This window comes from Lepisma saccharinum, chromosome 16, assembly GCF_977018435.1.
Source record: "Lepisma saccharinum chromosome 16, izLepSacc3.1, whole genome shotgun sequence".
Lineage (NCBI taxonomy): Eukaryota > Metazoa > Arthropoda > Insecta > Zygentoma > Lepismatidae > Lepisma > Lepisma saccharinum.
Genome location: NC_139244.1, coordinates 63171821 through 63243909, shown reverse-complemented (window position 1 = coordinate 63243909; position 72089 = coordinate 63171821). Strand labels below are relative to the sequence as shown.

Here is a 72089-nt window from a genome sequence, read left to right as displayed (position 1 = left end):
TTATTTGTATTTGTTCACGTGCCCACTGACAAAAGTCACTCGATTTCGAAAATCATCGCCATGAAGTTCTTGCTGCAATGACACATGATATGGATGATATTTATGATGCTGTAAAGTCTTCAAAACACTGCTCTGGGACAATCCGGAATTTCTAGCTACTTCTCGCAAGCTGACATGAGGATCATGGGCCACAGCAGCTAACACTATAATTTCATCTTCTTCTCCACTAACTGTTCTTCAACCGGGTCCTTTGTTTAGGTTTAACACTTCCTTCACTAGTAAATTGATTGACTGTACGTTGAAACGAAGCGAAATAACGCACCTTGTCTGGAAAACGCTGAGCATAAACAACGACAGCTTGACGGAGATTCCTGCCAGATTCTCCATACATGAGAAATATTTCTATTTTCTCTTCTACAGTTAATACATCCATTGATATTAAATAGTATCAACAGCTTAGTCAAATTAATCGCTCGGAGCATTCTCGTGATCTAAAAAACAATGAAAAGCAAACAATGATTTAACAGGAAAGTCTAAAAAGGAACTGTTTCTTGACATTGTTTTACTTTTTAAATTTTTTTCTGTTGTAGCTTTGTTAAGCATCTTTGACACAACAATAAAAAAAATTAAACAAATATCGAATCTAACATTTAAATGTTGTAAATAGGCGAATTACCAGCTTAATGAAATCTCAAAAGATTTATCAAGAATTAGTACAAAGTTCATGCACGAGAATCTTTTATTTTTTGAATTTAAATGAATTGCGAAATGAAATACATTGGTTTTAAAGTCTAAACATTCAAGAAATGAGAATTTGTCGATTATAGCGCCATCTATCACGAATCGAAACAAATGTTTCAGATAAAACTTATGTATTTTTTTTTCGTAAAATCCGAATCTGTAATAAAAAATAGGGGTTTCTATTTATATTTAGAATTATAGTCCCCACCCCAATTTTTGTTTTGTATTCATGACAATGCTGCTATTTTTTCACCTAATGAAGCGTCTTTGCTGATTAGTCTTCCAAATGCTACTTGTTCCAATTTTTGACCAGCCTTATGACGAACGCTAAGATCATTGTGAGTATTGTAGGCAATGTCATGGTCTTTACAAGCTGTATCCAAAGGATTATTTCATTTGTCTCCTTTCTCCAGTCTTCGTTCTAGTTTAGTCCCTGAACCACATTATTGGTAACTAGGTAACTGCAGTGGCGTCGCTAGGCCCTTTTTCTGGTGGTGGTGGGGGGGGGGGGAGGGTTCAGCGCCCCCAATTTTTAGCTATTATTACATACAGTATTTCGAGAAAACGTATTTGAACAATTATTAACGAAGGAACATACTTCTAGATACATATTCTGGGAAAGAATAGTTTTGTTGTGACATGGTTTTTTTTTAAACCACGATCTTACATCTGACACGTCATGTCTTTAGCTGGCAACAGTACAAACGATCGCCGTCATTTGTTCTATTTTCACGACGGTTGCTACGCGAGGAAACGGTAGTGGTGCGTTTTGTGTTACGGAGTTTGTGATATTGTGTGTTTGGTATCAAAGCTTGAGGTAAATAGTTTGTTTGAGGATCAATTTCATGCCATAGGAAGTGCTAGCGTGGAAGTTCGCGATAGGAAGTGATAGGATCAAGACCTGTAGTTAAAGCGGTCCTGAGTAACTACCACCGTATACCTGTTCGAACTGTCTCCATATCCTTTTCCTGTACGGGAAATTATTTGTGAACCAGTGATAGTGTTGTGAAGTGATCTTGTGCTTGAGTATCGAATTAAATTTACGGGACCGTGAAATAGGCCCGTTATATCATGGCCGGGAATCATACTCCGGACTCCCACTCCGACATGGACGCTGAGAAAGGTTCCAATAAACGTTCTCGTGACGAAGTGGACGATACTCACCCCGATAAAATCTCCCGAAGTGATACACTTAATGTGTCCCCTCAGATTCCACCTACATATTGGTATGGTACGGATATGCCGGGTCCATACATAGTCCTATTTGACGGTATAGACAATAACGAGAAATTTCTTGCCGCTGGAAGTGTTGGTAACTATCTCCGTAAGAAAGAAGTCCGAGTACAATTAGTGGAACAATGCGGTCGTAATCGCGTCCGGGTGACTTGCCCCACCGCTAAAGCTGCTAATGAGTTTCTCACGCGTAGTGCAATGCATCATGATATGGGAGTCAAAACGAGAATTCCATTATCGTTAATTCAACGGGAAGGACTCATATTCGGCATAGCTCATGACGTGTCAGAACAGGACGTACTCGATGGTTTCGAGAGTCCTATCCCGGCCCTTTTGGCCAAGCGCATGAACAAAAAACTGTGGAAAGAGGATGGATCTTTCCAGTTAGTTCCCACTAAACTCTTTTGCATCACATTTCGCGGTAATATTTTGCCGGAGAAAGTTCTCATTAACAGTGAAATATTCGAGGTTCGACCGCGTATACGATCAGTCCAGCAATGCTCCAAATGTTTCCGTTACGGCCATTTCAATTTAGTTTGTAAATCCAAACCCAAGTGTGCCAAGTGTGGATTGGACTCCCACCCAGAGGACTGTGACAGTACTTTGTGTTGCATCAATTGCAAGCTACCACATTCAGCCTTAGATCGTAACTGTGCGAGCTGGCGGTTGGAATCAGTTGTCCAAACCAGCATGGCTGAAAATAATTTATCATATCGGGAGGCGAAACTCAAGCTGCAAGGCATCTTCCTCCCCACTCCCACTCGCGATGATGTTTATCGACACCGAGTGACAAAAGAGGCATTCCCTGACATGCAGACCTCCCGCACAAAACCTTTCTTTACTAATCACACATGGCACTCCTCAAACAGGACATATGCCAATATATTTTCCCCGCTACGTAATCAACCTGACAGAGACTTTCCTGCAAATAAGGATTCTCAAACATCAATTGATTCTTCTCGCTTTAAGGTGCCATCCTTTAAGACTACTTCTCAACCACGAAACACTAAGAAATCCAAAATCCGCCCTTCTCCGAGGAAAGAAATACATCGCCGTCCGCGATGGGAAGACGATGACGTCGAAATAGAGTCCCCTGCTAGTTCATCGACCCTTACCGACCCAGAGGAAGCGACATCCCAACCCGTCGGACATAATGCATACCCGATAAATAACACTCCTTCCCATTCCAAGCATTCCCAACGCCAACCATATGTGCACCCGATCAAGAGACATGATAATCCACAATCGCACATTACTGAACACCCTACTGCACACAGCGAGGTGTATCAAGCCCTTTTAGACATGATTCCCAGCATGTGGGAAACTGTTAGACACATACGGGACAACGCCCATCGAATTCGACTTATTCAACACATTCAATTTTTGACAGACAAACTTTTGACGTTACTCGAAGACAATGCCTAAGGTGACATCGGAAATGGGTACCATCTTACAATGGAATGTGAATAGTTTCTCCGCACGGAAACTCGAATTATTAGATTTAATTGCTGAATACCACCCGCTTATTCTTTGCTTGCAGGAGGTTAAAGGTACGAAGCACGAGAATTATAGACTCGCCCATTATAACTTGTACGGCAACCCTACGCATCAGCGTGGTACTGTCATCTATGTCCATGAAACCCTTTCCCATACAGAAATACAAATTCCACATAACCTTTCCCTCGTTCAGACCTTCCAACTAGAGTTAGTGGCTATCAGAGTCAACATTAATGACCGATATATAGTTGTCATTTCCTTATATATACCCTCCTCAAACAATTCCCAAAGAATCTGTTCTCACGAGTTACAAGAGATCATAACCCTTGTTCCGGGCCCCTACCTCATCCTCGGTGATTTTAATGGCCATCACCCCTCTTGGGGACATCCGTACGCGGACCGTTTGGGGAAAAATTTAGATGCATGGATTACACACAACCGGTTTATACTTTTTAACGATGGCAGCCCTACTCATTATCCATTAAATGGTAATCGACCCTCCTGCATTGACCTCACAATTACTTCTCCCCGATTATATCATAGTTTTCATTGGGTAAAGGAACAAGATCTCCGTGGGAGTGATCATTCCCCCATTTTACTTATAGCCCGTAGATCGTTTTCCACATACTTGTTGAAAGAAAATAGGGAGTCGGTTCCAGTGAAACGTTGGACCAAAGCTTCCATAAAATGGGACGCATTTACAGCACAATTTAAAAGCATGTATGATCAAACAACTCCCCACAATGACGGAAAAATAACATATCAAAATTTCCTCCGTATGATTACCGTTGCAATAGACAATAGTGCCCATCGAAGCCAATATAGTAGCCCAATTAAATTTCCTTCCCTCAGTTGGTGGACCCGAGACTGTGCTTTAATAAAATGTCAAAAAAAAAAAATCAAAACGATACGAACGAAACCCCTCGCCGGGGAAGAAAATCGAACTTAGGCGACTGCAAGCTAAGGCGAAGAAAATATATTTACAAGCGAAACGAGAAGCGTGGCATTCATTTTGTAATTCTCTCGATTGCACAGATAGCCTTAGTTCCATATGGAATAAATTTCATTCTATTAGGAACCCGGCCCACCCAAAACGGAAAAATCTCGATAGACAGTGGGAAGCAGAATTCATGCAAATACTCACGCCACCCTCTGTATGCGCACGAGAGGCAAAATCCTTTGCACAGCAGGTCGATTTCACTGCCGATTTCCCGGCTGTTAATGCTACCGAAATACAACAAATTTTAGAAATTGTGCCGAACACTTCCCCGGGATATGATGGTATCACCTATGACATGCTCAAACATCTGCCACAGCAAGATATACAATTACTTGCTCACATATTCAATACCCTCTATCGCACAGAACGAATCCCTATCGAGTGGCGTCACCACATAGTCCTCCCCATATTAAAACCTCACAAACCTTCCGCGGAGGCAAAGTCATACCGACCAATAGTATTAATACCAGTAGTTGCCAAACTTTTCGAACGAACATTTCAACATCGCATTAATTGGGCGTTGGAAAAGAATAAGTTATTTTCGCCAACACAAATGGGTTTCCGCATGCAACATGGAAGCCAAGATGCCATAGCTACCCTTACAGTTGAAATCCAAAATAGCCAGATTACTCATGATTATTGCTTTGGCCTATTCACTGACATAGAACATGCCTATGATGCTGTTCACATCCCGATCTTATATAAAATGATGGTACAACTAAACATACATCCCATCGTAGGGACCATAATCTGGAATTTATATCACGAAAGAAATTTACAATTCTGGTTTGAAGATAGGTTGGAAGGCCCCCGTATAGCTCGCACGGGAATCCCTCAGGGTTCGCCCCTTAGCCCCCTACTATTTAATATCTATACTCACCATATACATCACCTAAATATGCACGGCTTTAAATTGTTACAATACGCCGACGATTTGTGTTGCTATAAATGCACCCCTGACACCACACAAGGCTTACTCGCTCTACAGAAAACAGTCCCAATTCTTACAGATCACTTAGATACCTTAGGACTCACTATTTCCATTCCGAAATCCAAAATCATAATTTTTAACTCGAGACAAAAGAGCAGTTACCCTAACAATATCACAGAAATACAGCACATTCCAGTAGTCGACAATGTCAAATACCTGGATGTATACTTTGATAGGAAACTGAATTGGACAAGACATATACAATATCTCAAGGAAAAGGGTTTAAAAATTGTTAATTTACTTCGCTGTATTTCCACGACCAAGTGGGGAGGACACCCCCATACAATGCTCTTATTTTATAAAAATTGTTTTCGTGCATTGTTTGATTATGCAGCCCCAGCATATGGTGGAGCCAATCCAAAACTTCTTACGTCTATCGACGTATTACAACGACGAGCCTTACGTACATGTCTAGGACTCATGCCGTCCAGTCCCAATGTTAGTGTATATTTAGAAAGCAATGAATCTTCTTTGTCACACAGACGCATCAAACTCACTGTGCAATATTTGTTCAAATCGTGGGCGCGACACGCTCATCCATTTAATAAAACATTTGCGATTCAACGACAATGGTTTGGCCTCCCGACCCCCCCTCCCCCCACTAAACGTTTTTTTTTTCTTACAATGTTATAATATTGACCCTGACGCTTACCACCAAACTTTTACCCATCCGGACCCGCTTTTATATCAACTGCATATTCCCACAGAACCCCGAGTAGAGATACAATATGAAGATCATGGCAGACATGAAAATTATAGAGAATTGTGGCCCACATCAACCTTTATTTATACTGACGGATCGAAGTCTGCAGACGGTGTGGGATGCGCTTTTTACGTACCATCTCATAACATCACTCGACAATTTTCCCTCCCATCCGATATGTCGATTTTCTCGGCGGAATGTTATGCTATCTATAAAGCACTACAATTCGCCCTGCAGTTACGAATCGATCATTCGTTAATTCTTACGGACGCATTGAGCGTACTTCAAACATTAGCACGAACAGGTCGGGCAGCATATAAATTAACGGTATTTCCCTATCTTATTCTCCGAATCATGTTAGACCTTCAACAGCAGGGTCTGTCAGCGACCTTCACATATATTCGCGCCCACAGTGACCTCAATAAATATCAAGATCGCGTTGATGTAATGGCTAAACAAGCGAGAATGAAAGAAACTGTTACCCCAATGCGCCTGCCGTACACTGACCTCCTCCCACGGGTAAAAATCAAAGTAGAACAACAATGGGACGATTGGTGTACCCAGCAACTCCTCAATACCAATACATATAGATGGCATGCACAAGTCGGCAATAAACGTCCTTGGTTTCAACACATTAACCTACCCCGTGCAGTTTTAGTGTTTACCATGCGAATGCGTACAGGTCACGTAGTTATACATCCCAGTTCATATACCGTGCCTGCAACTTCCTGTCCGTGTGGAGAACCTATTCAATCAACCACCCATCTGTTTTTACAATGCCCAATTCGACAACAACATCGCAATACTCTATACAAACAGTTACAACGTGTGGGTATTCCATTTCCGATGTCCCTTTCGACTCTACTCTACGAGCCACGGTCTGATGTCATGTGGATACTGTACAGCTTTGCACGAAAAAACAACATTGTAACATAAACAAACAGACACTTGGAATGTAAACAAACTTTCTCATCACCAACCAAATAGGACCCCTGGCAAGAAATCGCTTATAGGCGGTGTGTGCCAATCAAAGAAGAAGGAAGGAAGGAAGGTATCAAAGCTTCTTGTGACATTTACTGTTGTTCGCACAACAATGGACAAATTTATTATTCGAAGTAAGCGCCTAAAATCGGAAGCTTTAAGCGAATGCAGCACACCCAAAGATTGTCTCGATGAAGATAAGGTACCTGCTTCAACTGCACCAGCTGAATCGGAAACATGTCCTCCCAATCCAAGTTCATCTACAAAAGAAGTCGAGAGTTTCATCACTTCAGATTTACGCAGTAGAAGCGAAGGACCTAAACAACAGTTTCTTTCCAGGTTTCCAGGTAGTGTTTTCGGTAACCAGAATGGGTGTTTTAATGAAGTATGGTACAAAAGTTTCCGGTGGATTGAGTACGGTGTTAATCACGATGCAGCCTTTTGTTTTCCCTGTAGACATTTCGTAGGCCAGACAGGTAAGGCAGATCCTGCATTTACCAGTATTGGTGTTCGTAAGTGGAAAAAGGCTATAGACAAATTTAAAGATCACGAGAAATGTGCTTCTCAAGTAATAGAAACTGAAAAATTGGGAACAGTAGTTAATCGTTTGACAAATGCCAGTGTGAATGAAATAAAAAACGCCGTTCTTATCTTCATCGCGTTGTTCAAGTGTTATTGCTCACAGGTAGGCAGTGCATAGCACAAAGAGGCCATGATGAAAGTGAAGAAAGTTTCAATGAAGGAAATGTGCGTGAAATTCTAAAGACATTAGGGAAGTTTGATACTGATTTTAGTGTAACATTTCAAAACGTTATGCCAAAGAATGCCACGTATCTTTCTCCAGACTCCCAGAGCGTTCTGCTGGAATGTAGCGCAGCTTCGCTGAGAAAAAATATCAACGGAGGTAAATGAAAGTGGCTATTTTGCAGTTATTGCAGACGATACAAGGGACATAGGTAAGGTTGAACAAATGAGCGTGTCTTCGCTATTTTATTTATAACAAACTTAATGAGAGGTTTTTGTGTTTCTTGAATGTTAAACATTTAAGTGCAATTGGACTAAAGGCACGACTTTGTGAGGAGCTGTCTGAATATGATATAAAACAGGGGTTTCCAACTGGCGGCCCGCGAAGCCAGTTTGCAAAATACATTAATTTTATGAATTTGTATTAAAATACGTTCTATTTTTACTGAAGGAACGGAAGCTCTGTGAAGAAAGACCATATCACAGGTAGAATTTATTTTGCAGTCAATAATGATCATCAGAAGAGTCTAAAGTAACGTAACTTTCTCTTCACACCATGCATTCCAACCCCTTCGCTATGCGGAATGAACTCGCACTTGAACGTTTGAAAGTGTTTTTTCTTCAATGAAGTTCATGAAGAACCGCTACAGAAGCCGACTGGCAGATTGTTCACTGCTTCACCTTCTGAGACTTTCAAATACAGATATTGAAGTGGACATTCCAACTTTATTAACAGAAGCATATCGTCCTCAATTTTCACATTGAACACTTACTATGAAGGATTCTCATTTGTATGATGTGTTTTTCATTTCCTTCAATTCATCCATAAGTATTGGTTTTTTTGTGAAATAAATTATAATTATACAATTTTGATTTGTGATTCCATTGTTTTTATTGCCTCATTTTAGAAATTTAGGTCATGCGAAAGTATTACTACATTTTCAGTTCAGTACTTACAATTTTTGTAATTTTTAATCCCCCCCAAAAATGCGGCCCGCCAATCAATTGCTGGATATAATTTTGGCCCTCAGACCTTTTGAAGTTGGAAACCACTGATATAAAAAATGCAATATGTTTTAGTCACGGGTATGATGGTGCTGCTGTCATGAGTAGCCAAAATATGGTGTTCAACGGCTATTTAGGGAAGAACATCCCTTTGCACTATATGTTCATTGCTATGCACACAGATTAAATTTGGTTCTAGTTAACATTTGTACATATATTCCTGAAGTTGGAATTTTTTTGATTTCCTCAAGTGCTTGTATCCCTACTTTTCTACGTCCGGAATAGCTCATACACGGTTTGTAGAAATACAGACAGAGTTAAATGTTCGTGCAGAACTAAAAAAATCTAAGTAGCACTAGATGGGCTTGCCAAATAAGGTCTCTACTTGCGGTGGGAAAAACTTATGATGCTCTTTTGAAATATCTGAGGAAACCATCAGATTCAGCAGATAAATGTACAGCCCTAGGCCTTTATGAATTTTTGATAAAATTCTCAACCATGACGTCTCTGTTTATTTTCATTGACCTTCTGTCCATAACAGAAATTCTCAATAACAAGTTGCAGTCACCAAGCCTTGATATTGCGGAGGCAATTGCAGGTGTTAATGCAGTACTTGACACTTTACGCGGTATGCGAAATGAAAAATATTTTAACTCTGTATACAAAGAGGCAGAGTCATTTGCGAAACAGAAGGTAACTCTCAATGAAACAAGTGTTGAATATTATTCAAAAGTACACAAACGTGTTTACACATTACCATCATCACTGAAAGACCACGTTGTAAATGAAACCCTGGAGCACAAAACTGATACCGAGAAACCTGCATTCTGCGGACTTTTTTACACTATCATTGATCGAATGATGAATGAGCTGGAAAGTAGTTTCAAAGATAAAGCAACTTCCAGTGTTCTGGTTGGAATTCAGCATATGTCACCTTCTTTACTTACAACAAATTTTGACTTGTTTTTGAACCCTCAATTCTTGAGTGGTTTTGTGATTATTTTAAATTACTAGTGCCGATCGCTGAAATCATGGTTGCAAAAAATTACCTAAAGAACTTGACATACACTATCACATCCATAGTACATTTAATGAACGCCATTCCAAAACACATGTTTCCGAACTTATGTAGAATGTTGCAAATTGCAGTGACAATTCCTGTGACATCAGTATCGTGGGAGAGGGGTTTTAGCTCTTTGAAGAGAATCAAGACATTTTTGCGTATTAGTATGGGCCAAGATAGACTTTCCTCACTTGCAATACTGGCCATAGAAAAGGAAGAGTGTCTTGAATTGTGCTATTGATAATTTTGCGAGAAATTCGAACCGCAGATACAGCTGATACATAAAGACATAGTTCACCAGCATTAGAAAAACAGGACAAGAATATCCATCTGTTTTCTTAAATATTAATGCAGTAAGTCTATGTTAGTTTTAATTCCTTATGCTTGTTATATATTATTGTCTTATTAATCACTTTGCTATTTTCAAACATAAAAAATATTTACAATATTAGTAAGTCATGTATCTGGTTGCAGTCCCCCAAAGAAGATGGCCTAGCGACGCCATTGGGTAATTGCATTTCGAAAGGAAGTTTGTTAATAATGTCATTAACTAAACCCTGACCCTTCCAGAATTTGGGAGGTAGAGTATTAATAATATTAATTAAGTATCCTATGCCCTTACTGTAATTTACAATAACATTGGCTAGTTTAGCACTATTCATATCCACAATGCCTAATTTTTCATTATAGAAACTATTATTGCCAGCATTTTTCTCTCCTGCTATGACCAACAATCTATCTATGAGTTTTGTCACATCATTCACCCACACAAACTCTTTGGGTAGAGCATTGTAATGTTTTATGCCACTATCAGTTTTAAGTTTGTTCCATATAGGCTTAATAAATGTTTTGTATTTGTCTCCACTGGTAGATTTAACTCTATTCTGACTAGCATCATTGTTTTGGTATAGAGCATCAGACAGTATTAAAATTTCTGAGTAACTCTGGTAATCTTTGGTAATGAGTTCCCACAGTCCCACAGTGCCAGGATATCTAGACCAGCTATTTGCTCCACCCAAATTGACTTTTACGTCATCTCCTTTAAATGTAACTCTAGATTTTCCAATTTTCCAAACTACACCCTCATTAGGCTCCGTGGTTGGATATAATCCAAACACTTCGTCTTTGTCAAATTTCCCAGTTCTCGGTAATCTCTTGCCAAGGGACCTAATTCATTTTTTTCTGAATCTCCTATGGCCTTAGTAGGTGGTTGTTGGAGTACTAGAGGAGTATGAATACTAGATAATGGTGTAGGAGGAAAAATCTGCATAATTTCTAGCAGCAAGAGGCACTAGCTCATTTATGAGATTCTTATTTTGTTCTGTGATACCCTTAATTTCTTTACCAAGACCACTGATAGCATCAATAATTGGTTGATCTTGACATTTATATTGTTCATAGTATCCTCTATTCTCAGATTTCCAGCCTTTAAATCTTTTATCCAGATAGTCACGTAAATTGAAATTGTCTTCAATTTTATGTTTTGTCATTTTTGTTTATACGTTATTTATAACGTCACAACGTATCTTATAATGATTCAACATTTATAAAATTGTTAATTTTGTTTCTATATTTTCCATTGTTTGCTTTTTGAGTCATATCAATTGTAGCAAATCCAAAATCATCTTTGTTCCCACAGGAAGAACAGAATTTTGAAAATTGACTGTAGTTTAAATCTCCTACATAGACATTATATAAATGTTTAAGATTAGTGTGGTCCTGACGAAACAGACAAACTAGATTTGTACTATCACGAAGTAACTGTTTGGGGATCTTAGAATAAGTCTGAGCCAGATAAAAACAGTCTATTCCCCTATGACGACCCTGAGTAAAAAAAAATATTTATTTCATTATGATTTTCTAAAAATTACATCATCAAGGACTACAACTGAGTTTTCAAGACAATGGTCAAGTGGCTTTATTTCATAAGCTGCTGGTATTTGGGTTGCTGCAAACCTTTTGAAAACACATACAAGTGTCTGTTCTTCCAGTCTAACCATTTGGGGTCAAGCAAAAAATTATCTACAAGTAGTGTAGTTTTTTCACAACCAGATGGACCTATAATGAGACACCCAATATTGTTAGGTAGCAACTCACCATTTTTCTTTCTAGTTTCTAGTAAATCAGGCAAACTTCTTACCACATTCCATGTTGTTGTCTTAGTACAGGGAGGTTATTGCAGCATGCCACCGCTTCAGCGTCGGCCGCTTGCCGGCCCAGTCATGCAACAGGTGCCGGCAAATTGCGTAACAGATAGCCCGTTACACAAACCGCTTGTTTTGTAATGTTTCCACTTTTCACAATTATAGTTACAATTACAACTTAAATAAGCACGTACCTTGCCGCAAGGATGCTGGAAAAGGTGTCCTCTAAAATACAAATATTTCTGGCACTTTATTTTTGACATGTAATCTTTCTTAGACACCGCTTCAGCGTCGGCCGCTTACCGGCCTTGTCATGCATCAGGTGCCGCCAAATTGCGTAACAGATAGTCCGTAACAGAAACAGCATCGCGGCGCATAAAGCAAACCGAAAGTGTAAAATTATATTTAAAACTAATAATAATGATGATCACTAACCTTCTGTGTTATAAATGATGTTGAAAATGACCTCCTTCAACACCAATACATTTCCGGCATCTGCGTATGAAATTCCTCTGAACATCCATAAGCTCCTCAGGTGTGATTCTGGCAATTTCTCTTCTTATATTTTCTTTTAAATCCTCTATTGTACGCGGGTTATTCTGATACACTTTGTTTTTTAATGTTCCCCATAAATAATAATCACAAGGAGTAAGATCGGGGCTACGAGAGGGCCACAACTCAGTACTGATAATTCTGTCCTCAAAAATCTCGGCAATAAAATTAAGTGATTCATAAGCAGTGTGAGCAGTAGCAGAGTCCTGCTGAAAAAATGACTGCTGGCATTCAATGTCCGTTAATTGTTCAAAAAATGGTTGTAGTATGTCTCTTCGATACCTTTCACCATTGATAGTACCTTCATAAAAAATAGGCCCTATTATTCTGTGCGCATTCAAACCACACCACACACCAATTTTTGCAGGATGGAGCGGAACTTCATGCACAAGGTCAGGTTTTTCTGCGCTCCAATAGCGATTGTTTTGTGAAATAACTCGGCCATTCAATTCGAACCAAGCTTCGTCTGAAAATATGATTAATTCTGGATTTACTCTGCCAGCAACAATATTATCCAGCATCCAGTTACAGAATCGAACTCTAGTCGCGTGATCGCGCGGTTGCAATTCATGAACCACTGTAATTTTGTAGGGTTTTAATCTAAGTAATTGAGTGGCATTTCGTGCTGAGGATTTTGAAATGCCTGTTTCCTGAGCAAGCCGACGGAGGGATTTTTTTGGAGTATGTTCAAGTCGTTCACCAATTTCGTCTAGCTTTTCTTCCGTAAGAACACGTCGTCTGGAAACACGTTTCTTAGGTTCAAGAGATCCTGTCTCTCGTAATCTTTTAACGAGGTTGTAAACAGTATGTCTGTCCGGAACAGGATTGCCAGGAAATTTTCTTGCGAATCGCCTGACTATTTTTCTGCAAGAGTTCGTTTTCACGTAAGTATCGTACATAAAAACTCTTTGTTCAAGACTATATTTGTTTGGCGGCATAACTAATGAATGAATAACAATTAACACACGATAAAGCACTAGCACTGAACAACACGAGTACTGATAAACGCAAACCGAAGTGAACACGTCTAAACAACTGGTAGCCGACAGCTGTCGCATTCGCGTAGTATCGAGAGGCTTCTCGCGGCTTACCACTACTCCGATAAGCCGCTGACGCTCTTGCGACATCTGAGGAATTTCGCTTCTAGCGTCGGCTCTATAGACACTGGATGGACCAAATTTTGAGGGAAGCACAACAAAAGACTACTCTATGAGGATATGTAATGCTCCTGCCGCAACTTTGAAAAAAAAAAAAATATATGGAAATTACGACGTTCAGAAATTTTGCGTAATTACGGGGAAAATAGAACTTTGGGATTTGGCCCCCGTTTCCCCCTGGACTCACAATTGTCGGAATTTACATGAAATGTTGCTTTTTGTTCATTCTTACATTTAGAATTTAAATTTCTTAAAAAGATGCAGTTGTTGAGCAGTTATAGCCTTTTATATTCAGTTTATCCCATAGTAGCAAAAGGGGAAAAGTGCTTATTTCAAATGGCGCTCTCAGAAAGAAAAACGCACACAGTGTATGATCGCTACTTTACTTCAAAAATATTCACACGTTAAAATTAAGTGACACTGTTAAATAATTCGTTTATCTGCGCTTTCGTTTTGCATAATAATGTATACGTAACCTCCCCCCTCGAAAATCTTGGGCACGCCACTGACTCTAGTGTTCAAAAGGATTAATCTTGTGTTATCTGCAAAATAAGAGTCACGGTTTTGTTTATTCGAAGGCAAGACAAGAATGAAAAATTGAATCCTTTATGTTGGATGAGTCATTGCTGTCAGAAGCGATATGGGCAGAAATAAAGTGCCAGAAATATTTGTATTTTAGAGGACACCTTTTCCAGCATCCTTGCGGCAAGGTACGTGCTTATTTAAGTTGTAATTGTAACTATAATTGTGAAAAGTGGAAACATTACAAAACAAGCGGTTTGTGTAACGGGCTATCTGTTACGCAATTTGCCGGCACCTGTTGCATGACTGGGCCGGCAAGCGGCCGACGCTGAAGCGGTGGCATGCTGCAATAACCTCCCTGTATTATTTGGTCTGTGGTAATCCAACTTTTTTCTGGAAGTTTCAGCCATTTCATTAATAACTTTTTGTTTTTTCTACGTAATACTTTCTCAATGAAATATGTATCTGGGTATTTAGTTTTGCTAAGTTATTCTTCATAAAATCTTCCTTTTAATATTTCATTGCAATTGTCTTTTATTATATATGCATACCTGTTCCCTGGTAAGACTTCAAACACAGTGAACAACTCTGTACTCCAATTTTTAGTAGAACCCTTTTCAAAAAGATGTTTCAATTTACTAATTTAGGACAGTAAACATTAGAAATCAATTGTAATTCGTCAGATTTAGTTACTTCCGCAGCCTTGATACGTATGGTTCTATGTATAGAGTTATTGTAATTATGAACAAGATCAGATAAAATTGTTACCCACTTATAGTTACCCTGCAAACTAAACTGTTTCCACATATGATTTTTTAATGTCCTGTTGACTCTCTCAATTATGCTAGCTTTTAAATTGCTGTATGTAGAATAATGTCTAATATCATACTTGACCATTAATTTGGTGAATGTGGAACTGTAAAATTCTTTTCCTCTGTCTGTCTGTAGGTGACGAGGTATTCTGCCTTGTTCAAAAATAGACTTAAAGGCCTCAGTGACACAAGCTCCTGTTTTAGATTTCAGAGGAACAGCCCAAACATATTACTAGGATCACATGATATCGATAAAGAGACTCGTCAAATAATACCCCTTGTTATTCCCAGTCAGGGACTCGAACCCAAGACCTTCGTTGGGGAGATCGAAATTGGTCGTGGTGACGCAGAAGTGTATCGAAGTGACTGACAGATTGATGTTGGTAGAATGAATGCGACGGGTATTGCGATCTGTCTCGTAGCGCGAGATTTTTACCCACTGAGGTGATACTTATTAAATAAATATTTATTTGTCACGACGTAATTACGCTGTTACTGCGTATTCTATATATATTGTATACGTATATAATATTTCGATATCCAGGTTCGATTTTATCAATATTTCATATACAGAAAAATATACTTTTCTGCACTTAAACATCACATACATCTTCGTTGAAACACTAATTCTTCCCAAGGAAAACTTTTTTCTTTATAAAGAAATCAAGGTTGACGTACATATCATACTTAAGGGTAGTTTTGATTTGATTGAATTTCAGTGAAACTATTGGAACATTTCGTGGCACGTCTGTAAACCAGCCACGGCGCACACTTTGGAAACTACTGAAATAGGGGAAGTTCTCGTTGTTATGATATCAAGTAAAAACTGTAACACCATTCCAGAAAAAAATAAAAAATAAAAACATGTGCATAAAGTGGATAAATGTGGCCACACACTTTTCGGCCGTACAGACACTGAATTTTCAGAGTACTTTCATTATACCTAAGTCTGAGAGAAAATGCGGATTGTGTACCTTGATACCCATCAGTGGAGTACAATTTTTTTCAGTCATCTCGGATTATTATTAGATTATTATTATCAGGGAACGGATTTATATGTAATCACTTATTTATGTATGAGGATGAAATCAGTTATATTTTGTATTATCTTTGCACATGTAGACAAAATTCAGTTTTCATTTTCCATATTTTTACATGTATTAGGTTTTGGCTCATATTTTACATATTAGTTATTTTTGCATTCTATTTCCATATTTCAGAACCTTTCTCTACATATACTCCATATTCGCGCAATAACTACATGTCTCTGTGTGACCGAAAGAGTTGAGTGAATTTCTTGCGAATGACTGACAAATTTGAAATACACTCCCATTACCTCTTGCGATTTTGAACGTAGTTTTAGTACATTTTTACTACACATAAATCCGTTCCCTGGTTATTATTATTGTTGTTATTACTATTCTTCTTCTTATTATTATTTTAGAATATTTACATCAAGAAAACTTAGATGTGCAGGCCATGTGGCACAAATGGGAGATGGACTCTAGAAAATTCTTTCACAGGGGAGCTGCTTTATCTGTACCTTCGCTATCCCTGTTGTGACCTCCCGTTTAGGCAGAAATCTGTCACTTTGATGCCATTGTAAATTCCTTCCGCATCTGTGCCAAAGGTCAACAGCTCCCAAGTTTTCGGGACGAAGGGGAGTTTCATTGTTTCCATCGGGGGTGGAATGTACTGTAGGCACTATGATTGAATATTGTTCACTTTTTCTTGTGTGATATAAATATCTGTATCATGGATTGTGCAGTAATGGATGATTTCAATAGCAGTCAACACTTCAAAAATCAATGTGTTAAAAGATATAGAAAAATGTAGTACTCGTATTTGTGTGATATTTCTAAATTTTATATAACTTTATGGCACCTCCACCCACACATAATTTATCTTCATTTAATACTGTTAAAGTTTTGAAAATTGGACTTGGTTTACAAAGTAACCCGTGAGCACCCCCTGGAGATCAATTCTAGCTACGGGCCTGGATATATCACTGTATACACACAGATGAACTTTCACAGAACGCACAGAACACGGCGAACAACTTTTTAAAATGACGGTTTGCTCAATTGAGACCTTCTCGATGGCATAGTGGTAACGATGTATCCCTGTAATCAAGAGGTTGCATCCTCGTTGAAGGCACATTTCACAGTGCTTCGGATTTCATTTTAGCTATATAGGTTTAATCACGATTAGACTTCTTCCAACAGTGGGAAAGTTCGTGTAGAAAGGAAAAAGAAGGAGCATCTGAAATTTGTCAATGACGATAAACAATGTTGGATTCTTAAGATTTTCCAGGAATCAGAATCTAATGACATTGTACTCACCATTGGTTCAGAAGAATGACAAATGAATGTTACCATACTTATGTTGTAGCATGTTACACAGTGTGATGGTGTTTACATGTCCGGGATTCTTCAAGTTAAATTATTAACGTAGAAACTACATGAAGAATTCAAATCTTTTGCAAAACAGATATTTTAATAATCCACAGTATTGTAAAATCAGTCGCGTAGCAACTTATCGTAACAATCTGTAAAATCATTGGAAATGTTAAGTACAAAGAACTCCAAATCACAGACATTTAGCCATCACTTTTCCAGACAGGAAATATCTAGAAATATCTGAGGAATGCCTTGTCAGACATTGCCGAGTTTCCTTGATCGCCATCGTTATAAACAGGTGTAAACAATTTCAATCAAAAAAGAGACCACAGATCTGACCCTGCATTTGCTTAGTAAACTCGATCTCAATAAATATATGGAAAGACGAGAGAGGTCATTGGTCAGTTACAGTTGCGGAGAGAGAGGAAGAAGTACGATTTGGGAAAAAAACGTGTCGGAGCGAGTCGCGAGTCAGACTCTGTTGTACAGTCACGACCATAACCATCCTTCGCAGAACTTCAGCTTCCATACGGAGACAGGTATACCCTTTTCCATTAGCTACGCAGATCCAGTCTTTAGGGGGTTTAAAACTCAAGTGTTGTGTGTTGCCAAGTGTATAACTGTTACGGCTCGCACCTTACCATCAAGCTAACCATGAACAGCGAGTATATGCCAATAGTCAGGATGAATGATGAATGAGCTACACCCATAAGTTCGATCCCACGTACCGAAGGGTATGTTACGTGGTGGTAGATGCGGGTTTTTGCGCGAGGCCCTGGTCGAGATTAGAATGCGAGGCCCCCATCCGTCCTTTAAACATGAAATCTCAAAGTGAATCGATACAAAATCTTCAGGTATTCATCAGCAGATTATCATATTCAAATAATAATAATAATAATAAATTACTGACGAAAATTATATTTAATTTATACTTGTATCACACTGTTGGAATTTTCATTTTTCAGGCACTAAGACATAACTGAAATATCTATAAATATGCTAAACTTTTTAAAATCAGAAATGCAAACTACGAGTCTTTATATATATTATTTTTAATGACCTTTTTAATTCCTCATTTCAAAATTTGAAAGATGTAAATATCGCAAACCATGCTTAAGCGGCATTACACCTTTCAAACACTTGGCGTAACTTTTCCAAGTCCAGCAGTATGTTGATTGTGTTGGGTGAAAGAATGAAATGTGACAAAAATTGCCTTTACAACACTGTTTTGTAATAACGGATATTACACATAAGAAACAAAATTTTTACGACGATAAAGTACCACCACTTGTGGCCGCGCCACGCCCTCTCTCTCACACACGAAGACACTGAGTTCAGTCTTATTACGTCAATATATACCAGGGTGTATAAAATTCATGATTTTTATTTAAAAAAAAAAAAAAATTATTGATGATTTTAAAATTTAAATCAGGTTTTTTTAAATTTAAATCGATTTAAAAAAAAACACGCACAAAATTGCTTGTATTTCTTTTGGCACGGTACATAATGATATGTTTTTTTTATAGAAAGACTTTTTCTGGTAAACGCCCTGTAAAGTATTTAAATAGTTGGAATAAAGCAAATAAAAAATATGTGAAAATATACATTTTCCTGTTTCTGATACTGTATATTATGAAGTAACCATGGAAATGTTTGTTGGGTGTGTTAATGAAACCATAATAATTTCAGTAACTTTTCTTTCAGTGAAAATAAAACATTCTTGATGTACTCTACAATTGTAACTTAAAATATTTTTTACATTTTTTGAACTGAATTTTGGTGATTTTTTTAATGATACTATCATATTTTCAAAATATCAACAACCATGTTTATTTACAGTTTAATGATAATGACACTATTTACGGTTTAACATGATTAGTATTTTGTATATTATTCTTCATAAAATGTTTGGTATTTTTGCTTATAAAAATTATTGAATTTTAAAGAGAAATTTAAGTATGTTTACATTTTATATATTACATTTCCTTTCTCGTGAGCTTCACCACATCAGCACATATATTTTGTTTCCTTTCTTAGAGCCTAATAAACACCATTAAATTATTACAAGACTGATTTTGGGTCCCCTATGTACAGTCACGGACAATTCTGGGTTGTAACTATCCCATTAACTTTGCATGAAATTGAAATGTCTGTGACTGTATAGACAGATTCTTCCAAGAAATTCAAGTAAGTACTTTGAATGGCTACTTGGGGTTACACTTTCATTAATAATTATACAAATCAGAACTCTACCTGTAAATTTTCATAGGTTACAACTTATCTTTCTTTGACATTTGTGTATTCAAAAGAAGAAAAAACAAATACTTACTTATCCCCTCCACCGCCCCTCTTAACAGGAAGCTAACTTCTGAGCTGCCAATGACTCTTTTATTCACATCATTAGATCTTGCACTTTCACGTTCAACAGTGAGAATACTGAGTCAGCTAAATTTGGCCTGAATAATACTACTCTACACTACCCTCCAGGAGTTCTTCGTAAGTTTCAATTTTGAGAATTCTTCTGTCGTGACTGTTACTGGAAGAGTAAGAAACAAACAGGAGGCGGTACAGAGAACACTGGAAACTTAGTGTAGAGTTATCAAGGAGAGGAAACTTTGCCAGAGCACTTATGGATGTTGTTAAGATGATTTCAGACTTAAGCGCATTCCTGAAACGTAGAATTTGATTAAGAAATTCGGACGATAAATCATCTTTCTACTCGTTACAGATGACAATCGCTGCATCTGAAGCTGTAGAATGGAAGGAAGATTTGCTAACACGTATTATCTATACGTTTTTTGAGTTGAAAACATCGCAAGCCTGTAAATGCTGGTGGGGTGGAGGTGATTTATTGTTAACATATTAAAATTGGGGGGGAGTGCAAGGCCATGAGAAAGAAGAATAGACAAGAAAAAGGGTTTTTCGTTCAAGAAAATAAGAAATGGATAAAAAATGTCCAAAGAAGTTATCGTCGATTTTTACGTAAATGTTCACATGAGAATTAAGACAATAATTTTTACTATTTTTTGGGCCCTCTTAGGCTTAGGGACAACCCGTATATATGTTACGCCTCTGATTTGACGTATTCATTCAAAATACAATATTAAACTAGAATTTAAAGCCAGATATAAACAGATTGTTTTAATTGTATTGCCCACAATAAATGGCCTTTTCCATATTTTCCTCACTTCTACTACATTTTTCATATCAACCTCATGGGACGTTAGATTCCTTCAAGCGCGAGGCCCCGGGCGGTCGCCCACTTTGCCCACACTTTGCTACACCACTGTGTAGAGTAAGATTGTATCTAGTCTTCCCTATGGGAAATATTACAAATATACAAATTTCACAGAATTACAAAATACATTCGTTGTTTTTCTATCCTTTTATATTAAAGAAGGGAGTAATTCAAAATTTTAAACGTTTCATCATCGTATGATATTGAAACATTAGAAATGAAACTCCTTGTAATAACATGAGAAAATGCATTCCGACATTATAATTACATCAATGTTGTATTCCAGCAAACGATGCAGATAGTTTTCATTGACTATCTCCAAGCTCTGTTTTCTGAGTTAGTACCTTATTCCAACTAATCCTTCAATTGTAGATTTATATTACGAAACGAGGATAATGTCAGTTAATAGGTTAGTGAAAGGAAAAGAAATGAAGAAACATTCTGCACAACTTCTACGTTTATATTATTACATGTGACAGATACAAATAAGAACTAAAAGTCTCTGACAGTAATAATTTTGAGCACTATAATGAAGCTTCTACAGTGACTTAGTTACAAATTACATGCTAATGAAATCATATTTCCCACGGTACATCGTTTAGTATTTCACTTATTGAAAAACCTATTGCATTGTTGCATCATTCATATAATATCGCAATTCAAAACTGTTTGTACAAAATTTGTGACTGTTCTCTACAGCACAAATTTATTTTACTTCTTATGTTCATTTGTAAATGTACAATTTTAATTATTATCTCTTTTTAACTTCAAATGTTAATGTTGAAGTTTCTGTTTAATAACATTTGTTTTCTATTTATGTTAAATTGTACAACGTTTATGTGCTTGGCAACATTGTCGTTACTAAGGTAACAGAGATAACAGTTGTGAAGTTTTGTGATAAAAGTTTCTATCAAAAAGTGGTTTGCTGCGTTTCCTTTCATGCTAATATTCAGGTAATTTAGATATGTAATTAGCTCACAGAAGTTTGGCTTCGCCTTCATTAAGATATTATTCATTTAATAACAGTACACGAATAATTTAATCATCGACGGCAATCCTTACTGGCCACCAATTATTGTGCCGTTGCCGTCGATAATTAATAGAAAATAATTATAATTGTAAATTCATTAATAAACATAAGAAGTAAAATAAATTTGTGCTGTAGAGAACAGTCACAAAATAAAAGGTACATCTTTCAATATTTTAGTATAGTTTACAGCATATCTCGTAGATTGAATATAAAATTTCAAATATCTACATAATTTAGTGCAGCAAGATAACTCAAAATGTTGCTATAGCTGTAAATAACTAAATAAGATTATTTTATTGTAGTAGTGTAATGAGGTGATACTGATACGTAATATTGCAACTTCTTTCCATCGTTAAATCTACTTCCAAAATACTCACAGACTTCCGTGCAAGGCGTCTCCTGTGAATATTATATTCATATATTTATTCATTATGCTCACGTGTAGGACCTTAGAAAATTCTCAGCGATTATACTGTTATGTTACACAAAAAAATCACCTGAACTGCACAACGTATTTCTCTTAGGAAGTAATCATCAGAGAACCTCTTCGTCTTGTTACACTATGGGAATTCCTGCAATTATGAGCCTTTCAATACTACACTCATCATGGCCTCTGAGGATTTTGAAGTATCCATCCTGGCCCCAGTCTGTGTTCCAGGAATTGGCCACCAGCCAGTAGGGGTCACCATGCTCCTTGCCCCAGCCTAGGATTTTAATAGCATGTCCACCCAGTTCATCTCCAGACACATGCTTATACACACCTGCAAGAGATCATTTTGCGAGATGAAAAAGCAGAACATATTATCCAGTATTTCTCTTGATCATCCAATGTGGCTAAATATCAGAAATATTGCTTGAAATTCCTATATACCTTTTTATTATGAACTTAAGTTGAAATATTGGAAGAGTGAAACACAAATCTCACTTATTAGCCCAGAGTCACTTAGCTTTTTGGATCTTCATTGCTAAATATTTTCAAAATTAAAACTTTTAACTTACTTCTTAACTTTTTTAAGGGGGAGGTGGGGGAGTAAGGACAGTTTACTTTCTTTTTGTAGGCAACTGCCCTGGCCACGCCCTACCTAATCGTCGCCACTGATCAAAATTATTTATAAGAATTAGAACTTCATGTGTTTGATAAAATCAATTTAGAATATTTGAAAGTTCATAAAAAATGTTCACAATTTGAATGTGTTAATAAATCTGCTTCTTCAAATCCTATTTTGTCACTAAACATGAGGGTACAGTAAAAAATAAAGCAAGGAGATCAAAGAGGTAGTTCGCATGTATCAAGATAGAACATTTTTGAAGATTAAATTTTTCATTGTTGTCCATACAAATTGGAATTCGAATTGAATTGGAAGGAAAGCAACAACAATTGTCTTTGAATATAAATAATTATTTTATCTAACACCTTCTGAAAGAGATGTTGACATGAAGTAGATGCGACTAACGACATAGAAAGCAACCACGCTACCTCTACAAGAAGCAGCACATTATACATTCTGAACATTTTTTGTTTGCTCAGAAACTCGTATCCGTGTGTGATATAAACGTCACTACTTCACAATATTGCACTGCTGTTAATCACTGGGACTACAATTAAGTCCTTTCAAGGCCGAATATTCCTGAACATTAACCACATGAATGTTATCATCCTTTCTTCTTACTCTATAACATTACTAGACGCAATATTCATCGATGATAGTGCAAGGAATCGCTTGCCTATATTCTGAGGATGTTTTCGCTACAGATCAAGAAAAATATGCATTTTCCTAATGCAAAATATCATGTAAAATGAGTGCTTTCCGTAAAAAATAAAAATAAAAAAAATAAATATTTAAAAGTTTGCCAAATATTCAATCAGTTCAATCAAGGTTTCAAAATAATCTTACCTGCCTTGTACAAACAGACGTTTAACAGTAAATATTGAACTACGCAGTGCGAGAACAGGAAAGGGCGAACTTTTCATAAAAAAATGATAATCCAGGGTTTTAGCAACTACATGTAAAATTACTAGACGCAATACACATCTACGATTGTGCAAGGAATCGTTTGCTGTGTTCTGAGCACATTTTCGCCGCAAATAATGGAAAATAGGCATTTACTGTGAAGCACAGTATTATGTAAAGTGCTTTCAGTAAACATTTTGCCTAAATACTAAAAAAACATGCCAGTTTACATTCAAACTTGATTCTAAAACAAGACACGTTCAGGTTTTCAAACCTTAGATAAATTTCCTCTTCTTCTAACTTTAGTGAAGGAGAGAATTGTACATATTCTCTAACATTGATCTAATGTTGATTATATATGATGAAGCTGGTTAATTGTTCTAACTTCACGGTATGCCCAAAATGTATGATAATGCAAATGTGTAAATCTTGATCCATGTAATACGAGACCTGTCTCAAGGGTGGATAATCATAGGTGTTTGTAAAATGCTATATTTTCAAACTTATGATATTTTTTTGTATATTTCAGAGCCATTAAATTATGTTAGGAACTATTCATGATTCTTTGACTTATGTTCAACAGTCAAAATGTGTTGTAGGTACAAGATTGAAACTAAGCCATTAGACTGTCTAAAACATGAATTTTGCTTACATAATGTTTGCGTTACTGATTTCTGAGCTATAGTTCTTTACGTTAACAATAAATATGAATGCGTAACATGCCCATCCGGTAACGAATAAAGCTAGCTGGTAGAAACTTGTCAAGACTTGCTCAGAATATTGAATAATAATGGGTTTTACACCGGAAACGGCGAGGACGCTGGCCTTTATTAAGGTCAAGAGGATGGAACAAAACCAGATGAGGGGAGTAGCTCGGGGTCTTTACTTGGAAATCGTCTGTAGGAGCAACAAGCTAGAGCAATAGCTTTGTTTCGTTACCGAACAGGGGTAAGTCATCTTCACCCTATCTGCCATTATCACTTGCTTAGTCTGAAGTGTGTAAATCTAAACATGAGTTTACATTAACTACCTAAATGCTTAACTAGGTATTCGTACCTGGTCCGTTTAGGGCCGTCTCTACCATCAAGTGTTACATTGTTAGTGGGATGAGCACACCCCTTGGTTTGATCCCCGCGTTCCAAAAGCTGGAATGCTACGTAGTGAGATGCTTGGGCTTTTCGTCCATTCTTACGGAAATATGATGGAAAATTAGAGCGTTGCGTGGCGTTAACGCTTGGATTTTTTTCATCCATTTTTCCGAAAATGTGATGAAAATGAGATAACCATTAATATGACATGTTAGAACTGTTATCCCCGCGAATTTTTTTCTTGTTATATTGGAGGGCTTTTACACACAGTGCGTCATCTTTGATAATGATGGTTCATGTCGTTTTTGGAACTAGAAGACGAGCTTGATACCACTTTGAATCGGCTAATCAATCTCGCCGGAAGCCCGTCTTTTGATGTGGAGGGATTTCCGAGCGCCTAGTCCACCCCCATTAGAAGCAGTCTCCCAGTAAGTAGAAGTCGCGCACGCGCGCAAGCTAACATTCAAATTACTAACATTCGCATCGACGTTGTAATCAAGGTGTCCCGGGTTCGATACTCGCTGGAGGCACATAGTTGTTCGTATCCCACTTTAAACTGTAGGTCCAGTCCCGAGCCTTACTGTGCACAAAGTGGACTTAAAACACCAAATGAAACCAATGAAACCAGCCCCAATCATGGTTCAAACACCTTTTGTCCACCTCCTCTTTTTTGATAGCATTCAGTTTCAGGGTGCCTCAGGGGAGGAGGTCAATAAATTCTTAGAGCGCTTCGAGAGTGTGTCAACTTTGAACAACTGGGGCGAGGTAAAGAAACAACAAATATTTCCAGCCTTACTGAACGGTCCCACGTTGCGATGGTTTAATGCCATCAGTCTGCAACCCGGGGTATATGTTACAACTTACGACGAGGTTAAAAGAAGGCTTATTGAAGAATTCACAGGCTCCCTCGATCAGTTGCAGATTGAGGAGCAGATAAGATATCTGTTTCACACGGATGATGAGCGGTATCTTCTTATGTTAGGGATAAATAAACCCTATTATTTAAAATGGATTCTAACATGGAAATCAACAGGCAGCTGAAATACATTAATTCAGGTCTTCAACCTCAATTTATCAGGGAAATTTACAATAAACAATATAATTCAGTCACGGACCTTTTGAAAGATTTGAAGCCATTTGAATAGGCTAAATTCATGATGCACAGCCGTACTATACAAGAACTTTTGCATACGGCACAGAGAGAAACCTTGTTTCCTTCTCCAGCAGAGTTGCGCATTCCGGTGCAACATAACCCCGCAGTCAGCACTACGGCGGTTATTCCGGACTCCATGCCTAGAGCTAATCAAGAGATACATTTCCAGCTGTATGCTTTGCAATCGGAATTGGACAGTGTCAAAAGACAAAAATAACTTCCCCTCCCTGCGTCAGAATCGTCCGCTGTCGAAGCGCTAGCTAAACAGGTCAGCAACCTAACTCTCAAGTTGGAGGAAGTGATGCATTCCAATAGAAATGACAATTCTCAAACTGTAGGCCCCAACCCCGACAGACCAAGATTTAATGCTAACCATTCACAAAACCGCTCAAATTTTCAGCGCGGCCAGTGGCGAGGGCTATTCTCCCCCGCGGACGTTTTGATCAAAACGCGAAGAATGTTGTATGGAAAATCAGGAGCGTTTAAACTCCAGTTAACCGCAAGTAGTGGGGACAAACCTGTGGGCAGTAAAAAGATCTCAGTTTCTAGTTCCCCGTCTGAAGACCTCATCTATGTAAATGCCAATGTAAATGGAGAACATCAAAAGTTCATAGTCGATTGTGGAGCCAAATAAGCGTAACCAGTTCACAGGGCATATCTGCCCATGCTAAGAGGTTTCAAATAAACACTCTAGTAAAAGGTGTCACCAATAATTGCTTAACAATTAAAGAAATTGTAATTTTAGATTTCTCTTTAAACGGCTTCACATTTAGACAGCCCGTAAGGAGAGTGCAAAATTTTAGTCACCATACCATTCTTAGTAATGATTTTCTTAAAAGCCAAAATGCAAATTTAGATTTTGAGAGTAATACATTAATTTTGAGCCGATTTGGCACCCCCCTCGCAACCGTATTCGGTTTGATTCTAAGATAAGCTTTTACGTTTCCATTTAATTGGCAAATTTATTTGTTACTGCCGTAGAACCTGAATATATTGCTAGAAAAAAGGTAGTGGTAAAACCGAGATCACATTTGTGCATCCCATTGAAATTGGTATATACAGTAAATCATGATTTAACTTTATTTGAACCAGATGTAAATTTTCAGGCTAAATCGGGCCTATTGGTGCCTCGGGCGATACTCAACCCTGCCACACAGCTTGTTTGGGTATCTAAACCTTTAAATTACAGAGTTATTATTTGCAAAGGTACTCGGATCGGTAGTGCGGAATCATCTGAGTAGGTAACACTGCATCAGGAAAAGCGATAAATCTAACCAATGAAGAATCAGAAAATGATGATATCCCTCTCGTGGATATTTCCAAATTTGATATTAACCCGCAGTTGGCGGAAAGTGAAAAAAGTCAACTTTGGAACTCTTGTTAGAATACAAACATGTTTTTACTTGGTCAGAATGTAATTTAGGTAGAGCTACTAATTATGTACATAAGATAGAGCTCTCTGATGCCACCCCATTCCATAAGCCGCAATATCCGATTCCGATCCATTTTCGTTCTGAGAATAAAAACCAAATTGAAAACATAAAAAAACAGGGAATAATCCGGGATAGCACTAGTCTATACAACTCGGCAGTCATATTAGTTAAAAAACGTGACGGGAGTTACCGTTTTTTTCAAGACGGAAGACTTTTAAATAAACGTCCGTGTTCCACGCTCTGACCATGCCTTCTATCCAATCTATCTTGCATGACATGCGCGGTAAGCGATACTATACTAGCGCTGATTAACGGGCTGGATTTTTCCAAATACCGCTCACTGAAGACAGTAAGCATTATACAGCCTTCTCCATCCCCAACGTAGACATTTCGAATTTAATGTTCATCCCCTGCAGCAATGAACAGGACTGTACTGCTCGCGTGTGCTGGAATGCAGAGCTACAACTTCGCTTTGAGACGGAACATCAATTGTTACATTGTTAGTGGGGTAAGCACACCCCTTGGTTTGATCCCCGCGTTCCAAGGGCTGTAACGCTACGAATGATCATCTGTTAATATCTATTAGGGGTATTCGAAGTGGAAGTGTCCTTATTCTCAATTTTTAAAATTAAATGCAAAGCTGTAACTTTATCCTATCTTGTGAGAGAACAATCTAAAATTGTCTATTGGATAAAAATTCAAGTATTATACATAATTAAGTTGGAATATAGAAGGTATTTTACATATTGATCGTTTATTTTAACTTTTTGATTTAATTTTGTCTGTCCCACCCATGGTACCCCAAAACAATTAATTTCTCCTTTAACTATTACATTCTCCCCTCAACTAGGCTAGAATATTCGAAAGTCAGTTACCTTGTCTCTGTCTTAATTTATATGTCATCATTTGACAATTCGCAGAAATGAAAATAAACTTCTTATTAAGTGAAGAGGCAGCGTTTCGTCTGTTTCACCCCTGATTCAAAGTTGTTCATTTATAGCTACAAAGCTAGCAAATTATTTTAAGAGTATTTATGTTTAATCAACAGTGTAAAGTTTCATAATTCATTGCAAAGAAACTGTAAGAAAAATGTTGCTTAACTATCAGTAGAATAATTACTTTAATATAAAAAACGTAGTCTGCGTGTCGCACCCCTGTCAATGGAATGTTCCATTATTAAATTAAATTCACTGTTTTGTCTATAATTTATTTAGTTTTGAACAGCTTCATACCTGATTTATAATGAATAAAATCTTCAAACACTATGAATACAGCCTCTACTGGTCCGTTTGTCATAATTTCCTGCTGAATTACTTTTGTATCATCCTTAATGATATATACTCTTTCTCCTGGAATTAAAGGAAAGACATGGTTTTATTATCTCAAAATATCAACCATGCCATTCATCTTGGCAAAACAAGTTCCCGTGCTTTTTCATGTTTCCCAGGCAATTCTTAAAAATCAAGTATCTAGACAATGCTTTAATGTATAATTAGAAAGTTTAATTGTTAAAATGCACTTTATAAATAAGAAAATAAAGTTCGGCCAAAGTTTGTTAAAACAATTGAACAAAACTATAAGAGGCACTCATTATATAGAGTACAATGCATGAAGAAGCTGATTAAGACAATACCCTAAAATGGAAACGTGATGAAACTCGACCGGTGCATTCTGTTAATTAATAGTACAAAATTTGACCGAAGAAGTTTAGGTGGCACAAAAAAGTGGGGCTACAAAGTAACGGATCTCCTTTTCAGGGGCTGAGATAATTTTTCTCTGCCATTTTGAAAAAAATGTTCTCAAGTGAAAACTGGACACGAAATTGCACTGTTGCTTTGCTGGGTGACGCTCTCTCCTTCAAGTTACAATATTTTGTACCTTTGCTTTATTATAATTATTATACTTGATACTTTCTATAATTTATTTTATGCTTTTACTTAAATTCTGCGGTATTCGTAACACTTATTTGAATTACGACAGTTTATTTTTTGTGCTAAATTAGGTATCAGCTTTTCAGAATTTGGATATTCTCTCAAGATTACAAAAGCTAATAACAATCCTACACACTACTTCCTTCCTTATCAAACTCATCTAATCCGGTTATGTGCAATTCCAATGTGTTAACGGTTGTGACATTCAGACAAATTTATATTCATATATAAATTATTTTATTAGCACCTTCAAATATGTAACTCTATCAATTCATGTAATTTCATTTTCCTTGATGAAAGGTCTTTAATTGCAGCATCTCAATTTTCAGCTACAGAAAATACTTTTTTGTATTTGTGATGGGCGTGACACTTCTGAGACATGACTTTATGACTTTCCTTCAGTCCTTCAGAAAACTCTGTGAAATATATAGGTATACTAAATCAATTTAATTTTATTTTCACAAACCAAACTTTACTCGACATTTAGATGCTTTAATTTCTAAAAATATTACTACATACCTTTTTTATAAATAGTTTTTGCCTATGACAGGTGTGACAAATTTTATGACGGGTATGACATCATGCACATGTAGGATTATGGCACAATGCAAAGGCTATGAAATTTATTATAAAAAGATTCTTCAAAGTAAGGTTTGTATCAGAAATGAAGTAGGATACTTCAGAGCTTAAGATATAGAAACAAGAAATGAGATAATTAGAACGTAATTTGAATTATTTTAGTTTTCTTATTGTATAATACTGTATCATAATGAAACTAAATTAACACAGATTTGTGCAATTTTCAACCCGACCATCTTCGATTTTCATAAAATTTATGGAGTTGATACTGTCCATGCAACTTAAAGTAGTAACTGTCAAAAATTTGAGTCCCGTTCGTATTGTAATTTTCAAATTATTCAATGTGAAAGTTAGCAGAAATTGCCCTTTCTGAGCCGGTTCAGCTATACTAAATGTGCTGTAACTCCGCCCCTATTTGGCCTAGGATGCTCAAATGAAGTTTATTGTACATGAAATTGAATTAGTTTTCTAATTGGCGCACCATACTATACTCGAAAAAATAAAGCTGAGACTGCCAAGGGATTACAAGATACAAAATAATATGTATAGCTATGTGACTGATAAAGGGCTGATCACAATGTACAGTCTCGTACACTTCTGGTTTGTAACGATTCCATTGAAGGTAAATGAGATTGTTACAAATCAGAAGTGTCTGACTGTACTAGGATGAGTCAAAGGTTCCTTAATACCCCCTATAAAATGTAAAGGAGTTATGTTGGCTACAATTATTTATGATAGAAAGATGTCAGGCCCAGGGGGAACCATAGTTCTGTGTGTCAAGCAGAGGTCCGCCATATTATAGGCCGCCATATTGAATCAACTCAAACAATTTCAATGGAAAGGAGGTAATGTGATATGTTAAATCAGGCTAGAATTTCACGAGAAATGCAGCGTTGAAGGTATTTCCAACGTATGACTGACTTCAAAAAACTGCACCCGTTCGTGCCGAGACGAAGCTACAAACGTGACAACGCCGTCGAGCGAAGGGTGAAGAGAGAGGAGCGGGAAGTCGGTTGACTTTGAAGTTCCCATTTTCGTGTACCGCAGCTAGAAATTTCGCGGACCCATCTTATAGCGGAGTGATAAAGTCTCAGATTTGTATTCAAGGGTTGCGGGTTCGATCCCTACTGAAGACACATTGCAATATATTTCCGATCAATATCAATAAGCCTGCCGATGATAAAATGGACTTTAAGAAAATAATCAGCAGTATTGAACAAAGAAAGTTTGTCATAAGTTTCTTAAGGGACTGAACTCTTCAACTTCTTAACTATTGAGCTTACCATAGTGGAGATCTTTTTGGTACGGTACACGATATCCTTTCTCACAGCGACGAATGCATTCTGGTGTTCTGCTTATTTCAGAACAATTAGGTCTTGAACCTTTGACGCCGTGCTCACATGGTGGAATTGCATACGGTTGGCATCCCTGAAATAAATTTTCAAAATAATTAGAAATAAAACTAATAACTTCCACAAAGCATAGTCTGACTGTACTTTATGTAACATAATATTAGAAAATGATCTGAAGGTGCTTTATGTAATGTAATATTAGAAAGTCTTGCTCCACACCTGTGTTGCAGCACGGCTTAATTTTTCTCCGGCAAAGGAAATATGAGGTGGCTTAGATAAATTGATTGATTGTTTGAGTAGGTGTTTTAAGTCCACTTTATGCACAGTAAGGCTAATTGGGACTGGGCCTACAGTTTAAAGTGGAATTGGAACCAGTATGTGCCTCCACCGGGTATCGAACCTGAGACCCTTTAATTACATGGCAACGACGCTACCACAGCGCCATAGAGGAGGCCAAAATTGATAATAAATAAACTTCGAAAACACTAAATCATACACATGTAAGCAATGAACGAACTTCCAATAGTTAGCCAGTGTTACACCCTATTTTGAAATTTCTCAACCGATTTTACTCAAATGCAATACCGTTGAATTGATTTATTATTCTAAGTCCACTTTATGCACAGATAAGATATGGGGACTGTATGTACAGTTTAAAATGGGATTCGAACCACTGTTCAATGTGCCTCCACCAGGTATCGAACCCGGGACCCCTTGATTACAAGGTGACGACGTTACCATTACGCCATCGGAGAGGTCAAATGCAATACCGTTCCAGTCATTCGGGATATCTAGTTTCAGTGTAAATTTCAACTTAATGGCGCTATTTCTGCGTCAGTTATCACAAACAAAAAAAAATGACCACTTGCCCCCTTTTTCCGGTCTAACTCCTAAAGGAAGCAATATATTTCAAACGTTTCATTGCCAAAACTATGACGTAACAATTATGGAAATTTCGTATCATATATTTTGATACATTCTACCTACAATTACATATTTTCTTACTGTTCAGCATACGGTTAGTTGCAGTGTTGCTGGGGCAATAATGAAATATATTAAATATACAGGGTGTGGCCAAAGTCAGGACCGAGCTAAATATTTTACAAACTGCGTACGAGTTTGATCTAAAGTCAAATGGTATCAATATTGGGGGGAAGGGGAAACGTTATGACGTGGTTGCAGTCGTCGTTCGCTATCTTGGCGGCGGCCATATTGGATCCAACTATGTTATTTCAAATGGCAACATGATCATGTGATATATCAAATTACCCCACTCTTTAAATGAGGAATCGAATGGTGCAGGTCATTTTACGATAACTGCAACGGTGGTGCACTTAGGAAAGATATAGGGTCGGTTTTGAACTCTGCGGGCTGTTCCGAAAGGAAGGAGCGAGTACCATACACACCACGTAACATCACAACAAACACATGCATAGCGAGGGAGAACAGCTGTTTAACCGAATGGTTGTGCACCCTACGAAGCACGTCAGGCGATACTTGTGCACATGCCTGAGTGATTCTCCTTTTCAGGTGGGCAACACCATTAATTTTACACTGATAGACAATAGCCTTCAAGTGGCCCCACAGATAAAAATCCAAAGGAGTTAGTTCGGGGCACCGTGCTGGCAACTCAAGGATAAACACTCCTTCTTTCGGAACAGTCAGCAGAGTTCAAAACCGACCCTAATATCTTTCCTAAGTGCACCACCGTTACAGTTATCGTAAAATGACCTGCACCATTCGATTCCTCATTGAAAGAGTGTGTAATTTGATATATCACATGACTTGTTGCCATTTAAAATAATAAAGTTGGATCCAATATGGCCGCCGCCAAGATGGCGGACGACGACTGCAACCACGTCATAACGTTTCCCCCTCCCCCCAACATTGATACCATTTGACTTTAGATCAAGCCCGTACGCAGTTTGTAAAATATTTAGCCCGGTCCTGACTTTTGGCCACATGGCCACACCCTGTATAATTGTTAGTACTTGTCCTGTTATAATATATGCCTCTTCTACTGGACGTTCTCCAATTCAAGTTTATATAATAGTAGAGTAGTTGCTAGTATTATTCAAAATAATGTTTAAGTAGGTAGAATTGCAATACTTGGAGATTTCTTTTATGATGCATTGGTATAATTAATAAAATTATGATTGATAATACTAGTGCTATTGCATATGCAAATAGGAAGTAATATTCTGGTTGAATGTGCCAAGGATAACTAATTCCTCTAGCACGATATGCTGTCTTCGTAACATTGTTGCGAGCAGCTATGTGTACATACAGAGAGTGCAAGAACTCCACAAGGAAAATCTTTTTCATTTGTTTGTTAAGAAAAACAGTTTTTTCATACTAAACATGCATATTAATAATGTAAAATAACTTCTCTAGAAGTAGTAATAATATCCTGCAATAGAAATATTGTCAATGAAAAAAAAATCGTGAATTTACAATACACATTTAGTATTTACATTCTGTATATTAAAGAATTGAAAAATAAATAAAATTGTCGCCTTTTCTTTACAAAAATTTCAGTTTCCTAACTCCCATCTCATTAGTAGGCTATTAACCGGATACAAGAAAGCATTGATATGCGACTCCTATGAACCCATATTGGCCTAGATTCGAAACTTTTTAACAAATACTTTCAATTTTGCCCTGCAAACCTTCTGTATTCAACGACTGTATTACCTAATAAAATAGTTCCTGCTCTATGTCTCGCATGTAATGTTTCTGTGGATTCGTTTCGTTACGAAAACTGCATTGTCAACAACGACAACAGGGGTACAGGGGTACCTTCCACGTAGGCGTCCAAAAGTAACCTCACCTCCACGTAGTACACCCTGGACTGCATTTTGCAGACGAACGAGGCTCTGGCGACTGGAACTATGGCCAGTATAATTTTGTATGTGTTGTCTTGGTTTTTTGTCCTTGTATGTCCTGAGTGCCCGTTTACAGCCTCAGCTTTTAATCAATCAGAAGATTTTAATATTTTAGTTACAACTCGACAGTACAGCAATGTTTATTTTAGTTCTGTTAACCTAAGTTAGAATATTTTAGTCTTCCAACGTTAAATATATGTTATTAGTTACATTTTAGTCCAGGTAAGGGACTGGGCCTCGTATCAAGTGACGAGTTCAAAATAGCCTTGGTGCTGACACACCAAAAATTTTAAATTCAAAATTCAAATTCAACAACGACAATTCAATGGAAGAAGTTTAAAATGTAGGCAATTTATACTTCGTAATTTATTGATATAAATGGCATAAGAAGTTTACTTGGTGAGTTTCTGAAAAAAATCACGAGTGGAATCATGCCCTACTTTACTTTCATCTGAAAAATATGTCATTCGTGCAAATATCGGAACATAATCACTCAATATTCCTTTGTTAGTTGAATTTCGAATTATTGAGGCTTCTCCGTCATACAACTTCCTTCCAATATAAAATTCTGTTCTGAATGAACGACGGGATATAATAGCACCGTGTCCCTTGTGAAAGTGTGTTGCAACAACATGTTTCAAAATCCAACAGCTAGATGCCGCGTTTTTTTTTTTGCTGAATTTTAAGTGTACTCGTGTCGAATTAGGTGGCGCTTTTGTTTATATTCTTGAAAGAAGCTTTGAATAAATTATATGCACAGTGTGGACATTTTTTACGAGGATTTCGTTTTGGATTTCACATTAAGTGACGATTTCATTTACAAGAAGAAGTTTTTCCGTTATTATCCATTAATTATTAAAAATTATGTATTGAACATATATTTTCAGTAACGTTTGTTACCATGTTTAATTTCTGTTACTTTCAAAAACTTGTTTCAGAAAAAAATCGTAAATGTGAGTAAATGTACAGCGTGTTCCATAATAATTATCGGTGTTTCAAGTGGTTTGTATATTGCAACAGACGACGGTAAATTTTTATATCGTAGATGTACTATAGGAACGGCTCTTTAAGTTTGGTACCTTGAGCGCTTATCATTTGTTTCCCATCAGTCACAGCGTAGGCGTAGGTGTTACAAGATGGCTACTTCCGTGGATAAGTCCTTTTGTCTCATTGAATTTGCAAGGTGTGGTTCTGCTGTTTCAGTTCAGCGATTTGGAAGTGTTCAAACAATCGTCGATGGTTTGATAAGTTTCATACGGCTGGATGTGTCTGCAAAGGGAAGAGTTCTGGATTTCCAAGTATGTCGAACGAAAGCGTCGAGAAGCATTGTGTTACCGGATGGATGTGTGCCGTGTCACGAAAGGTGATCACATTAGTAGTGTAATTTATGATAGGATTGGAGCGATAAATGAGGAGGTGTTTTGACTGAATAGAAATACTTAAAACTAAGGCAAAATATCTATACAATTTTATTGTTACTGTGTAAAACCTACGATGTTTTTAAAAAAAAGCTTCCGAGAAAAGAGGACCCCCTCAAACTGATGTGACAAAACCTGAATTTGCTAAAATATCTGTTTATAAATTTGTTAAAAATATAGCTTTTCTCGATATAGTTTTGGCACTACTTAAAACTAGGGCAAGATACTCTTAAGAGTTTTTTGATTATAGTGTGTTATTTTGTCTAATCCAAGATTTTTGTAAAAAAGCCCTTGGGAATTTCCCGTAAAAAGTATAACTCCTCGGGAATTTCCCGTAAAAAGTATAACTCCTCAGGAAATTCCCGTAAAAACAAAATTCTCGGGAATTTCCCGTTTTTTTTCTTCTCAGACCGAGTTTAGCTACATCTATAAAAAGCTGGATCTAACTATAATAGTTAATATTGTGAGAATAGTTGAAGAGTACAGACGTGTTGTTCTAGTGCTCCTCATATTATAGTTCTGTTTGGTTTGATATATTGAATTTCTTATTATTTATATTAAATATATTTCTAGTATACTGAACAAGAATCTTATATTTTATATAAAAGAGTTTGATATTTGTTACATCTAGTTGTAATTAGTTTATATTTAGAGTTTTGGCTTCCAGCTGTTGCAATCTGTCTTTGTGTGTTATACAAGATCAATACGCATTAGGTCATTGCCAGTGCTGACATGCAATTGTGGTAGGTCGCTGCTTTTCTGTCGATCAATACTTATTCTACCTTCGTGCATGTAAGCTATATTGGCATTACAATTTGTCATAGTTTTTTTAAGTATAAAATTTTGATTTGAAACCCAAGAAATCTGATATAATAAACCGAGGATAAAAATTAATAATATTAACATATTAAATATATACAATAATTATATAAAGTACACTGCTGAACCCAATTCATATTTTATATTAAATATAGAGTTTTAATTTAAACCCCAAGAAATTTTATAACTAATAACAAAAATGCCAAATCAAAAATATTGTAAACAATGCAATAAAAATATATCTAGCCATAATTGGACTAGGCACCAAAAGAATTGTGATCCAGGCAAATATAGAACTCCCACAAGAATATGTCCAAATTGTCGTAGAAAATATAGTCTGGAATATTTCTTATATAAACATAAAAATAATTGTTCTGCACAGTTTTCTACTTTATCACATCCATCTACATCTTCATCTGGATTAAAAAGAAAACTTGAAACCCCTATTAATTATAAACCAACAAAACAGCCACGCTATGCACCTATTCATAGTAGTTTTAATGGTCAACTAAGTGATTACTGTTTTATATCAGACCCCAAATTTTATATATTAAGAATTTTTTGAACAATATAAATCCTGATGTGCAGGATATTCTAAATAAACAAAATAACTCTTATAAATTATCTTTCAAATTATTTACACAATATAAGAAAGCAAATGGAACAAAATTTACACACCCCCACATAACAGAAACTGTAGTTATATATTCAAATACAAATTTAGATGAAATAATAAACAGTTTGATAGATCAATTAATTATTAAACATTCTGAATTTGCAGCAAAATAATCTGGATGGAGTTTATGTGGAAGTCCACACAAGTTATATATTAATATTTCTAAATTTAATCCACTACAAGGTTCGACATATCTGCCATTACCTGCCAATATTAAACACAAAAGAGCCGTGGTTAACATAGAAAATAATGATGAGAAATGTTTTCTGTGGTGTATTTTAGCTGCTTTGTATCCAGTTTTAAGGGATCCACAAAGAATAACTTATTATAAAAAAATATGAACACGATTTTGATGACGCAATGGAGGGCTTAGAATATCCAATGTCTGTTCAAAATATTGATAAATTTGAAAAAAAGGCTAGAAATATCAATGGTAAACCATTATCTATTAATGTATTTACTTGTTCTACTGGTGCTGGGAATTGCTTGATAGAACCTCTCAGAATTAGTACACTTGATGATAATTTGGCTATTCCGATTGATTTACTCTTAATTGAGGGGGATGGCACATACCATTACACTCTAATACGCAATCTTGAAGCTTTAGTAAGAAAACAAATAAATAAATAAATCTAATAGAATATTCAAGTTGTGCCGAAGATGTTTAACTGTATTTGATGGTCAAAAAATGGTGAATGGGGTTAGTGAAGTGAATACAGAAATTGCTAAAAACAAGTTAGTTGAACATTTAAAATATTGTGTCAACCATAAACCTGTTCATACGGTGATGCCAAACCCAAGTGAAAATGCAAAATTCAAAAAATTTGAGGCCTTGTTGGAACACCCAGCATATATAGTTTGTGATTTTGAATCAAACCTCAAACCTCTTGCATTCTGCAACCCAGATCCTGATGAATCTTCAATTACATCATACCAGTTACATGAACCTTCTAGTTTTTGTTATATAATTATACGGGATGGTGTAGCTAGTGAACCACAATTATATATGGGACCAAATGCTATCAAAGAATTTGCACATAGAATAGAAAATGAGTGCTATGACATAGCATCTAATATTTTATTAAAATCAAGACCTATGATACCTTTAACAGAAGAACAAATTGAAAATTTTAAAAATGCAGAAAAATGCCTGGTATGTGATTGTGAATTTTCAGATACAAATATCAAGGTAAAACACCATTCCCATACAAATGGTAAATTCTTAATGGCTCTGTGTAATAACTGTAATATTAAGATCCAGAGACCAAAATTTGTCCCGATATTTTGCCATGGTGCATCTAATTATGATTTTCATCATCTGATCAGGTACGAGGGGTTTGAGAAGCAGAATTTAAATATTTTAGCAGAAAATGATGAGAAATATATATCTATTAGCAAGATAATTAAAGTTAATAGTGTTCCTATTCACTTAAGATTTCTTGATTCATATAGAATTCTGTCGGCTAGCTTGGCTACTCTGGCCAGTCAATTATCTGATGATCAATTTAAAATTACTTGTAATATGTTTCCAAATCAGGATTTGAAATTAATTAGGCGAAAAGGTGTATACCCATATGACTATGTTACTGATTTTTCTAAATTTGATGAGTGTTCTCTGCCACCACAAAAAGCATTCTACGGTAAACTCAGGGCATCCGAAATTACTGATGAAGATTATCACCATGCCAAGTTGATGTGGGACAACTTAAAATGCCAGACCTTTGGTGATTATCATAATGCATATTTAAAACTTGATTTAACTCTTTTAGCCGATATACTTCAGGCATTTAGAAAATCTTCAATAGAAAATTATAAGCTAGATCCAATTTATTTCTATAGTGCTCCAGGTCTAGCATGGTCTGCAATGTTTTTAAACACTAAAATGGAGTTAAATTTAATCCAAGATCAAGATATGTATCTATTTATGGAACAGTGTATAATAGGAGGGATGGTGCAATGCTCTCAAAGATATGCCAGGGCTAATAACAAATATATTTCTAATTATGATCCAGAATTGCCATCAAATTATATACTTTATGTGGATGCAAATAGCTTGTATGGTTACGCTATGATGGATAAATTGCCATATGCAGGACTTGAGTGGGTTGAAAATTTTAGTATTGGGGATCTTCAGGATTTTGATGACAGTAACTATGGCCTGTTCTTAGAAGTTGATTTGATAATTCCTGAAGATTTACACAACAAATTGTCTGATCTGCCCCCAATTTCTGAGGTTGAGTGTTCACCTAATTCTAAACAAAAGAAATTGATGATGACTTTGAAAGCAAAACAGGATTATGTAATATATTACAAAAAACCTGCAGTTTTTGATGCGTCATGGTGTTAAAGTAACTAAGGTTGGCAAAGTTTTGAGGTTCAGGCACTCAAGATGGTTGAAACCATATATTGATACGAACACCGAGCTTCGAACATCTGCAGTGAGCCAATTTGATAAAACATTGTTTAAATTAATGGTAAATTCAGTATATGGCAAAACTATAGAAAATGTTAGAAAGCATAGTGATGTTAAATTAGTCACCGACCCCAGCCGGAGCAAAAAATTAGTGGCGTAGCCGAATTTTAATTATAGAAGAATGTATGATGACAATATGGCACTTTTTAATATGAAGAAAACAAAAATTAAGTTTGATAAACCTATTTATGTAGGGGCCGTGATATTAGAATTGGCGAAATTACATATGTTAAAAATTTATTATGGTGTGTTGAAACCTTTTTATGGTAATAGTATAAAATTAATGTATATGGATACAGATAGTTTTATTCTTGATATTCAAACAGAAGATGTTTATAAAGATATATCACATCCTGAATTAATTAAATATTTTGATACAAGTGAACATCCAAAAATTCAACCCCACAACAAAAAGGTGCCTGGCAAGTTAAAAGATGAGACCCTTGGCGATGTTATTGTAGGATTTGCTGGGTTAAGGGCGAAAATGTATAGTTTTAAAACATGTAGTGATGGTGTTACTAAAAAAGCCAAGGGCGTTGGTAGAGTAATTGTAGGTAAAGAGCTTGAATTTAAAGATTATGAAGATTGTCTTAAATCAGATAGGTTAATTAGAACATCCGAATGTAGAATCCAGAGTGTGGATCATTTGTTGACCACAAATATTGTAAGAAAAGTGGCTCTGGACCCACATGACGATAAGAGATGTATTTTATCATGTGGCATACATACTTTACCGTGGGGACATTGTGACTTGAGAAGTGGTAATCAATGCCCAATTTCAGAGCATTATTTGAAATAAATAAACATGCCAATGAATTTATTTGGATTTAAAAAAAAACTATTATGGACCTGCCGACACCAGCACCCTCTTCTGATATAATATCTAAACTAAGTGGTTTCTTAATTATTCATCTCAATAGCATACTTACAGATGTTGATGATAAAACAGGTAAAACATTATACATATTTAACAATAATTTAAATCATTACCAATTACCTATAGGTGGTCAATTACAATTTATTACAACTCCCGAGGGTGATGTCAAGATTTCAGTAGGGAGAAATATTTATAGAATTAAGCACTCAAACATGATTTCTGGTATTGTATATACCGTCTCTGCCGGTGACTGCTTATATATTGAGGTCCCGGGATATTATGACAAACTTATACCTTTTTTATAGAATTAAGAATTAGATATTCAATAATAAATAACCCCCAAAATAAAATAAAAATAAAAATGCCTAATGATATATTTGGCCATACAAGACATGAAGATCACAGTGATGAGATTCTGATGCTTGATGTCAGAGTGAAAAAATTAAGAAGTGATTTACAAGTTTTACAAAGCACACTCAATGCCAGTCTTCAACTAGAAATTACAAATTTACAATCACAATGCATGGACCCTCTTCTTAAAATTGATTCAGAACTTAAATTATTGCTTCAAAAATATACTGATTTGACAACATTGGATAATTTTCAAAATTTAGAGGAAGCTGTAGCAATTCTTCAAGCCAAATTAAAAACTCAAAATACCAACTCTGAACAATTGAAACAACAACTAGAAGAGCAGATTAGTAGTGTCCAGGCACAACTCCAAACAATTGTCAAAAGCATAAAGTCACAAGAAGATTTTGATCTAGTAATTTCCACTCTAAAAGAACAAATTCAATCACTACAAATACCTAATCTAGACCCCTTGAACAATGCCATAGCCGAGGTTAAAGAAAAAATTGAGACACTTGAAAATTTTATGAACAACTTACCATCTTCTGATGCTTTGAGTGCTATAACTCGTAGTGTTGCCAACATCAAACTGCAACTTGAGACATATGAAGATTTTGGAAAAATTCAGAGTACCATAACCCACCTTGAGGGTACCATAGCAGCAATACAAAGTGATCTGACAAATGTACAAGAAACACTAGAATCTCGCTTGCCTGGTATTGTAGACACTCTTGTCAGTGTTCAGTAACAAATCACAAAACTTGAAAACCTCAACACCGAATCTGAGCTATCTCACTTTCATCACTTGATCGATGATATCCAAACAAAACTTGAAATTTTACAACAATCGACACCTACTCAGGCAGACATAACCCTGCTCCAAGATGCTATGCGTAGTGTGGCTGACGCTAGTGAATTAAATAGTGTAAAATTGGCACTTGAATCTTTGCAGAATACTGTAGCAAATCTGCCCACATCTCAGGAACTTAAAAATATTAAGAGATCAGTAAATCGCATACTGAAATCAGAAGATATCAAGAATATCCAGACAGAGATCAAACAACTTACTCAGACAGTGGCCACTTTTCCAACCAATCAACATATTAATGAACTGCATGCTTTGTTTGAGGATATCAGAAGACAAGTCCATGATCTTACTGCCCAAAATTCTAAATTGGCAGTTGTTGAAAATTTACAGCAAATTGTAGCAAACATCAAGCAACAACTAGGGACCATGGAATCCAACCAAGCAAATACTCTGTCTGTTTTTGCCACCCAGCTTCAAGAAATTGTGCAACAATACAAAAAAACTTGCTGTAGACATAAGAATAAAACCAGGCCACGATGAAATTGTTAGGACTATCAACGAGCATCTTGAATCTGTAATAAATAGATTGCTTACAGCAGAAAGAGAAATAACTGGCCTAATCGAGAATCCTAAGCATACAGTAATTCTTGAATTAAACAGTATCCCTAACAATGAATATAATTCACCATTTACACCAGGTGGGAAACTGTATAAGCTGTCCCCTGCACAATTTTATTACCAGTTTTTTGTTGGAGGCACACTTAGACCAATCAAAATTAAATATTGGTTACAACCACAGGCACATCACTACCCTACCTTATCAATAACTAATGTTGACAACAAACCAAAGGTCACTAAAATAGAGTTAGAGGATTTTACAGATCCCAATACATTAGAAACATCTTATGTTGAAGATGATGGATCTCTGGAATTTAAAATACAAATAGGAGACAAATTATATTTAGAAAATCCTGTAGTATCGCCTGCTGAACACCATATAGTTGCAATATTCTTGTTTACATACTATGTCTAGACAAATTATTGTTGATGAATTACACAAACCAGCCAGACATAAATATAAGCGACTACCAGTACTCACAAAAGGCATAGATGATTTATGGCAGTGTGACTTGGTCGAGATGGCACCACATGGGGGACAGTTGAAAAATTTAGATAAGGTCAACAAAGGATACAAGTATATACTTACTGTCATAGATACATTTTCAAAATTTGCCTGGGCATTGCCGCTCAAATCTAAGACTGGAAAATGTGTTACAGAAGCTTTTAGGACAATTATTAATCAGAGTGGAAGATCACCACGCTATCTACAAACAGATAATGGCAAAGAATTCTATAATTTGGTGTTCCAACAATTTATTAAAAGCCAGTCAATAAAACATTACTCGAGTTACAGTGATCTCAAGGCATCTATTGTAGAAAGATTCAAGAGAACTCTAAAAAATCATGTATAAACAATTTACCCTTCAAGGTAATTATAAATGGCTTACCATCTTACCAGAACTTTTAGATAAATATAATAATTCAGTTCACACTACAATTAACATGAGACCCTCTGAGGTAACTTCATCTGATGAGCAGAAATTAATCAGCACTGTTTACTATCCTAGATATCAGCCAACAACCAAAAAAGCTAAATATAAGATTGGTGATCAAGTAAGAATTAGCAAATATAAGTACTTATTTAAAAGAGGTTTTACAAGAAATTGGAGTACCGAATTATTTACAGTGGTTCAAGTTAAACCTGGGACCCGTAACACATATATAATAAAAGATCACCGAGGTGAAATTCTCAAAGGCAGGTTTTATGAAGAAGAACTTAACAAAACTAAACAGCCAGACACATATCTCATAGAAAAAGTTATTCGCAAAAAAGGCAACAAAATACTGGTCAAATGGCTAGGTCTCCCAGAACACAGTTGGATCGAGGCAGACAAAGTGATACTATGAACACCTGGGAAGACTACCAGATCCTGAACAGGAGAATAAGAGAAACGGCCAGCTGCTGCCTGATAATATTAGATGTCTTATTGTTGGGCCATCGGCCTGTGGTAAAACTACACTAATGATTGATAATTTTTTATTGGCACCTAACTGGTTAGACTGGAAAAATAGGCATTTGTATGTCTTCTCTAAGAGTTTAGAACAATTAAAATATCAGCAGTTGATGAATCTATATGATGGACTGGATATAGCCACTTTTGAATCAGATGTTAAACCACTTCATGAATGTCTCGATAACTCTGTTGTTGTATTTGATGATATTATATTACAAAACCAAAACAAGGTTAGAAATTTTTTTACACAGGGCCGACACAAAAACATAGATTGCTTCTACCTGGCACAGACTTTTTCTAAAATACCAAAACAATTGATAAGAGACAACAGCAATTTTATATGTGTGTTTCATCAAGACCATACCAACCTCAAACACATACATGATGAATATGTAGGTGGCGACTTGAGTTACAATAATTTTTCTAAGTTTTGCAGTAGGTGCTGGAACCAGGATAGTTATGGGTTTGTCACAATTGATATGACAAGAAAACCTAATAGTGGTAAATATAGAAATAAAATTAACAATTTTCTAGACATTGAAACATATATAAATAACCATGAAAAGACCAATTATTGATGATCTTAAATTAAGAGACTATCTTGTAAAAAGATTTAAGGGATGGAAAGTAGAGAACCGAAGTATCTATGAACAACACAAGCGCACAGAACAGCCGATTATTGATGCTATTAGTGAACTAGGTAAAAATATTAAAACTGTTACAGAGCAGAATCAAAATTTGATCACAGAGCTTGTACCTGTAGCTGCTAGGAACATATTAGATTATCCAATCACCCCACTTTCTAGTATTCATACACCTAGTCCTGTTGCTCCTCGAAGAATTGAGGCTAGTCAGGATCCTATTGAATTGGGTCTTCTTGCTCAAAAATATTTAAGCACACCTAAAGACAACAAAGATGAGGTTTTTGGCTTATATGCTGACACAGAGCGTGATGGTAGCATCATACATAGAATTGGCAATTTTAGGGTAACATTTATGGGAGATGATCTAATAGTATATTCAGAATCTCATCTTGGAGAAAGAGGTGGTTTTGTTAAGTATCCTGGAACACCTGGATTATGGGAATTGATGACTCGTAAGAGACCTGGCAGCTATACAGATCAAGACTATGAGCACTACAAAGAAATATTAATAAAATCAGATGCTCTATACCAGAACAATGATCCCACACAAAAAAGAGTCAAGTCTAGCAGTGGAGCAAAATACAACAACTTAATCAAGCCCATATGGTCACAGATCAAGACAGGTAGTGGGATCAAACAGTACAACACTCTGCCTAAAGAATTTGTCTGGGTTGACGATGTCAGGAAACTTGTAGATAGGTTGCTGGTGATAGCTGGGGAAGAAAATGCCGGTAACCACAATTTTTACAATGAAAAGGTTGGAATTATGGACATGATAAGCACCAAATTGTCTAATTTTATAGTTAATGACATTAAGGGCATTGGATATCTTATAAAAATTATTAATACTCTACCACCTAAATTTTGGAATATCTCCGAGGGTCGGGGGCTAGTTAATGACATCATAAACAAGTTGCCATTTGAACTACACATACCAGGCTATCAGTATTGTAGTCCAGGTACCAAACTAGATCATAGAGTAAACAGAGGTGACCCTGGTGTTAATCCTCTAGATGCTGCTTGCAGAGACCATGACATAGCATACAACACACATACCGACCTTGACAAGCGACATGTGGCAGACAAAAAATTAGAAGAGGCTGCATTTGGTAGATTTGTAAGCAAAAATGCTTCTTTGGGTGAAAAAATAGCAGCGTTGGGGACCACCATAGCTATGAACACTAAACAAAAATTGGGGTGGGGGTTGTAATAAATTAAGTAAATTAGCTATAATTTAATTGAACTAGTTAATCCCAGAATATGTATATAATAAACCAAAAAAATGAAGGCCAAAGGTGTTATGTATCAGATACCTTATGCAGGTCTTAAATCTCTTAAAACTATTGATAGTCTTCTAACCAAAAAGCAGCGCAAGAAGAAAAGTTCTTGCCAAGGGACATGGTATGAAATTATTACTTAGTACCCCACAATTAAAAAAATTACAACAATCTAGAAAAAAATCACATACAGGTGGATTCATATTTAGTATCCCAGCTATTTTAGCAGCATTGGGGGCCGTGGGGAGCTTGGCTGGGGGATCGGCTGCCATAGCAAAAACAGTAATAGATGCCAAGAAGAATAAAGCAGAATTAGATGAACAAAAGCGCCATAATCTGACCATAGAAAAACAAGGCAAAGGTGTTAAGAAAGTTATGAATAAGTTAAAAAAAAACAAGAGCTGCTTACCAACCAAGATATTGAAGCTTTAATCAAACCACTGGGCATCAAAAATTTTAGAGGAGTATACATGTCCGATTCTTTACCAGAACAACCACTCAAAAAAGAGTGTGGCATAGTTAATTTGGATAAGTTCAAAAATCAGGGCACACACTGGATTTGTTATCTTAAATATTTAAACAATGAGGCATTTGTGTTTGATTCATTTGGAGGTGTTCCACCTGAGAATTTAGTAAAATATTTAAAATCAACTAATCTTTATTATAATAATACCCGTATTCAAAATTTCAAAGGTATTAATTGTGGACATTTGTGTTTATCTGTTCTTAGATATCTGTCTCAAATAAATAAACCATTAATTGAAAATTTTCAAAAAGTTTTGTGGTATCTAAAACACCATGGGGATATTCCATCTTACCAGCCAAAATTCAATATTGAAACTCAAACTACATGATGATATAGTATATCCCAAAACAATAGCTCTCAGAGCATTCTATGGCATGTATTTGATCCCCAATATTACACACCACAACAACACAATTATAGTTGGTGACCAAAAAATTGTCATTACTCCAGGGCAATATAATTTGTCTGCTTTAAATGCTCAATTACCTAGGGGTATATTGTTAACTCAAAATTCTGTTACTCACAGAGTAGGAATTGTGTCTGCTACAGAGACAGTAGATCTGGGTACTATAGGAGAACTATTAGGATTCGAAAACAACACAAAACTTGAACCAGCCATTAAACACACTGCTATTAATATACCTAAATTCTTAGCCATAGAAACTCTAAATATTCACTGTAATGTGGCCGAGGGTATGATCACCAAATCAAATGGCATAGGCACTCACAAACAAACTGGCATTATTGCAACATTTAAACCTAACTCTGAATTTATGGAACCTATCATCTACACTCCATCGCCAACATTATATTTTCCTGTGTGCCACAATAGAATAGATTATATTGAGTTGATGGTCACTAATGAAAAAGAAGAATTAGTTGACTTTGCTGGGGCCACAACAACTGCCGTCATAGAAATTAATATTTAAATAAAAATACATACAAAAAATAAATAAATAAATAAATAAATAAATAAAATGGAAAATATTGAGAGTTATGAGTTACAAACATTCCCTCCAAACCGGAGGACTTTTGCAAATTTAAATCAAGCCAACACAGAGATTGAGATTGACCTTGATGTAGGGGATGGGTTTATACACCCTCACAGAGCAGACCTATATTAAATTTGATGTTGTAAAACTCGATGGTACAGATTATCCAGCTAACTCAAATATAAGATTGGTAGACAATTTTGTGCCACATCTGTTCTCTGAAATTGAGATCAGAAAACATGGTGTTGTTATAAACAGAGTAGATTACCCTGGTATTACTTCTACAGCATTGGCCACACTAAAATTATCCAAGACCGAATCTTCTTACTACAAAATAGGTGGATTTGAAGCTGCTGATAAAATAATATCTAAAAACCACACAGTATTGTTTCCTATGTGCCTGTTGCCAGGATTCTTCTCAGATTACAAAGATATTATGTGGAAGGGTGGTTTAAGAATTACATTTAGAAGATCCGCTAATGATAATAATGCTTTGATGAGGTATAGTTCATTAAATTCTACTGGGGCAGCGTTGCCTAATACCTTACCTGATGAAGGCAAATGCCTTATTCAGACTATGGAGCTAAGAATTCCAGTAGTTGAATATGAAGCTAGTTATGCTCTTAAATACAAAGCAGATATCCTAAAAAATCCACAGGTACCTTTACAATTTTATATTTTATGTTGTTATAAACAGAGTAGATTACCCTGGTATTACTTCTACAGCATTGGCCACACTAAAATTATCCAAGACCGAATCTTCTTACTACAAAATAGGTGGATTTGAAGCTGCTGATAAAATAATATCTAAAAACCACACAGTATTGTTTCCTATGTGCCTGTTGCCAGGATTCTTCTCAGATTACAAAGATATTATGTGGAAGGGTGGTTTAAGAATTACATTTAGAAGATCCGCTAATGATAATAATGCTTTGATGAGGTATAGTTCATTAAATTCTACTGGGGCAGCGTTGCCTAATACCTTACCTGATGAAGGCAAATGCCTTATTCAGACTATGGAGCTAAGAATTCCAGTAGTTGAATATGAAGCTAGTTATGCTCTTAAATACAAAGCAGATATCCTAAAAAATCCACAGGTACCTTTACAATTTTATACATATCAATGTGTGCAGAAGCCTGCCACTGGTAGCAATTATGAATTTGATGCTACAAACTCAATCTCCAGTATACAATATGACATGCCAGATTTTGTGGTGGTACTGTTTCAGACCGGAAGACACAATAATCAAGAAAAAAATTCAAGTAAGTTTGATAACTGCAACATCAAAAACATATATCTTAAAAATGGCAGAAATGAGGTATTCCCTAGAGAAAGTTATAATTTAAACATGTCCAAGGATGATTTCCTCAAATTATATGAGGCATTTTCAGCATTCAAAAGGGTCACAATTGGGAATACTGACATGTATTACTCACCAGATGAATTCAAAACACAGAGACCCATGTTTGTCATCAACACCTCAAAAAGAAAACAAGTTGTAGTTAATGACAGGACAAATATTAAAATTATCTGTGAATTCCATGATACACTTCCTGATGATACCATATGTAGTGTTATTCTTATAGGTGAAAAATCATATGTTTATGATGTAAGAAATGAGAGAGTCACAGAGCAATTCTAGAAGACTTTTGCATATTATATTGTGTTTAGTATTAGATAAACAAGTTGAGCCTGCCTGGTCCTGAATTAAAATATTTGAGTTAACATATTAATACTCTAAATTTAAACTAGAAATAATTAGAAATAAACCAGAAATAAATATGTGTAGATATAGGTATATATGTAGATAGGTATATATATGTGTAGGTAAATATGTGTAGGTATAAATATGTGGGTGGGTGTGTGTGTGGGTGTGTGTGGGTGGGTGTGGGTGGGTAGGTGTAGTTCTTAAGAGCATCTTGCCCTAGTTTTAAGTAGTGCCAAAACAATATCGAGAAAACCCATATTTTTAACAAATTTATAAACAGATATTTTAGCAAATTCAGGTTTAGCCACATCAATTTGAGGGGGTCCTCTTTTCTCGGAAGCTTTTTTTTTAAAAAAATCGTAGGTTTTACACAGTAACAATAAAATTGTATAGATATTTTGCCTTAGTTTTAAGTATTTCTATTCAGTCAAAACACCTCCTCATTTATCGCTCCAATCCTATCATAAATTACATAAATTACACTTACATTTAAAACAATGTAAACTTGTTGAGAGTTGTTTGTTCTTATGCCACACATACAAGGGAAACTAAACGACTATGAAACCCTGATAATCATTTTGGTTTTTGATTGATTGATTTAGTTCATTTTACTTCGCGTTTTGTGCCTCTTGGCTAATTTGCGAAGATGGGGATAAGTGATGAAATTGATGAATAGACATTCACAAACAAACAAGCCCGAGTAGGATTCGAACCCGGTACCCTTGGCGTCGCAGCGCGATGTGCTAACCACTCGGCCACAGGGTCCGGCGATAATCATTTTGGGACACGCTGTATATTGATTGAGTTGGTGTTTTAAGTTAACTTTATGCACAGTAAGGCTACTCAGGACTGGACCTACAATTTAAAGTGGGATCTGAACCACTTTGTGCCTCCACGTGGTATCGAACCCGGGACCCCTCGATTACAAGGCGATGACGCTACCACTGCACCATCGGTGAAGCCCACGCTGTAGATAAAATGTAACATATTATACATCTGCGGAAAGAAGATGTGTTGTAAATTTCAGAAAAAAATGTCAAATAACAACACATTTATCAACATAATTTCTATGATTTTTTTTAAAAACGCACAAAACAAACGTCTCCTGGGAAAAACTCGGTATTCCCAGGCTCGTCCAGAAAGGGTTAAAATGGTATTCTCATGTTCCGTTGGTGATGAAAGGATAAAAGTGGTAAAACGGATTTTGAAAACACTGGAGAGCCTGAACCAAACAATTTTGGTTCTCAAAGTAACCGGTGAGCCTCTTTCCATCGACAAGATATGATTCAACAACGTTTACCTGATGTGAATGGTAAGGTCCTCCACTGACGATACCTATATTCAGCCAGTATATCCAAGCTGCCAGAGGATTCCCACCGTAGCATCCCATTCCACAGAAGCGGCAGCAGGTGACCAGATCCTCAGCTGAGAAATGGAAGTGTTTCTTGCCTTTAGAGTGGATGCACACTCTGTCAGACATTGCCTCCACTGCTCCAAAGGCCTGAAAATGACAACTTCATTACCACAATGAAAATAATCGCCACGATATGCACCGAGGACCGGATATCGCAATCAGCTAAAATTCTCCCGCGAAAGTTATGCTAAGATTGATGGAGAGTTACAAGAAGGGAGATTTGATATCCAGAATGGTAAAAGTAGTTAAGGAATGTTTCTAAAATAATGGAGGAGTAATACGGTAATAGGAAAAAATATTATATACGAGGTGCGTCCAGGAAGTTAATTTAGATTAGGCATGAAATAAAACAAGAACGTCAGTAATAATTGGCATTAGTTAGAGTGACTCATAATCTACATTTCGACATATTCATCACCGTTGTTCAGGCATTTGTCTTAGCGTGGCACTAAATTGTATGCCTGTGCAATATTTGTCTGCCGCCAAAAACTGGAACCAGGACGTCACCGCTCCGTCGCTGCAAAATAGGATAATGCCAGATACCGCTTCAGCTGTATGGGGTCGTGCGTTATCGTGCAAGAACACAGTGCCTTCGCTCAGCTTTCCACATTTCTTGTTCTGTATCGCCTTCCGCAGCTTATTCACAGTACCGATCAGCATTGGTGGTCTGCCCTCGTGGTAAAATCTTCATGAGGAGGACACTTTGCAATCGGCCTGAGCAAGTAGTGACGCGAGACGGCTCCACTAATGAACAACTGAGAAAGAATGGATTTGAGTGGAAGTGTGGAGTGGGAGAGGGAAGCAACTGCAGTCACCAGTCTTCGCAGCACCGTGTACTGCTTCGCTCTGCTCACTAGATTTCCTAAGTCAGGGATCGCCAAACCGTCGGCAGCAAGCTACCGGTAGCTCACGTGGTCATTTCTGATAGCTCGTGAGGGGTTGGCTACAATTCGTGATTCCAGCTATCTTACATGACGTCTGGGGAGATATTTTGGAATTACTAGGACTGGAGTGCTTCTTTCTCTTGTCACGGAGAAAACGTATGTAGAACACATTGATTATTGAGCTATTGTTTCTGTCTAGAAACATCTAAATCTAACGACAACCATCCAAAGCCTCCATCTTCACTTTTTAATGATTTACATGTTGTCCTCGAAGTATATTTTTTAAAAGTGAAATACAAAAATGGATCTCAAAATGTGACATGCAAGCGTTACACTTCGCAATAAACATTTCCCGATTTTAGTCCATTGAGGAGAACAGTTTGAATGCATAGAATCGGTATGGAACCGGGGACCCCTTGATTATTAACATAGAAATTGCCATCCTTCTTATTAACCAGACGATAATGGCAGTCTTTGTACGTTGTATTGAAATTAGACAGAATAATTTGATTATACGTCTTAAAGGTTTGAAATAATCATAAAAAGTCAAACTACCCATGGTAGCTCGCAAGGTATTTTCAAATGAGGAAAGTAGCTCAACGGTTCTGGGAGTTTGGAGACTTCTGTCCTAAGTGAATAACTTTAAGTGTTATACATTTGGACTTTGCAGTAGATACCATAGTCCATCCCTAAACGTCCAATATCGACATCTTTCTGCGTAGGGAACATTCCAACAAAGTTTTGAATTTATGAAGGAATTGGTTAGAAACAATTTTAGAAGTAACATTTTTCGTATGAATTGATGAGGAGACCTCTTTCTCCGCTTCAGTTCACCTCATATATCCAGCACGTGGAATGAAAGATCATTAACATGCACACAATTCCCTTCCATCTGCAGAAGCAGACGACAAGCCAGTTAGTGATCACTGACATATCAACATGGGAAATCTTGTCTTGAGCACACTCTGACCGTACAAATGTGCAAGCTTCCTTTTTGCCTTAAAATGAACGCACCTAAATGTGCCAGTGTATATGCCAGTTTTTTATGTTGCAGATTTTTAAATACCACACTAAAAAAATAGTAAAAATATACATTGATTTAAGCCTGTATATACCATTTGAGTGAATTATACTGGTCGTAAGCCCAATTGGCAGCTGAATTGCTTTTTGCTACATACCTTTATCTGTCCACTAATCGTCTTCGGGGGTGTGTGCCTCGATGAGTGTCAACAACCTCAGTTGCGAAGTAAAAGCTGTAGGGATAACATAGCTTTCCCGTTACAACGTTGCCAAGCGAACGTCTGTTGTTGTCAGTTGCTTTTATTGGATAGTTTGTACACTGTTTGGGTGTATCGTGCACTAATTTTCCTTGCTTGGTGTACTATTGTACAAGTTTTATCCAGTAACGGCGCTGATCAACTCTCTCTCTTCCAACTTTACAGTACATTTGACAACATGCTGCGTATCCGGTGTTCATTTGTTTCATCCTGCCAGGACCTTTCGGTGCCTTGTGACTCGAATATGCCCGATGTCAGTCGAAGAATATTCAACTGATCGCTGATTCGTTGTTTCCCAGCCGCCAGTTGGATTTGCGAGCGGTATAGAATATCTTAAATAGATGTAATATTGTAGCATCGAAATGTTGAGAATGTGAAAGAGTTATACCATAGAAGAAACATTGTTTTCATACACAAATCGAAGTTCACAAAACGAAAACTGTAGTAAGACAGTCAGCTGGAAATATTTTTATTGGAAGCATTACTATAGTTATATTTCACAAATATGCTTACCCAACACGAGCCACAGGCCCCTTGATCTCTTATCTCTTTTACTGTTGGGCAATTTGGCCACTGTTTACGGGCATCAAACTCCTCCGGGATGTCAGCAGACAGAAGCACATTCTCTTTCTGTGGGAGGCGGAAGTGTTTGTTGTCTGGGAGAACTCCCATTAAGCCCTTGATGTACGTCATTGAAGTTTCTGGGGGGAAATTTCGACCAGCCTAAAAAATGAAGAAACAATGTCAATCCAAGTTGATGTAGTCTCCCTTCTTTGCGGTTTTACCCCACACAATTTAGGAAGAGGATATTCGTGAGCTTCACATGATTGCACCGGCATTTAGCAGTAGCGCCCCCCCCCCCCCCATCAGATTCAAGCAAGATGACGACGTCGCAACAGAAAGCTTTCTGGGTACTGCGCTTTGAAGTGTGTGAATCTGTTACAACAGTGCAACGTGAATTTCGGCGACAGTATGGTGAGAACTGGCTCTTCCCACAGTTACAGCTTTATTCCAATGACTACTGTGGATGAACTGCGAAATCGGATCACAGCAGCAGTGGCAGTAGTGACTCCAGACATGCTCGCATCTGTATGGGACGAAGTCTCCTACCGTATGGACATATGCCGAGCGTCCAAAGGGGGACACATTGACCACTTATGAACATTTTTCATGTAAAAATTTATGTATAGCTGTTTATTTTAAAAGCAATTCCAAGTTCCTGGTTTGATAAATAAAAAATACATAGCCTTTCAAAATCGGGTGATTATTTTTGAAACACCCTGTATCTTCTAACACCTGAAAGTAATGCTAACATTCTCCAATTCAAACTATATACGGAGCTACACAATTATGTTCCAATTCCTTTCCACAACCCTCTCTATCCATTCATAAATAATTCGATTGGCGTCCTTGAACCAAATTGCGGCAAGTAGTTGATCGGAACTGCGCCTACACAGGGCATCGAACCCAAGACCCCTTAGTCATAAGACGGCAGTGTTACCTCTACGCCAGACAAAAGTCTGACCTTACATTATTGTACGTAATTTGTTTCAGTACTGTTAACATCGCACACATATGCTTGCCTGTATAAACTGACATGTGTTTCTGGATTTACATTTTTTTGCTAAATGGCCGAGAAACTGTGCATTTGATCTTCATGAACGAATCTGGAATATGTTTATTTCTTGCGAAATGATAAAACTTGCACTACCTCTCCAGAGTTAAGTCTGACGTTATCACGGCTGACGTATCGTGGGTCATGAGTTCGAATCTTGACTCCTGCCCATTGAAGATATGAGGCAGTCGCCGGACCTACCGAGTAGACACAATTGCGTGAAGAGTGGAAATGAAAACCAGGCTAAGTGCCAAATCATCAAACCTTCAGTTCTGTGTCGAAAAGTGTGCTATGTGCCGAGCCCAATATGCTGTGCAGTGGGCTATCTGTAATGCGTATTGTTCGTAGTGCACAATATGGCTAGTAGAATGCGCATGGATCTAGTTCCACCAGCTGTGGAATGAAACCCGGGATAAGTGCCGATTGCCACCGAACTGTGACGAGTACTGACATATTACTCTACTACCATCTTTTTGTAACGATTCCAGTAGTGAGTGAGTAGCCTTGTTGATTCTGATATCTAGTTATTCCAATGAAGCACGTAATCTTATAGCAAACCGACAATCTTCTTTTGTCGTAGAAAATACGTACCACCTATTATAGAACTGCTACTATATATGACGTTTACGTAACAATGCTACCTATATTTATATGACGTCATAAACTTAAATTACAGGAGAGATTTATCAACAAAACTACTACACTCCTTATGCTGCGTGCCCACTGATTACCCTTTACAAGGCCACTGTCAGGATATTGTTCACCCACTGGTGAAAATAACCAAATTGATCGAATGAATACATCTGCCTTAACGCAAACTTCTCGGAAAGTTGGGGGAATCGTCTAGTCCTCTCTTCCGACGGATATACGTACCTCCACAATATGCAGAAATACAAAGGGTCATCCACGTTGGCAGGAAGAATAATGAACACTGCTGTACCGGCATCTCAAATTACTGGTTGTTGTTGCTTCAGCGCCACATTTGCACCTGGTCGTGAATAATTGATCTATTGATCAGCATTTGCTTCCCTATGCTCTCCAGAGCCTTTTTACCAAGTTTTGCAATCTGTTGCTTCGAACGAGCTCCAGCAATTCTCGAGCACTCGCGAAACTTGCCAACTCTAAAGCGAAGATTATGATTTGAAGATATTCCAAAAACATTAAATTGCCAATATAATTTTCACAACGTCATGCTACAAAAGAGACGGACAAGCCGAATGGCATGTCACAGACTACTTACCTTCCATGAAGTATTTAAAGTATTGATATGATATATGAAATCGTCTGATAGTGGATGAAACTCGGTTGCAGCCCCCAGGCCAAAGATGCATATTAGATAGAGTAGTATCATCGTTCACCTGAAAAGTAGATGGAAATTTTCGTTTCTGCAGTTAATTACAATACACATATAAGTGATGTAAGTTAACGAATATACTATGTCCAGGTTATGTCTGGAGCAAGGCCGCGCATAGAGGCAGAGAAGGGGAGTGGGGAATCGAGTGGGTTGAGCGAAGCAATACACGCTGCTGCGAAGGCTGGTAACTGCAATTCTTTCCCACCTCCAAGCAATCCCATTCCCTCTGACGTGTTCATTGGTGGAGCCATCTCGCGTCACCACTTGCGCAGATACTTGTTTTCCTTAGCTTGTTCCAGAGATAACCAGGACAGAGTGTAGAAACGCTGATGTTTCGTTTAGATTTTGAAAAGAGGTCCTTCCAAGGGTATGCTGGGAGGGAATCGGTTTCGCAGTTGAAGCCCCGTCAAACATCTTTGAAAAAGTAGTAGTAGTGCAGAACAGTAATTTACCTGATATGCCCCACAGTAAGGATAATAAAAAAGCTTGTATAAAGAAATGTTCGAGCGTTGCTAAAAACTTACAGTCCAGGGTTCGGGTATCTGTTTCTCCAATCATTTATTTCATCATTCATTCTCATCGTCATAATTAACCCAAGAGGCAAAAGATTCCATGAAATAACCAAAATGATAGTATAACTTCCTGAAGCTGCCGTTGCAAATAGACACACTATCATGATTATTCAATTATCATGAAGTCGAAAAGTAATATGTAAACAATGGAATTTAGAAATAGACAAAATGATATGAACATACGTTCAGCGAAAAACTGTGGTCTTCTGCGTGGAATGATTTTAAGATTTAGAAACTAAAAGCAAAAGAAAGAAAGCAAAACCAAGTTAAGGAATTAATGGAACAGAGATAGACATGAATGTACGCAAAATGTTCACAGAATTGGATAATGTGGATCAGTTTGCATAATAATTCCAACATGTCCCAAATCCTCCAGTAACTTCTTTGAAATCTGGCCTAAAATGACACTCAGGTAGTCCGTGTGTCGTAGACATGGAGGTTTAAAGGCGAAGGTTGTTCAGTCCTTCAGATGCACAGTGTGACAAAACTGTAACTTGTAAAATGCCAACAGTGTTCCACGAATGTGCTGTTGTGGGCAAGTGAATGTTTGAAAATGTGAATGGTAATTTTTTTCTTGTAAGCAAAGGAAATGTATTTCCATTAATTCGACTGTGCACTGTCGTATTAACAAGAGGAATTTCTGGGAGTGGTGTTCAATGGCTTAAATGAGGAATTGCTGGCACGTGAAATATTTCACTGCTGTCTCAGAAAAGCACTTCATAACTTTTTTAGCGTCGTCGGGTAAAACGACACATTATTGATCAGTGTACAATGACGTATACCATTTTACCTTAGTAAAGAAAATAAGTAAAACATCATATATTGATGCAGAAACTACTAATTTGATACATCAAGATATACCCAGTCTGACCATAAATACTGTTACACACTATTTTGTGAATAAATTGAATATAGTTTCAGATTTTTAAATGTTCTTTTAGTATGTTACACTTACATATATTACACGCAAATAGCACCAATCAGTTTTCAAAATGCACACTTTTCGCACTCACACAGGCTCGAAGTCTCCCTGGCCAGGCATCTATTGCAGCCCGGATTGTCTTGATGGGGAAGTCCGCCACTCATGCTATGAAGGAGTGCTTTTAACTTTCAATTATAGGGTTCCTCTTCTTGCAGACAGTCCCCTCTAGCTATGGGCACAGTTTGTAGTCGAAGGTACTGAGATCATGGCTATCAGATGGCCAATCAAAAGTGGAGATGAAATCGAGTACACTGGTCTCCAGTCACCGTCGCGTCATCCTTGCCTTATGAGCTGGGGCAGAACATTTCTTGAACATCCAGGATTCATTGTTCAACAGTGTCACGAGAGGGTCCAGGACACTTTCCACATACACTTTCGCACGGCTTTTAAGCCCTTTTCTAAAAAATGAGGCCTGGTGGAACTCTCATAGCTCACCCCCACCAAACCATGACTGAAGAGGGTTGGTGGCATCTCTGATTTTTGGGAACTCTCTCACAAACTTCTCGAGAGTTCGAAGCATATAACCTTTCATTTTGGCGCTTAAAACTTTATTCAGTGGTGAACAATTTTTTTATCAGTGAAGAGAATTCTGCAATGCTCATTGGCAAAGTACCGCTGCAGGAGCCGTCTCGATTTCAGTTCCCTCTGATTCTTCACTTGTATCGTCAGGAAATTTCAAGTACTCCACCAGTAATCACCAATTCCAAGGTCTTCATTAAGTACCCTGAACATTGATTGTTGTGAAGTGTTCAGCTCCTGTGCCATTATCACTTGCTTCCGGATGGCATTTCGGAGGATGCGAGCCAGCACTGCTTTAACAGCCGCAGCTGTTCATACAATGTGAAGTCGACCACTCTTGGGCGATCTTTCATGCTACCAGTATCAGTGAATCTCTGGATTGCTGATCTTCGGGATTTTTAGGAGCTGGGAAAATCTCAGTGAGTGACTTCCCAACCATATGCAGAGCAATTACGGCTAATCTGTTTTCATATTTGCCCCACTCCATGCTAAGCACAGGAAGATACACGCTTGCTCTTTCACAGCTGAACACACAATGGTCAGGAGTGAACTTCATCACAAGCTTGGTTCATGAGCTTGACTACCGAATGTACAGTCCAAGCCAAAAGTTTGTAACAGTATTTATGGCCAGACTAGATATGTTTGCCACCACCTCATTGTACGCACCGTTTACAGCCTCATAACGTGTCGTTTCTTTGGTCCGTTATGACATATTATGGTCAGGAATTTTAAAAATGGTTACTTAATCATCCAGGAAGAGTAGTGACACAGTTTGAAGTTACAAGTTTGATTTCAGCTGCATATGTGAAAGCTGCAAATAGCGGAAATATTTCAAAGTAAACCACCAGTTCACTCTTGCAGAAACCACAAATCAATTGTTGACTTGTAAGTAAGAAATTAGAAAGTATGCATGAGAAAACTATATTACAGAGATGGGATGTTCTCGTCGGTTTGGAATGCAGACCTTACAAATTCCATGACTTGCCTCATCCGGTTGAAAGGTACCAGCCTGATAGTCGGATATGAAGTGACAGGTATTGGAATTTGTATATCTAAGCAACAGAACCGATCTGAGAAGATACGGAAGAAAAATTCGAGATCAGTTTTGGATTTGATTTGAGTGAGTCAACATCGTAGGAGAAGAACTCAGGTATGTACCTGGAGGACGGAGGTGTCACTCCGATCTGAACTTGGTCTGAGCCGGTATTTTATGTAACCTCTCGCTAGCATTTTTCTTTACCATGTACGTAGATCCCGAAAAATGAATTGACAAATAAGGGAAGAAGAGAACACAATTGTCATCACAAATCAGCAGCAGAAAATAATCGTATTCACACAATAACCTTCAAATGGTAGAACTTGTTCTTCCAGTAGTTGGTACTGTACATGTGATTCAGCAGTACCTCAGCTCTTTCCAACTCAGCTTCATGAGTCTATATCGGTGAAAAGAAACAGCCACTCCACAACTAACAGTGTTTCTGTTCATCAAATTTCTCCCATCCCATCAACACCTTTCTCTACGTTTATTAATGCTTCAGTGGCTGACTTCTGTATATGGTCAGCAGAGGAAGTCACGGAAACGTAGAGGAACACAAATATTGACAGGAAGTTCATTCATCAATGAGCAAAAGCAGGGCCATATCAAAGTTTGTGGAGGCCCCTGGGCAAAATGTTTTGTGGGGGGGGGGGGCACTCCAGTTTATTATTATTTTTTACTAGGAGCTTTATTAGCTCTATATGTTAACCACCAATTTTCAGCAGTTCAAATGGTTGACCTGATTGTAGAAACAGTAGTCATTCACAATCGAACATATCGCAGATAGGTTTGCAGGAAGAATAGCGCAGTAAAAAGTTATAGCCTAGGACGAAAATTGTAGCGCTATAGCAGCAGTAGCATTCTGCGTCTAAATGTCTACAGTATATTATGAAGAGTGAACACCGTAACTACAATATATAGTAAATACTAATGGGGTTCAGACGAAAACAGAGAACTGAGCAGTAGACTGTACTTACGTACATAATTTATTATAAATGATATTATTTACAATTAACAGTAAATATGGCACTACATATGCAAGGTCCATCTACTGGGAAATTACCGACAGGTTCATTGTGGAAATTATAGTAACTACACTTTCTTCAAGAAAATTCCCAAAGACTTAACACTTATAGTAGACACACTTTTCTTGCATTTTTCGCCGAAAATCATCGAAATCCAATTCACGAAGAACTTCATATTGAATGGTTATTAAACAAAGATTGGATAAGCGATCCTGTCCCATGGCAGCACGAAGCCTGTTTTTCACTAATTTTATTTTTGAGAAAGATCTTTCTCCCCTGCAGTTTGTTACCATTAAGACCAAATACATTTTAATGAGAATTTCGACATTGGGAAATGTACTGCGGAACGGACCCTTACATACAATATTATACATACGATATCTTCCTTATGTTTGACATTGCTACTGCTTACTAGGTGTGCAAACTGTATCAGCTCATTCTCTAGCAAGGGTTCCAGATCCTTCTCGTAAATGCTCACAAGCTCGCGAGCTGCAGATGTAATTTGTGATGGAGTTGCCAAATTTTTCCCCTAGAAAAACTCACAGTTCTAATACGATGTTATTAACGAAAGAGAGTTATGTACTTCGTAGGATTATTTATTATCTTAATCGTATCTCAGAATTGATTGTTTGAATAAGAGTGCCTTATTTCCACACCACAGCCAAATCAATCCATGGTATAAATATGGGCGTCGGCAGGGGGTGGTCGAACGCGTCGATGGACCCCCTTGGAAATTGACATCGTTCATTTAAAGATACAAGTAATCCGAAAGTTTGTTACTCTTATTGTTAAGAACAGAAAAATAGTTTAGTTAGTATTCGAACAGAATAATCAAAGTAAAAATGCAATGGATCGGAAACATTGAATGAAAATATAGAAACAAGGTTATATTCTACCATTTCATCCCAAGAAAGAATACTTCCACAGTTTTGAAAATTCTAATAATTACAGTTATAGGTGAGAGGTCACACAACAAACGTTATTAAAATCCTAACATTTAAAGCCTTTTCTTGAACGAGATGTACAAAAGTTAATATCAAAATGAATTTCAGATACTAACTGCATTCAATGCAAACTAAATAATGGAAAATAGTTGTGTTGGTATTCACTCGTTTGGTGGATCTAGTCTCCACATTTATATAATAATAACAATAATTAGGAATATTATTTATTTAGTTCGAATATCATTTGTTTTTATTTTATTATTATTTATTAGTTTATAATAATTATTATTGTATAATGCCATTTATAACGTGGTAATAATACTCATTGTTATTTCTGCTATTCACCTTTTATCATTTGCCCAACCCCCCTGCAAAAATTTCTGCCGACGCCCATGGGTATAAAGTATACTGACCTTCAGGTATCTACAAACAGATCGACTGAGAGCTGTGCTACAATTGGATCCAGAAAAGTGTAGACATACGACAATATTGAAGTTTTTTTGATTTTTAAAATACAACTTCTTAAGTAATTTTTCACAATCATAGCCAGCTGGTTAAGAGATTTTTTGGTGGAGGGCCTTCACAGCTTTCTTTTGGTGGGGGGCCCGGGGCAATTGCCCCAGTTGCCCATAGGTTAATCCGGCCCTGAGCGAAAGCAAAAACCTTGTTGAACGTAGAATATCGGGTCGCCATCTTGCCACTAAGAAACTTTTTGTTACATGAGAGCTGAAGACGAAGGCTGTTGCAATTTACCCTACTCTAATTCAAGGGCATTTAAGTAATTTAAAGGGCATTTAAGATCAATGTCAGTTGTGTGGAAACTAGAGCATACAGAATTTTCTGGATTTAGAAAAGGACAAAAATATTTGTTTTTTGACGCACCTAAAATGTAAAAGAAAATAAGGTTTCACGAAATAGTTTCATGGTGTAAAATGCCACGGTATGTCATATTATCATTCATTACATGCTATGCCATTTTAGTCCTACAGTTTCAATACTTGAAAAATTGCATCTTTCATTTCAAACATCTTTGAACCCGTATCATTCTAATTATTTCTAAACGCTTCTTAAAGGATGCAAGCAATGCCTAAAATAAAATCAGATTTGTTATCTGAAAAATTGTCCTTTTCGCTGCTCTAAAAGAGTATGTCATTTTAGGTCAGTTTTCCCTATTTTGTCCGAAGATATGATAACCCGTTACCACTCACAGATAAGCCATATTTCGCTTAGGGTAGATCGGTGTAAAGGTACGTACGGGGCAAAGCAGGTTTTCTGGTTTGATACTTACTACATACCATGTGGTTCTGTGAATTTCGTTGCAGAGGTGTCACGGCACGTAAGTTGCAGACAGAATTTGGTTTGTCTGGTTAATTCTTGTTTACAGAATGATGCAAGTAATTTTTTTCCCTTATGTTATTTTGGCATTGTAATACATTAATTTTTCATTTCATGCATGTAATCTAATAAACAATGTTTCATTCAGATTTAAAGTCACTGGGTTTCCGTTGGCTGATTTGTCACAAGAAGGCAGCACCAGTCGCACACATTTTCGTTAAAAGTACGTATTGCTCTTGGGGCAAAGGTACGCATGAGAACATTTCCCTCTATCTGCGTACCTTTACCCCAATGCTTTTCCGTCTAATGCTATTCCATTTGTTAAAAGTTCAGTGTTAGTAAATTAAGCAAAATGTGGATATAAGAAGAATTCTCGAAAGGGAGCTTCAAAGCCTAGCTCGTCTATAATATGGAGAGAGACACTAAGCAAGGAAATTATGCTGGGAAAAGGAGGTTGAAAGAAGATGAATAGAGTAAGAAACTCAAAAGGAAGACTGAAAAAGAAATGAAAACAACGGACAAAGAAAATAAACCTGTCAAGAAAGAAAAATATCGGAAGACCGTATTTAGTGAAGAATCAAATAAAAGACTGTCCAAAGCTTCATCAGGCAAAGGAAAATTTGTAAGACTTCAGAGGCCATGAAAGAACTTCTGTCCAGCGTGCGAAGAGCCTTATGTTGATCCTCGTACTGAAGACTGCATACAGTGTGCAAAGTGTGGAGAATGGTGGCATGAGCTTTGCACCTATTACGAAACTGGAAGCTTTGTGTGTGACTACTGTTGAATTTGACAAAGAAGTAATTTTCTTCTGGAAGTTGAAGAGTGTGATGGTGAAGATTTGGGTTTACTTTCATAAAACTTATGTACATTATAATCAGTAACAAAACTGTCTCTTTGATGGATCTTTCTCAACCATTTCCATATTCACGGCAATGTCGCAAGCTTTAAGAAAGGAAACGTCGCCTTCCGATAATAATTTCTTTCTTGTAAATTCACTGATAACTCCAAACACCAGCTGATCTTTTAGCATATCATTTAAGATTGCTCCAAAATTACAATTAGTACAAAGAGAAACTATATATTCAGATACTGGTTGACCTAACTCTTGCTTCAAAAGATGAAAAATATACCTTCTGCAACTACTTTATGCTTACTTTGTCAATTTTTCAACAATATATTTTATATTTCTTCATATGCTTTACTAGCAACAAAATCTTGGATAACTAAATCCCTCAAAACATCATACAAATTTCCTCCACATAATGCAATAATGATTTCCTCTTCCTTTGGAATGCTATTAGCAACACATATTTGTTCAAATCGATCCAAATACGAATCAATATTACCTTTATCCACATCAAATAGTTCCAGGATTTGTCCTTGAATTCCATACATAGTCGCCAAATTGCTGCATTACCAACCACGGTAATACAGGGTAATTCAAAATGAATGGTGCAACTTTACACAGTTATTATGACGTTACTATTTATGTTAGAAAATCAGACAAGGCATGAACGTAATGAAGAACTCTGGAAGTTTTATTGCCACTTAGCGGGCTTATTCTGCTTTAGCCGATGCTCCACCAGGATCGCCAGTGTCGCAAAATGGCTAATGATTAGTAGAAGGCGTATTGTGTGCTGGAGCTATCGAGAAATGATTACATCACAATGGTGCAAATACATTTCCACATGCATTTCGGTAGTAATGCATATGTTTCACCCTTCCGAAAGATTTGTCAAAGTTACAACTGCGAATTGTTAGTGCCTTCGAAACCGTTGACGACGACTTGCTGTCTCGTGCATAGCATGTACTTTATTATCGTTTGGATCTTTTCCGCGTTATACGTGGTTCCTATGTAGAATCTTTATAATGCGAGTCATGTGAGTAAAACTTCCACCAGAGTTCTTCTTTACATTGATGTCATGTCTGATTTTCTATTGTAAATAGTAACGTCATAATAACTATGTAAAGTTGCACCATTCATTTTGAATTACCCTGTAAAATAACTTATGTGGGTTCGATTTTATGTAAAATAACCATTTAATCCTTAAATCAGAATATTACAACATCGCTAAGTCCATGTTTGACAATCCATCAACAAAACAACTGAGCATCTATATTCAAAGATATTATAACATTATAGATGCTTCACAATCTATCTACTGCACGTATGAAGTAGTGATTAGTCAATAAAGTCATGGAAAGACATTTTCTTTATCAGCCAAACTGGCATCAGGAAAGATAATTAAAAACCATTAAGATGCGTACTTTTACCGGTCTACCCTAGAGTATAAAGTATGAACGTACCTTATTTCTTTTCGCCAAGACGAGAGATGTGAAGGTGTATTTATGCTTTTCTTTGGTCATACGAAACATACGTAATATGTTTTGAGGGACTTGTGTCTTACAAAATTGTGTACTTGCACGTCGTTGCAAGTGATACATGTACTAGTGTGATTTATTTATTGTGCCATTCCTTGTTGTATTTCAATCATTCCAAGTTGTAATCAGGAGAACGTGACACTATGCACAGCATTACAGTGTCAAGCTGCGATTGAAACATAAATCATTCGGAAGAAACTATGGTTGAAATGCAAGTGTTACTGACAAAGATAATTCAATAAATCGAAATGACTGTATTTTACACTTTATTAAATTAAATTTCGACAAAGGGCGTTTCTCTCAGACATTTATCTTTATATTTAAACTAGCTGATTGCCCGGCGTTGCCCAGGTATTTATTTATCCCAATCTTCTATTAGACAGGAATATAATGAATTGTAACTAAAGTGTAAAATGAACTTGGAGTTGAACGACATTGGGAGTGTCACTATTCATCTCAGCGGCCCCGAAAACTATGGATTCCACACTAATATTAGTCGTTTTACATGTCACCCCTTCCCACTCCCACCCCTAGGGGTGCCAGGGGTGTCTGGAGTTGAATGGCATTGGGAGTGTCGCTATTCATCTTAGCGACCCCGAAAACTATGGATTCCACACTAATTTCGGTCGTTTTCGATTATTTTTACATGTCACCCCCTTCCCACCCCATACCCTAGGGGTGTCAGGGGTGTCATACCCACACAATATTTATTTCCAGATTGGATTGTAAGTCATATGTGTACCAAGTTTGGTCATCGTAAATGTCACCAATTAACTTAGAGACTCCGAAAACTATGGATTCTACACTAATCAAGGTCATTTTTGACGTTTTATTTTTAACACCCTCTATCCCGATATGTGATGAACTTGGAATTGAACGACATTCGGAGTGTACTTATTCATCTTAGCGACCCCGAAAACTATATATTCCACACTAATATCGGTCGTTTTCGATGATATTTACATGACACCCCCTTCTACCCCCACTCCTTGGGGTGCTAGAGGTGTCTTACCACCACAGTATTTCTTTCCAGATTGCAAGTGATACGTGTACCAAGTTCGGTTGATATGGCTCCAGGCGTTCGAGAGTTATGCCAGAACAAACAAACACACACATATACACACATACATCCATTTTTATTCATATAGATCAGGCTTGTTTTACTGGTCTAACGGTTATACAAAGTCGCATTTTTGAAAAAAAAAGTTCTCTATCTGAGCTTCTAGTTTCATTTTATGCTAAACGTTGAAAACCTTATGTTCTAATATAATCAAACTGTACTGAATTCGTGGATTCGAAGCCGAATTTCCAGCATTTGACTGAAACGAGTAGATTGATTGATTTGGTGTTTTAAGTCCACTTTATGCACAGTAAGGCTAATCGGGACTGGACCTACAGTTTAAAGTGGGATCCGAACCACTATGTAAAGGATGTTTTTTTAAGAGTGATAGAACTTTCGATAGGGATAGCTGTCATTTGTTTTGTTTTGATGACATGTTGTTTTGTCATTTCATATCAGTGACCATTGGCAAATGATCATGGAAAAACTGACGCCGCAACAACGTTTACAAATTGTGGAAATATATTTCCAAAATCAATGTTCTGTTCGCCAAACGTATAGAGCACTTCGGAAATATCGGTGCTGTCAGTGAATTGGCCTCCAAGATCATGTGACCTAACGCCACTGGATTATTTTCTTTGGGGATATGTAAAGTCTCTGGTTTATGCTGATATACCAGCAACAATTGACGCTTTGGAAGCAAACATAACTCGTGTTATTAACGACATACGTCCCCAATTACTTGAAAAAGTGGTTCAAAATTGGACTGATCGAATCCGGTTCATCACAGCTAATCGCGGTGGAAATATTCCGGAAATTATTTTCAAAAAGTAAATGTCAGAAATTTATCTTTCAAATAAAAACATAATTGGCTTCAAACTTATTTTTTAATGTGTTTTATTTTAATTCAAAGTTCTATCACTCTAAAAAAACACCCTATACCTCCACCGGGTATCGATCACGGGACTACTTTATTACAAGTCGAGGACGCTACCACTGCGCCATCGGGGAGGCCTGGTAAGAAAAGATTTGAAGTTGTCTTTTTTATAGGGTTTTTATTATAGGAGTAGAAATGTTATCCTAAAATTAGAAATCTTGAACTTTACTTACGTAATGTCAAATAACTTAAACTATGCCAGTGGCGCTCGTAGGATATTTTCTCAGGGAAGGGGGATGGGAGCCAGAGTAAGATTTCATGTTTAATTCTTCAGTCACAGAAAGTTATTTTTTACTCTTATTATTGTTTTTAATAACTTTTCAAATCATAAAACTGAAATTGACCTGAAAGTACTTTGGCATTGTTGAAAAGTTCAGACTTTAAAAAGTAAAAACGTAAAGTGCTCTGCTGTGCTTTGCACCACGTCATGAAGTCGTACAGAGGGTGTGGAGGTAGAGCTCCACACTTTCTTGATCACGGCCGAAGGTGGGGGATGTGATGAGCACCAAGCTCCTGGCCGCCTTTACCCTTCAGGGTTTCTTCTAGGTACCCACTTTATACGACGCTGGGTGAGCGCCGGAGCCACTTGAACAAGTGGAAAAAATCCCTGTTCTCCCCCGCAGGGGATCGAATCGGGGTCTCTCGCATGGTAGTGAGACACCCTAGTGACTATTTTTTTTAAAGGAATACTCCTAATTGGTAGTCTAACCCGTTTTACAAGTTTTCTCAAATCTTTACATTTGTCAATTTTCTCTATATTCTCAGTAGTCTCCTTTGTACAAACACAAACATCCATGTCAGAACTTGGATTCGAACCCGGGACCTCTGGGTTTGCAGCGCGCTGTGTTATCCACTCCAGCGACTGAACTACCGCGGCCTCTCACGTTCAAACTTGGTCCATTATTTAAATAAGAAACTTGAATCGCAGTTCATGTGTTCAATAAACATTTTTCACTTTGTTAATGAACGATTCCTGAATTTTGTCATCCATTACATCCATAGTTACGACAGTCAACATAATTTTAATGTCTCTGGTGAAAATCCTTTCGTTATTTTGTTGTGCATGGCAGTTAATTGCTGTAACTTGCAGAAAACAATATAATTTGTAATGAAATATCACTACAATTTCACCATTCGAGTTACATGAATTTGCCCAGATATCTCGGAGGGAGGAGACAAGAGTCCCCCTGCCCCCTCTGTGGGCCGCCTTCTGCGTGCTTGCGTTTTATAAAAACAAAGCACATATCCCAGCGGTTACTTTGAAAGTTTTTTTTTAAAAAAAATTATAGTTTCAGTCAGGGTTTCGGAGCGGAGTGCGGAGCGTACTAAAGGAGCGCTCCGGAGCGACTTCGAAGCGTCAGTTCAACTCCGCTCCTCGCTCCGGAGCGGAGTGGTTCGACTTCTTGAGAGACACGCTCCGCTCCGGAGCGGAGTGGTTCGACTCTATGAGTCGCACGCTCCGATCCGGAGCGCAGCGTAATATAACAGCACTCCGCTCCGGAGCGGAGTGGTTCGGCTTTCTGAGACACACGCTCCGATTCGGAGCGGAGCGTGATACAGCAGTACCCCGCTCCGTAGCGGAGTGGTTCAAATTTTTTATCGCACACTCCGATCCGGAGCGGAGCGTTGAGACAACAGCACTCCGCTCCGGAGCGTGGTGCTTTTGACAGCAAGCTCCGATCCGGTTAGGGGTTTGTTTTTACACGAATGCTGTAATGCAACTATGAATAATGGGAATGTGCACATTAAAGCCGACTTCCGTGACGGAGTGGTTACAGTAAAACCACATGGAAAAGAGCCTGCAGTCCTGTTTCCACGTACTCTAGTTGTTTGCCTGTATAATCGACCTCGCTTGGAGGGGAGGGACAGAGTGGATCATGCTTCCTTATGGCCCTAGTCGAACGGGTGAAGGGGGAGGTACGCGGGGACTTTTGGCCGAAGCTTTTTGGTTTGTGATCGCTCTACAGCACATCACCCTATGACGTCAGGGATCCGTGGGGTGGTTCAAATCCCTGCATGGGCTTGTACAGGGTCAACGAAGTTAGTAATAAGTTTGTTTTATACACTTGTATGTTGAATTGTATCTTCTGCAAATATGCTGTATAAAGAAACAAACTGCCGGAGTACTAAGTGAGACGAGTGTAAAATCTTAATGTGTATCAATTTAACCATAACATCGATCACCCCATCTTCGCGATTAGCCAAAAGCGACGAAGAAGAGAAGTAAAATGAACTAAATCAATCAATCAATCAAGCACATTAAACATTGGTAAAACATTACAAGAATGCTGTTGTGGCTCAATAGAGAGAGAAAAGAGAGAGAGAGAGAGAGAGTGTGAGAGAGAACTAAAGTACGTAAATTGTTCATTTGATGTAAGTTGAAATATGAATTACGTAAATAGTATTTCTGTATTGAAATGTACTATTTTGTATTGTGACTCTTACATATAAGAGTTTACATGTTATGTGTTGAATGGGTTACGAATAATTTCAAGCAATCAGTTTTTCTGCTATGTGGATTTTTTCCGACCCACCTCCCCCATACAACAGACAGCTTCGCTTTGTGCCGTATTCCGTGTTCCTTGCAGGTGACTCAGTGCAATCGGCTAGCGCATTGGTCTTGTACCCGTTTCAAGAGGGGAGGAGGGTGAAACTGGTACATAGCTTGTTTGTGTGTGCTTTCGGGGTTGAGAACTTCGTTCGCTGCGCTGTACGTTGCGTTCGACTTATCCGTACATGGTAGAGACATCGCCTTTGCCAGACAGATCCAGTGTTGCCAGTTGTATTAGAATTATGCTACACCAATTCTGGCTAGAATGTTCTCTTTTAAAAGTATTACTTGCGCGTGTTGTTCTTCTCTTCACTGTCATAAAAAGAAGCCTTTAAAAGCTGTGTTCTCTTGCATCATTACATGCATATTACAGTATGTGTGCTTGTCAACGGTGGTGTGTGGACATTCAATGAAATTTTTAACGCCGCTGATACATGGATGTCTTCAGGAAGGGACAAGCAAGGTATTTTTCCAAGGGAGGGGAGCAGAATGAGGCAGAATTTCCCCAAAATAATATTACTCCCTTTAAAAAAAATTCTACAGTTTGAAGTTATCATGTTCCTGCAACGCCCTTGCAATAATTAACATATATTACTGTGACTGAAATGAAATTACATGCGTGAAGTATGTACTTTTTGATTGATTTTCATTTCCGGGTGGCGTGGCCCCTTCCCTTCCGGACGTCCAAGCGTATGGAGAAATCATTCCAACCAGTCTCGGTTAATGGAATTATAAGGTGACTAGATTTGTTAAATCAATATAGAAGAACAACAAAGAAAAATCCGTAATTGTTAATTCTATGCAACATAAGCCACGAGAATCATGGAAGATCTAGACTGTACTAATGAATTGAAGGAAACCATGCGGAGTTTTTATTTATAGTCTACCTCTTCAAGTAGGAATGGAAAGGTGCATAAAAAGAATTACAAAAATGTATGTAAAAGAAAGCCAAGTATTTCGATCAAGTTATTTCTATAATTGTAATCAACAATGACCAATTGTCCTTTCAACTAAGTATAAGTTTCAATTTGTCTTTTCGGGACTATTACCTTTGCCTTGCCTTTAATCGTATATTTATCATGATCCGTAATTTTAAACAAATTCTAGATAAGTCAGTAAAAAAAATAGGACACCGAAACTATGGAAAAGAAATATACTGTGATAGAGAAACAAACACAAAGGAAACACCAATGACATTAACGCGGGTCAAACCAACAGCATTTGTCGTTGAGAGCTGAACCCACATCCACGAACTCGCAGAAATATTCCTATGGAATTCGTTATTCGTCTGATATTGAATACCCAATGATGCTTTCTGTTATGTAATAGACACTTATGAAGTGAATACATTATTAGGACTTTTCCAGATTTCAGAAAACACACACATACGTAAAAGATATGAATAAGAGGTTCTTCATTTGGAAATTAATTTCCAAGTTGTATTTTTATGCTCTTGTGAGTAGATGTAAAGGAAAGTGAAGTCTCTTATTGTTTACAATGTATATTTGCTTAAGGATTAATTTATCACAATATACATTGCAATTGTACATTCAACATACCTTGAAACAATGCCTTTTGTTATGGACTTTTGGTGGATTTAAGACTCAACAATACGCTATCGAGAATAGACCTACAGTTTAAATCCTACCTAAAGTGAGATTCGAGCCACTATGTTCCTCCACCGGGTATCGATCCCAGTGCCCCTTCATTCCAAGGCGACGTTGTTATCCCTATGTTATCGGGGTACAGCGCGCTACTTTTTTTTCAGTACACATTTATCAATTCTCTCATTATCATCGTCACGATTAGCCAAAATTCAAAACTAAGAAACAAAAATCAAATCAAATGCCATCAGTGAGGAAGGCACGTATTCCTCGCAGCCCTGTTTTTCAAAATGAAACCATAAAATTCAGGACATTCCCCTATCCAAGTAGATAATATTACATTTTGTGTTTATCACGGTTATTAAGGTTTATACATCTTGTTTCGACTTATCTGCTGACTACACATTGTTCATTACTGAAAACTTGCTTTCAGTTTGATGTGTACAACGTACTTAATACAAAAAATATTAATTTTATACGTATACGTTTTCTGGCTTTCTAGACTCAGAAAGTTAAATATAGCAACTTTCTATTCGTCGTTTTTCCAAAATTTTTGCAATTTTCTTATAACCACCATGCCTATTTCCAGGTTCTGCTTACAAACTTGAAATGTTAGATATGGCAACCAGACATTTTATAATTTTTGCAGTAGTATACGTATGTAACCATTAAATACCTATTTCAACTTCCTGCCTTTAAAATTGGGAAAAAGAATCGATATGACAACCCTGTATTTCATACTATTTAAATTCCCCTGTTCGGCTGTATACAAACAGCATTCCGATTTTCGACTTTATATCTTCATAAAATTAAACCAAATGTGACAACTTACATTTTTGGTTAAGCCGGCTTTCAACTATATAGTGTCAGGATTAAAGTTACGTAGATATGAAAACTCTGTATTTCAAATTAAAACGTTTCCTAATTGACCGTGTTTAATGGTAACATTAATAAGCATGATTCCGATTTTCAACTTCATACATTCAAGAATCGAATAGTTAAAATTGGCAACCTGAATTTCCAATTACTTTAAACTTTTCCCTTTCGCTACATTCAAAGTATCATACATAACCAACGTAAAAGAAAGTTAGATATGGCAATCATGCACCAGCGAGTGTTTCGTATGAACACCTGTCTGTCTTTTATCTTCCTTCGTACAAGTTGCTTCGCCTTTCCTCTGCGTGCTCCTTCTGGCCTTTAGAAGGTCAAATGGATTCTCTGCAGTAGTTTCGCCAGTGTTACTCGAACCAATATTCCGGAATAACTCACTTCTTCCGCGCCGTGGACTGTAACGTCGGGCCGATATGCCGAAGTGCTTAGCCCGAACCAGAAGTTTAACCGAAATGAGTTTCAGTCGCGATCCCTGGTGGCAGGAAATGAGAGAGTAGTTCCATTCTCTCAACTTATAAAACCACAGGTGGCACACCTGCTATTGAAATATATTGTCCCCAGAAGTAGTAGTAGAGTAGTAAAAGTGATAATGAAAATGTAATAATAATAATAATAATAATAATAATAATAATAATAATAATAATAATAATAATAATAATAATAATATCGCTCTCTTCACGAAAACAGTCCAGTGAAGAACAAAGCTTCCCCTTGCCTCCTCCACACCCCTGGCCCTCCAGGTTTGCCACACTTCTTCTACGCTTCACAGTTGACACATTGCGCGTTGTACGTATGCGGTTCATTGTGCCTTCCCTGGTGTATTGTGTAAGGATTATTCCTTGCTTATTGGCAACACTGTAGGTGAGTGACGTAATCT

The 72089-nt window shown here is 37.2% G+C and overlaps 1 protein-coding gene across 1 annotated transcript; it reads right to left on the bottom strand.

Annotated features, from left to right (window-relative positions):
* Positions 1 to 22152: 22152 nt before the first annotated feature.
* Positions 22153 to 55374, bottom strand: LOC146000115 (cathepsin B-like). The gene is made up of 6 exons (XM_083137462.1): positions 55261 to 55374; positions 52919 to 53128; positions 50131 to 50331; positions 31232 to 31376; positions 28671 to 28787; positions 22153 to 22573 (listed from the first exon to the last, which is right to left on the bottom strand). The coding sequence occupies exons 1-6, from the start codon at positions 55369 to 55371 to the stop codon at positions 22368 to 22370; spliced, it is 990 nt and encodes a 329-aa protein (XP_082993588.1). The 5' UTR covers positions 55372 to 55374; the 3' UTR covers positions 22153 to 22367.
* Positions 55375 to 72089: the final 16715 nt, after the last annotated feature.

Excerpts from the sequence above, each read along its gene's own strand:
- LOC146000115 (XM_083137462.1), bottom strand. The coding sequence starts at position 55,371 with ATGATACTACTCTATCTAATATGCATCTTTGGCCTGGGGGCTGCAACC. Across the intron at positions 53,129-55,260 it reads CTTTAAATACTTCATGGAAG|GCTGGTCGAAATTTCCCCCC; the intron begins GTAAGTAGTCTG and ends TTCATTTTTTAG. Across the intron at positions 31,377-50,130 it reads GACCTTACCATTCACATCAG|GGATGCCAACCGTATGCAAT; the intron begins GTAAACGTTGTT and ends AATTTATTTCAG.